The following is a 72,089-nucleotide window of genomic DNA, read 5'->3' as shown; positions in this document are numbered from 1 at the left end:
TCAATCCTAAAGGAAATCAGTCCTGAATATTCATTGGAAAGATTGATTCTGAAGCTGAAACTCCAATACTTTGACCACCTGATGCAAAGAACTGACTCATTGGAAAAGACCCTGATGCTGGGAAAGATTGAAGGCAGGAGGAGAAGGGGATGACAGAGGATGAGATGGTTGGATGGAATCACCAACTTGATGGATATGAGTTTGAGCAAGCTCCAGGAGTTGGTGATGGACAGGGAAACCTGGAGGTCTGCAGTCCATGGGGTCGTGAAGAGTTGGACATGACTGAGCGACTGAACTGAATAATGAGTGATGTTGAACATCTTTTCATGTGTTTACTAGCCATCTGTATGTCTTCTTTGGAGAAATGTCTGTTTAGGTCTTTTGCCTACTTTTCTATTGGGTTGTTCATTTTTCTGGTATTGAGCTGCTTGTATATTTTGGAGATTAATTCTTTGTCATTTGTTTCCTTTGCTATTATCTTTTCTCATTCTGAGTGCTGTCTTTTCACCTAGCTTATAGTTTCCTTTGTTGTGCAAAAGCTTTGGAGTTTAATTAGGTCCTATATATTTTTATATTTTATTTCCATTACTCTGGAAGGTAGATCATAAAGAATCTTTTTTTGACTTATTTTGGAGAATGTTCTGCCTATGCTTCATAGTTTTTGGTCTTACATTTAGGTACTTAATCCATTTTGAGTTTATTTTTGTGGATGGTGTAAGAAAGTGTTCTAGCTTCATTCTTTTATATGTAGTTGACCAGTTTTCCTAGCACCACTTGTTGAAGAGACCATCTTTTCTCCATTGTATGTCTTTGCCTCCATTATCAAATATAAGCTGTTCATAGGTGTGTACATTTATCTCTGGACTTTCTATTTTGTTCCTTTGAGCTATATTTCTGTCTTTGTGCCAGTACCATACTGTCTTGATGACTGCAGCTTTGTAGTATAGTCTGAAGTCAGGAAGGTTGATTCCTCCAGTTCCATTCTTCTCTCTCAAGATTTCTTTGGCTATTTAGGGTCTTTGGTGTTTCCATACCAATTGTGAAATTATTTGTTTTAGTTCTGTGAAAAATGCTGCTGGTAGTTTGATAGGGATTGCAGTGAATCTATAGATTGCTTTGGGTAGTATATTCATTTTCACCATTGATTCTTCCAATCCAAGAACATGGCATATTTATGTTATCTTTGATTTCTTTCGTCAGTGTTTTATAGTTTTATGTATAGCAGTCTTTTGTTTCTTTAGATAAATTTATTCCTAAGTATTTTATTCTTTTCATTGTAATGGTGAATGGGATTTTTCCTTAATTTCTCTTTTTTTAATTTTTCATTGTTATCATATAGACGTACAAGGGATTTCCGTGTATCAATTTTATATCCTGTGACTTTACTATATTCATTGATTAGCTCTAGTAATTTTCTGGTGACATCTTTAGGGTTTTCTACATAGAAGATCATGTCATTGGCAAACAGTGAGAGTGTTACTTCTTCTTTTCCAATCTGTGTTCCTTGTATTTCTTTTTCTTCTCTGATTGCTGTGGCTAGGATCTCTAAGACTATGTTGAAAAGTAGTGGTGAGAGTGGGCACCCTTGTTTGTTCCTGATTTTAGAGTAAATGCTTTCAACTATTTTGCCATTGGGGGTAATGTTTGCTCTGGGTTTGTCATATATGGCTTTTGCAAATAAGTTCATCTCTACCATTTTTCCAGATTCCATATGTAAGTGGCATTATATGATATTTGATTTCTCTTTTGACTTACTTCACTCTGTATGACAATATCTAGGTCCATCCACTTCTCTGCAAATGACTCTATTTCATTCCTTTTTATGGCTGAATAATATTCCATTGTATAATATGCACCACATCTTCTTTATCTATTCATCTATGGATTGTCATTTAGATTGCTTCCATGCCCTAGCTATTGTAAATGGTGTTGCAATGAACATTAGTGTGCATGCATCCTTTTAAATTATGGTTTTCTCTGGATGTATGCCTAGGAGTAGGATTTCTGGATCACATGATAGCTCTAATTTTAGTTTTTTAAGGAACCTCCGTACTATTCTCCAGAGTGGCTATACCAATTTACATTCCCACGAATAGCAAAGAAGGTTTTCCATTTTTCCACACCCCCTCCAGCATTTATTGTTTGTAGATTTGTTGCTGATGGCCATTCTGACTGGTGTGAGATGATACCTCATTATAGTTTTGATTGATATTTCTCTAATACATTTTTATGCCTTCTTTGTAGAAATGTCTATTTAGGTCTTCTACCCATTCTTTGATTGGGTTGTTTGGTCTTTGTTGGTTGTTTTTTTTTTTTTTTATTTGAGCTGCTTGAACTGTTTCTATGTTTTGCAGATTAATACTTTGTCAGTTGTTTCATTTGCTAATATTTCTTCCATTCTGAGCATTGTCTTTTCATTTTGTTTATAGTTTCCTCTGCTATGCAAAAGCTTTTAAGTTTAATCAGATCCCATTTATTGATTTCTGCTTTTATTTTCACTACTCTAGGAGGTGAGTTGGAAAAGATCTTGCTATGAATTATGTCAAAGAGTGTTCTGTCTATATTTTCCTTTAAGGATTTCATAGTGTTCAACCTTACATTTAGGTCTTCAATCCATTTTGAGTTTGTTTTTATATATGCTGATGGGTAATATAATTTCATTCTTTTACATATATTTGTACAGTTTTCTCAGCATCACTTACTGAAGATACCGTCTTTTCCATTCTATATTCTTGCCTCCTTTGTCATAGATTAGGTGACCCTATGAGTGTGGGTTTATCTCTGAACTTTCTATTCTGTTCCACTGATCTATATTCCTGTTTTTGTTTCAGTACCATGCTTTTGGATTACTGCAGGTTTGTAGTATAGCCTGGAGTCAGGGAAACTGTTTTCTCCAGCTTAGAATTTTTCACAGAACTAGAACAAAAAAATTTATGCTCTTCATTAAAACACAAAAGACCCCGAGTAGCAAAAGCAATCTTGAAGAGACTGTCTTATCTTCACTATATATGCTTACCTCCTTGTCATAGATTAATTGCCTATATAAGTGTGGGTTGATTTCTGATGGCTCTATTCTATTTCATTGATCTCTGTGTTTTGGTGCCAATATCATACTCTTTACGTTACTGTGTGTTTGATAATTTGAAATCAGGAAGTGTAATACCTCCAGCTTTGTTCTTTCTCAAGACTTTTTTTAGCTATTTTGGGTATTTGTATTTCCATACAAATTTTAGAATTATTTATTCCAGTTTTGTGATAAATGCCATTAGCATTTTGATAGGAACTGCACTGAATCTGTATAATGCCTTGGATAATATGGTAATTTTAACAATATTCAGTTCAGTTCAGTAGCTCAGTTGTGTACAACTCTTTGTGACCCCCTGGGAATGCAGCATGCCAGGCTTCCCTGTCCATCACGAACTCTCAGAGCTTGCTCAAATTCTTGTCCATCAAGTCAGTGATGCCATCCAACCATCTCATCCTCTGTTTTCCCCTTGTCCTCCTGCCCTCAATCTTTCCCAGCATTAGGGTCTTTTCCAATAAGTCAGTTCTTCGCATCAGGTGGTCAGAGTATTGGAGCTTTAGCTTCAGCATCAGTCCCTGCAATTAATATTCAGGACTGATTTCCTTTAGGATTGCCTGGTTTGATCTCCTTGAAGTCCAAGGGACTCTCACAAGGCTTTTCCAACACCACAGTTCAAAAGCATCAATTCTTTTATGCTCATGTTTCTTTATGGTCCAACTCTCACATCCATACATGACTACTGGAACAACTGTAGCTTTGACTAGATAAGTCTTTGTCAGTAAAGTAACATCTCTGCTTTTCAATATTCTGTCTAGGTTGGTCATAGCTTGTCTTCCAAGGAGCAAGCATTTTTTAATTTCATGGCTGCAGTCACCACCTGCAGTGATTTTTGAGCCCAAGAAGATAAACTCTGTCACTGTTTCCATTGTTTTCCCATCTAAGTGGAAGTGATGGGACTGGATGCCATGATATTAGTTTTTTGAATGTTGAGTTTTAAGCCAGCTTTTTCACTATCCTCTCACTTTCATCAAGAGGCTGTTTAGTTCCTCTTCACTTTCTGCCATAAGGATGGTGTCATTTGCATATCTGAGGTTATTTATATTTCTCCTGGCAGTCTTGAGTACAGCTTGTGCTTCATCCAGCCCAGCATTTACTATGAGGTACTCTGCATAGTCAAGGCTATGGTTTTTCCAGTGGTCATGTATGGATGTGAGAGTTGGACTATAAAGAAAGCTGAGCGCCGAAGAATTGATGCTTTTGAACTGTGGTGTTGGAGAAGACTCTTGAGAGTCCCTTGGACTGCAAGGAGATCCAACCAGTCCATCCTAAAGGAGATCAGTACTGGGTGTTCATTGGAAAGACTGATGTTGAAGCTGAAACTCCAATACTTTGGCCACCTGATGCAAAGAGCTGACTCATTTGAAAAGACCCTGATGCTTGGAAAGATTGAGGGCAGGAGGAGAAGGGGATGACAGAGGATGAGATGGCTGGATGGCATCATCAACTCGATGGACATGGGTTTGGGTGGACTCCGGGAGTTGGTGATGGACAGGGAGGCCTGGCATGCTGTGGTTCATGGGGTCGCAAAGAGTCAGACACGACTGAACGACTGAACTGAACTGAACTGAACTCTGCATATAAGTTAAATAAACAGGGTGACAATTTACAGCCTTAACATACTCCTTTCCTAATTTGGAACCAGTCTGTTGTTTCACATTCAGTTCTAACTGTTGCTTCTTGACCTGCATACAGATTTCTCAGGAGACAGTTCAGGTGGTCTTACATTCCCATCTCTTAAGAATTTTCCACAGTCTGTTAGTGATCCACACAGTCAAAGACTTTAGTGTAGTCAATGAAGTAGATGGTTTAGTCACTAAGTCATGTCCGACTCTTGTGACCACATGGACTGTAGCCTGCCAGGCTCCTCTGTCCATGGGATTCTCCAGGTGAGAATACTGGATTGGGTTGCCATTTCCTTCTCCAGATGATCTTTCCAATCCAGAAATTGAACCTGTGGTCTTCTGCATTGCAGGCAGATTCTCCAATGAAGCAGAAGTAGATGTTAATTCTTTCAGTTCATGAACATGGTGTATCTTTCCATCTGTGTATGTCAACTTCAATTTATTTTATCAGTGTCATATATATTTCTATGTACAGATCTTTTGCCTCCTTAATTAAGTTTGCTTCTAGGTATTTTATTCATTTTGATGTGATGTTAAGTGGGATTGTTTCCTTAAATTCTCTTTATGGTATTTCTTAGTGTATAGAAATGCAATGTATTTCTGTTTATTAAATTTGTGTCCTGAAACTTAACTGATTTCATTGATGAGTTCTAGTAGTGTGTGTGTGTGTGTGTGTGTGTGGCATCTTTAGGATTTTTAATATATAATATCATGTCATCTGCAAACTGTGACAGTTTTGATTCTTTTCTTTCAATTTGAATTTCTTTTTCTTGTTTGATTACTGTGGTTGGGAACTTCAATTTTATGTTGAATAAAAGTGGCAAGGATGGTCATACATGCCTTGTTCCTAATATAGAGGAAATACTTTCACCTTTTCATAGCTGAGTACAATGTTAGCTGCAGACTTGTTATATATGATCCTTTAAGATGATCATGTGATTTTTCTTCTTCTATGTGTTAATATGATATATCATATTGATTCATTTGTGATATTGGACCATTCTTGCGTTCTTGGGATAAATCCCACTTAATTATGATTTATAATCCTTTTAATCCATTACTCAATTCAGTTTGCTAGTATTTTGTTGAGGATTTTCGCATCTATATTCTTCAGTGATATTGGCCTTTAATTTTCTTTTTTGGGGATATCTTTGTTTGGTTTTAGTATTAGGGTGATGCTGGCCTCATAGGATGAATTTGGAAGCATTCCTTCCTCTGCATATTTTGGAATAGTTTAAGAAAAATAGGTGTCAACTCTTCCCTAAATGTTTGGTAAAGTTCAACTGTGAAGCCATCTGGTCCTGGATTTTTGTTTGGGAGAGGTTTTGTTGTTGTTGTTATTACTAATTCAATTTCGTTACTGATAAATCATCTCTTCACATTTTTTTATTTCTTTGTGGTTCAGTTTTGAGAGATCGTACTTTTCTATGAATTCAGACATTTTTTTTGTAGGACTTTCCCATTGGCTCAGTGGTTAAGAATCCTCCTGCAATGCAGGAAATTCAGGAGACATGGTTTGATCCTTGAATCAGGAAGATCCCTGCAGAAGGAAATGGCAACTCCCTCCAGTATTCTTGCCTAGAAAATCCCATGCACAGAGGAACCTGTCAGGCTACAGTGCATAGACTTGCAAAGAGTTGGACATGACTTAATACACATGCAAACATTTTTTTCTAGGCTATTTTATTGGCATATAATTGTTTGTAGTAATTAATCTTTTATGATCCTTTATATTTCTGTAGCATCAGATTGACTTCTTTTTTTACTTTCTGATTTCATTGACTTCTGCTCGCTCTTAAGGTTAAATGCATTGTAACAACTCTGCATTTTTACTCCACCCTCCTCCTCCCCGTTTACAGTTCTCAACTTCATATTTTACATATTTTTGTGTATTCTTAAACTACTTATTGTTGATAGAGATGATTTTACTGCTTATTTTAACATTCCTAGTAACTTCATATATGGTTAATTTACAGTCTTTACTGTACATTTATATTTACCAATGAGACTTTTTTCTTTTGTAATTTTTGTATTTCCAGTTGTGTACTTCTCCTTTTTACTTAGAGAAATCCCTTTAACATTTCTTGTAAAGCTGGTTTGGTGGTGGTGAACTCTTTTAGTATTTGTTTACAAAACATTAAAAATTTTTTTTTAATTGAAGGATAGTTGCTTTACAATATTGTGTTAGTTTCTGCTATGCATAAACATGAAGCAGCCATAGGTATGCATATGCCCCCCTCTCCTGAACCTGCCTCCCACCTCCTACTCATCCCACCCCTCTAGATTGTCACAGAGCACCAGATTTGAGCTCCCTGCATCATACAGCCAAATTTTCACTGGGTATCTATTTTACATATTATAATGTATATGTTTCAATTCATCCCTCCCTCTCCTTCCCCCACTGTGTCCACAAGTCTGTTTTCTATGTCTGTGTCTCCATTGCTGCCATGCAGATAGGTTTGTCAGTACCATCTTTCTAGATTCCATATATATACATTAATATACATTTGCTTTTCTCTTTCTGACTTATTTTATATAATAGACTCAAGGTTCATCTACCTCATTAGAACTGACTCAAATATATTCCTTTTTATGACAGTAATATTCCGCTGTATATATGTGCCACAACTTCTTTATCCATTCATTTGTCAATGGACATCTAAGTTGCTTCCATGTCCTAGCTATTGTAAATAGAGCTACAGTGAACATTGGTATACATGTGTCTTTTGATCTCTCCATCAAATCTAAATGAAAATCTTGCTGGGTATATTATTCTTGTAGGTTTCTCCCTTTCATCATCATGCCACTCTCTTCTGGCCTGCAAAGTTTCTGCTGAAAAGTCAACTAATAGACTCATGAGAGTTCCCTTGTATGTAGCTTGTTGAAAGCCTGTTTCCCTGGAGGATTTTTAATATTTTCTCTTTATCTTTAATTTTTGCTGCTTTAATTATAATGTTTTCTGGTGTGGCCCTCTATGACTTGATTCTGGTTGAGACTCTCTATGTTTCCTGGATCTGGATACCTATTTCCTTTCCAGGTTGGGAAGTTTTCAGTTCTTATGTCTTCAGATATGTTCTCTGACCCCTTCTCTCTCTCTTCTCCTTCTGGGACTCCTTTAATGTGAACGTTAATATACTTGATGTTGTTACTGAGGTCTCTTAATCTCTCATTTCTTTTTATTATTATTTTTTGCTGATTCAGTGGTTTCCACTATGCTATCTTTCAGCTCACTGATGCATTTCTCTGTGTTATCTACTCTAGTGCTGATTTCTTCTAGAGTATTTTTGTTTGTTTGTTTTAGTTATTGTAATTTTCATCTCTGTTTGGTTCTTTATATTTTCTAACTCTTAGTTTAAAGCTTCTAACTTATCTTGTTCATCCATTCTTCTCCTGAGTTTTTGAACATTTTTATGATCATTATCTTGAATTCTTTACTGGGTAAATCACTTATCTCAACTTAACTTAGTTCATTTTGGGGGGACGTTATCATGTTCTTTCATTTGAAATACATTCCTCTAATTTGCTGTTTTTATTCCTGTATATTTGGTGTGTTGATTATGTTTCTCGACCTTGGAGAAGTGGCCTTCAGAAGATGCCCTATATGCCCCAGAAGCACACTTCTCTCCGACCACCAGAACTACATGTTCTAGGGGGTCTTCCCATGTAGGCTGCATGGGTCTGCTCTTGTAGTGGACTTACTACTATAAGTGACCTCCAGTCTGACTGGTTTCCAGGCCTGCCTTCTGTGGAGGTTGCTGACTGCTGGTGGGCAAGGTGGGGTCATGAAGCAGCTTGCTGTAGAACTCAGGGAGCTTCAGAACTTGTGCTGGCCCACTTGTGGGTGGAGCTACCTTGTAAGGTAGGTGGTTGCAGGGCTGGGCATCCTAGATGTGGCGTTAACTTGTTAGTGGGCAGAGCCTGTTTTTTTACAGAACTGTCTGTGGAGTATGAGTTGTTTCAAAGCTGGTGTTGGCCTACTGGTCAGTGGGTCTGGGCCCCAGGTCAGTTTTCTGAGGGGTCTAGAGTCTTAGAACTGGTATTGGCCTGCTAGTTGGTGAGGTTGGTGTCCTGGGGGATCCCAGGGCTGATGTTGACCTGCTGATAGACAGAGGCAGGACATGGGGCCTCTGGCTACAGGGTTCTGGGAGTCCTGGTGGAGCTGATGTCAGCTCACTAGTGTATGGGGCCAAATACTGGGGCAGCTGGATGAGGGGCTCAAGGTGTGTCAGGGCTGGTGTTGGTCTGCTCATGGGAGAGGCTGGGTGATCTTTGGGGTTGGTGCTGACCTTCTTGTAGGTGGGCTGTATCCTGACATGGCAGGCTGAGAGGCTGTGGTGGTACTGGTGCCCACTGATATATGGAGTGGGGCACACAGCATCCTGGGGCTGGTGCCTGCCTCCTGATGGGTGGATTTGGGTCCAGAGATTCTGGTTGCAAGGCCCAGGGGCTCCTGGGCCTAGTGCCAGTATACTGGTGTGTAGGACTATGTTCTGGGACTTTTGGTGAATAAGACCAAGTCCCACTGTTTCCCACAGTCTTCTTCTGGCTTTCCTGAAAGTAAGTCCCACTGGCCTTCAAAGCCAATTGTCCTGGGGGCTTGTCTTTTGACTTCAGGACCTCTGGGCTGAGGACACCTATGTGGGGCTCGGACCCCTTGCTTCTTGGGAAGAACTTTTGTAATTATCATAATTACTGTAATTTCCTTCTGTTTGTGGATCACCCACCTAGGGGTGTGGGTCTTGAATGCCACCCCTCCTACCCATCTCATTGTGTTTCCTTCTTTATATCTTATAGTTGTATATCTTTTCTGCTAGTCTTCCAGTCCTTCTTGTCAGTAATTTCTTTGTAAATAGTTGTAGTTTTGGCATGCCCATTGGAGGAGGTAAGCTCAGGGTCTTCCTACTCCTCCATACTACTGGTCACTCTTTTGTTGAGTGTATCTTTGATTAGACTTTTTAGTAGCTGTGTTTGGTTACATACATATCCAAGCCGACTGATGACTACACTTTACCATTTCAAATGAAGTCCAGAAATTTTACATCCTTTTACATCCCTTTACCCTATCCATTTATAATAAAATCATCTTACACGTTCTCTCTATATATATTGAAAATCGCATGAGACTGTATTCTTTTCTTCAATGATAAAGCATTATTTAGAGAACACAAGAGATGTTAAGTTTTGTGTTGACCTATATTTTTGCCCTTATCATATTCTTCCTTCCTTCCTGATATTTCAGATTTCTTTCTTTTATTATCTTCTTTCTTTTTAGAGAACTTCCTTAGCCATTCTTTCAGGATAAGTTTGCTAGCAACAAATTCTCTTACTTTTCCTTCATTTGGCAATGTTTTATTCTCTCTGCATTCCTGAAAGATATTCTTGCTGGATTTAGAAGTCTGGTTTAACAAATATTTTATTTCAATTCTTGAAAAATATTGTGTCATTTCCTTCTGGCCTTTATGGTTTTTGATAATAAGTTGTTATCATTTGAGGCTTTTTCCCCTATTGCTGTATTAGTTGCTCAGTTGTGTCTGACTTTTTGTGACCCCATGGATTCTGTCCATGGAATTCTCTAGGCAAGAATACTGGAGTGGGTTGCCATTTCCTTATCCAGGGGGTTCTTCTTGACCCAGGGATTGAATCCAGGTCTCCTGCTTTGCAGGTAGATCCTTTACCATCTGAGCCACTAGGGAAGCACTTTTCCTCTATAGGTGATGCATTGTTTTTCCTCTAACTGGTTTCAACATTTTTGTTCTGTCTTTAATTTTCAGAGGGCTGATTATAATATGTCTTGGCATGAACTTCTTTGGGTTTACCCTATTTGGAATTTGCTTAGCTTTTTGAATCTATAGGTTATGTTTGTCGTCAAATGTAGGAGTTTTTCAGGAATTATTTCAATGAATACATTTTCATAGAAAATACAATTTTTTACCTCTTTCTCTTCTTCTTCTGGGACTCCAGTGACACAAAAGGTGGACTTTTTGTTTTGGTACCATTCACCCATTTGATGATATTTTGATGCTAGTCTTTTTCCCAATATGCATAATACTATTTACTTTCAAAGTCATGAATGAGCTGCTTTGTGCATTTTGTATAGATTTTACACTTGCAGTCAGTAAAAGAAATCAGATGGGATGTGCTTCCTTCACCTTACCCAGAACTAGAACCTCCTAATTTTATTTTGAATCTTTACACAACTGGAGGGTCTAGAGAGAAAAAAAACAATTTTATTTTTCTAATTCTGCAAGTTCTTGCCTTTCTATATGCTGTCTATGTTCTGATTGCAAAGTGGCTAGTGTTTGACTCTTATCTCTTTTTTACTATCTTACCATATACAACTAGATGTAATCAGTCAACACTTTCAAAATTCTTGCTGCAAATCATTTTTTCAATGTCAAAAACAAGTTAATTTTTATTCCCCATGTTACCACAAGAATTGGTTTTTAGCAACTTCTGAACCATCAACAACATAAGTTGTCACTTTCCTGCTTGTGTTAAGGGTTTCATTGCTGCTTTTCCAGCCTTACTCTCTACCGAGTTCCAAAGCTGATGCTACCTATTTTCAGGGTTTTGTTTCAGTATAGCCCCAATCTTAGGTACTGATTTCTATATCCATTTGCTTTTGAGGCATGACCACTCCAAAATTAAGTCCTTTAAAAAACCCACCTATTTGTAACTTTTCATGAGTTTAGGGCTCAGCTGCATGATTTTGCTTAGTGGATTTTAGTTGGGTCTGCTAATGTGTCTGTGGTCAGCTCAAGGACCAACCAGAGGCAATTTAAATAGAACATAATTGGTTTTTCAGGGCAACAGAGGGACACACAGGAAGAACATGGATGCCACTCAGCAGGCTGGCATCCATGGGAATCATGTGGTCATGGAGAATGCAACATCTCCTGGCCCCTTGGAGTTCCAAAATCTTAAATATATTCTAACTTATTATGGGGCTCCATTCCAGACTCTTTTGCACCTTTCTTGGTGATACAACATTCACTGAGACATTCTAATCCATTTGCAGAAGGCGGTTAAAACAAATTTCTTTAGTCTTCTGTGACTCCTGTTAGCTCACCTGGGACTGTTTTTTGAGGCTCCATGAAGGTGAACATGGCAGCTGGATTGCTTTTGTCCTAATGAGGTCCTCAGTTTCTGTGCTATTGGCTTGAGTTAAACAGCTTCATGTAATAGCCCTAGACACCCTGAGATTGTCAGGTCCTTCTGTAGAGATCCAGAGATGATAGAAACACATAGGGATAGTAGTAGACACATTTAAGTTGGGGTTGAGTGTCGGAAAATGTTCAGGGCCTTGATGCATGGAAGCTATCCCCAGGCAGTGGGCTTAGCAAGCCACTGTCCTGTAAGTAAAACACATTGTCCTTTTTACTTTAATTTGCCTGATTTTTTTCTTTTTTTAAGTGAGATTAGGTCACCGCCTCTGCACTGCTTTCTCGAGAACTGACACTTTCAGTGCGAATGAAGCTAATGATGAGAGACAATATTTTAATGTTAATTAGATATTCCATGTGTCTTAGTTCATCAGAGAACCATTGCTCTTTTATGTATCAGATGAAAGCACAGCTCTTGCTTGGAGGAAAACAGAATACACAGAAAAAAAAATATTTTCAGTTTTGTAATTATTCAAATTATTGTTGCTTTTTAGAAAAATTCCAAAGACTTTGAGAGGGCAGAAGGATACTTAGCAATAACACAACTGCATGGCAGGAAGCCACTGAAGAGCCTCAAAGACCCTCTTCGTTCTCTTTCAGAAAACATTGCTAAAAGCTGTAATCTCCAATTAGGAAACAATCTCTCCAAGAGTTACTCGGAGTGGCCTTGTTAGATGAACGAGAGGTGATAGGACCAAGCCTCCTTCTGAATGGGCCTACCCAGGAGAAAAGAGCCAAAAAGCATGCAAGAAGTCCCCTGGGTCCTTTGGACTCTAAAGTGTCAACACTCAAGTTGGAAGAACAACACTGGCATAAACATGGTGAGTAAATGCCTCTTTAAGATCACTTAAAAATAATGATCGGAAAAAGAATGAAGACAATTCTGTTCTCTCTGTGAGTTCCATTTTTCCGTCAATAAAATGAACATATTGAACTAACTCAGGAATTCTAAATAAAAGCTGTAGCCCTGTCTTCTCTAACCTCTAAGATGTATAGTTCAGTTACAGGGTCAAGGTGGAGGCTTTTAAATTGCATATGTCCAAATGATCCTGTTACTGATGGAAATATGTTGCACCCTTCTGGCAGGTTGTCCTGCCAACTGTCCTTCTTTAGTTTTAGAATTAGCTGACCTCACTTGATAGGTGAATGTGTTTTGTCACTCAGTCATGTCCAATTCTTTGCGACCCCATGAACTGTAACCCACCAGGCTCCTCTGTCCATGGGGATTCTCCAGGCAAGAATACTGGAGTGGGTTGTCATGCCCTCCTCGAGGTGAATAAATGAGTGAATTAATGGTTGACATCTATGGATAAAAGACTTATTTATTGTTTTTATTTTTTATTTTTGAAGTTTTTTTTTTTTTAATTTGAAATAATTTTGGATTTATGGAAAAGTTGCAAAGAGTCCTTTTACCCAGTTTCCCTTAATGTTGATATTTTGCATAATTATGATAGACTTGTTGAAACATTGATGAATTACTATTAACTAATCCAAACTTTATTTGGATTTCATCACTTTTCCCTCTAATGCCCTTTTCCTGTTCCAGTATCCAATGCTACTATATAGCATTCAGAAAATTTTATTTTTGTGTGTAAATTTCTATGCCAGGTACTGTTTGGTTGGGTTTATGAATCAAAGAATGGTTCATGGCCCCCACTCTCCAGAAACACATGAGCCTGGAAGTATACCATATGTGCAGAAAAATTCAAGCATCCTTGTTCCTAGATCATCAAGACATAATGCACGAGGTTTGGGGGCAGATGGTTCAACCTGGCCAGGTAAGGCCTTGTGTATTGGCAGCCTTGGAATGTGGCGGGAACGTGGACTTCTTCCGTTTGGATTCTCTGACCAGGACCAGTAAGTGTATGGGTCAGTAAGTCAAATTCCTAAAAAATAGTTCAACAAGTTGCTCTCCACCATGTATCTCATATATCTTTCTTTTGCTTCTTTGCATTAGGCAGACTCAACTTGGAGTGTATGGATAATTACTCATCATCAGAAAGAATAACCCAAATAAAATTGGCAAAACTTTTTAAATGGTTAACATCAGTTGTAGTCAGTGTGGGAAAACGGACACTCCATTGAACTGCCTTTGGAAGAAAAAACTGATGCATTCTTCAAGGGAATTTGTATTTTATGTCATCAAAATATGCCTACTCATTGACCCAGTTAGCCCAAAAGTTACTCGGTACAGTATTGTTTACAATAGCAACACATTAGAAGAAACAAACATTTAGCCAGGATTATTTAGACAAAGTATAGAATACACATATAAAATTAATGCATATCTTAAAAATGAATTATAAAAAAAATATTTCATGACACAAATGGTTATGTAATACTACTCCAAAGAAAGAATTTTACAAATAGTTATATACAGTAGGACTTATTTTTGTTTATATATATGTTTGTATCTTGGACATTTCTCTTACTAAATATATCAGTAGTGAGTTTCTCTGGGAAGTGGAAATTATGAAAACCAGCTTTATTGAGATAAAGTTCACATATCACACAATTCCTACAATTAAGTTGTGCAATTCAGATTTTAGTACATTTACAGGGTTGTACATTTCAACCTGTAAAAGTGAACATACACAGGGTGTACATTTTCTTTTTTTTTCTTTTTTTCATAGCAGCATTATTTATTTATTTTTAATTGGTTGGACATTTTCATCGAAGATGAAAAGATACTGGAGTAGAAGGACGTGCACTCATCTTCTCCTGCAAGAGCTCCAAAATTGCAACTTGCTGCTGAACAACCATAGACAGGAGAATGTTGGATCCCATTGAAAAAAGATACCTCACATCCAAGGGCAAAGGAGAAACCTCAACAAGATGGTAGGAGGGAAATTCTAGATGTTCAAGCTGGATTTAGAAAATTTAGAGGAACCAGAGATCAAATTGGCAACATCCGCTGGATCATAGAAAAAGCAAGAGAATTCCAGAAAAATATCTGCTTCTGCTTCAATGACTATGCTAAAGCCTTTGACTGTGTGGGTCACAACAAACTGGAAAATTCTTGAAGAGATGGGAATACCAGACCACCTTCCTTGCCTCCTGAGAAATCTGTTTGCAGGTCAAGAAGCAACAAGACATGGAACAACAGACTGGTTCCAAATTGGGAAAGGAGTACGTCAAGGCTGTATACTGTCACCCTGCTTATTTAACCTATATGCAGAATACATTGTGCGAAATGTCAGGCTGGATGAAGCACAAGCTGGAATCAAGATTGCTGGGAGAAATATCAATAACCTCAGATATGCAGATGACACCACCCTTATGGCAGAAAGCGAAGAGGAACTAAAGAGCTTCTTGATGAAAGTGAAAGAGGAGAGTGAAAGAACTGGCTTGAAACTCAACATTCAAAAAACGAAGATCATGGCATCTGGTCCCATCATTTCATGGCAAATAAATGGTGAAACAGTGAGAGACTTTATTTTCTTGGGCTCCAAAATGACTGCAGATGGTGACTGCAGCCATGAAATTAAAAGACGCTTGCTCCTTGGAAGAGAAGTTATGACAAACTTAGACAGCATATTAAAAAGCAGAGACATTACTTTGCCAACAAAGGTCCATCTAGTCAAAGCTATGTGAGAGTTGGACCATAAAGAAGGCTGAGTGCCAAAGAATTGATGCATTTGAACTGAAGTATTGGAAAAGACTCTTGAAAGTCCCTTCTACTTCAAGGAGATCAAACAAGGCAATCCTAAAGGAAATCAGTCCTGAATATTCATTGGAAGGACTAATGCTGAAGCTGAAGCTCCAATATTTTGGCCACCTGATACAAAGAACTGACTCATTGAAATAGACCCTGATACTGGGAAAGATTGAGGGCAGGAAGAGAAGGGGATGACAGAGGGTGAGATGGTTGGATGGCATCACCAAATTGATGGACTTGAGTTTGAGCAAGCTCCGGTAGTTGGTGATGGACAGGGAAGCCTGACATACTGCAATCCATGGGGTCGCAGAGTCAGGCATGCCTGAGCGACTGAACTGAACTGACATTTATCATCACAACCTAATTTTAGAACAGTTTCTTCACCCCAAAAAGAAATCCTGCAAGTCAGTTGCTTCCTATTACACTTTCCTACAAGTCCTGGGAACGTGAACCACTAACTTACATTTGTTCCTATTGTTTTGCCTGTTATGGACATTCCGTATTAGTGGAATCAAGATGTGGCCTTTGGGGACTGACTTCTTTCAGTTAGTCAGTTCAGCCACAGTTCAGTCATGTTGCAGCATGTATCAAGTAGTATATTCCTTTTTATTGCTAGATTATAATAATACATTTTGTGTATATACCACAGTTACTTTTTTTATTCATCATTTGATAGGTGTGGATTGTTTCCCTTTTGTAGCTATTATGAATAATGCTGCTATTAATGTTGGTTTGTGTACAAGATTGTGTTGGAGCTCGACTTTTACATATTGGGTGTATACCTAGGAGTGAAATTGTGGGGTCATGTGATAATTCCATGTTTAACTTTTTGAGGACTTCCAAACTATTTTGTAAAATTGCTGCACAGTTTTACATTCACAACAGAAATGCATGAGGGTTTCAATTTCTTCACATTCTCAACAACACTTGGTAATGTCTGTCTTTTTAAATACATTCATTGTGGTATATGCAAAGTGGTTTCTTCGAGTTCTGGTTTGTAGGTCCTTAAATGATGTTGAACATCTTTATATGTGCTTACTGGATTTTGTATATCTTCTTTAGCAAATTGTCTATTTGGATTATGTAGTCAAATTTTAATTGGGCTATTCATCTTTTTATTATTAAGTTTGTTATTAGGTTGTATGAATTCTTTTGGGCTTCCCTAGATATTCTTGATATAAGTCCCTTATGAGATATATGATTTTCAAATATTTTCCCTCATTCTGTGTGTTATCTTTTCACTTTATTGATTATATTATTTGTAACACAGAAATTTTTACTTTGATAAAAATCTAATTTATTTATTTTTCTCTTTCGTCCCTGCTTCCCTGGTGGCTCAGAAAGTAAAGAATCTGCCTGCAAGGCAGGAGACCGGAGTTCGATCCCTAGGGTGAGAAGGTCCCTTGGAGAAGGGCATGGCAACCCATTCCTAGTATTCTTGACTGGAGAATCCTATGGACAGAGGAGTCTGGCGGGCTACAATCCATGAGGTCACAAAGAGTCAGACACGACCGAGTGACTTCGGCTGCATGCTTTCGGTGTTGCATCTGAGAGCATTTCCTCATACAAATCACAAAAATTCTTGCATGTTTTCTCCTAAGAACCTTATAGATTTAACTTTTATATTTAAATTTATTACCAATATTGAGTTAATTTTTTACGTGTAAATGTGAAGTAGGGATACAACTTCTTTCTTCCGCATGTGGATATACAGTTGTCCTAGCACCATTTGTTGAAAAGACAAATCTTTCTCTATTGAATGGTCTTGGCACCCTTGTCAAGACTCAATTGAATCATTGCATATATATACAAGGATTTATTTATTGGGCTGTCATCTCTATACCTTACGCCACTACCACACTCTCTTGATTACCACGCTTTGTAATAAGTTACGAAATCGGTAACCTTGTAGTAAGTTATGAGATATTTTCTAAGTGAGTTCTTTTCTAAGATTATTTTGGCTATTCTCAATCATAAATTCCTGAAATTTCTACAAAAATGTAGCTGGATTTTTCAAGGGATTGTATTGAATCTGAAGACCAATTTGGGGTATTAAGTCTTCTTATCCATGACCATGGGATATCTTTGCCTTTATTTATAGTTTCTCTAATTTTTCGACAATGTTTTGTGCTTTCCATTATACAAATTTTGTACCTTTTTGTTTGGTTTATTTATAAGTAATTTATTATTTCTAATGTTATTGAAAATGAAATCATTTTCTTAATTTCATTTTCAGATTGTTTATTGCCAGTGTATAGAAATTAAATTGGTTTTTGTATATTGATCTTATATCCTACAACTTTGCTGAACTCATTTATCAGTCCTAATAAGTGTATGTGTGTGTTTATGGGCGTGTATTCCTTAATTGTTTCTATATACCAATAGAAGAATTTTTGCTTCCTCCTTTCAAATCTTGGTGCTTTTCTTTCCTTTTTTAGTCTAATTTTCCTGGCTAAGACTTGAGTAGAATATGTTGTGAGGTGGCAAGAGAGTCTTGTCTTCTTTTTTCTTATCTTTATCTAAAGGCAGAATATATTCCTCCTCCCACCACAAATTTTATTATTGCTGATTCTCTAAAAATCTTTCTTCCTTTGCTTACATGTGTTTGTTAAATTTTACATAATGTACTAGCACTTTTGTAATCTAAAAGTTAATAAGAAAAAGGAAAAAATGTCAAAGATCCTAATAGCTAATATTCGTTTGTGGTGGGGCAGATATGAAAGAGGAGTCTGAATGACCTGCGTTTGTTGTGGGGACCATGTATTGGTGTTTTCATACTTCTGTTTTCCCTGATGATCCAAGGCAGCCAACCAACAAGCAGTAGGGTAGAGAGGAGCAGAAGCTATTCATGAATTTTAGAAGCATGCCACACTTTCTAAGGAACCAAAGGAGAGATAGCCCCAGAGTCAGAAAGTACACTGCTGAAAAATGCGTGGTCATAAACAAATGAATTGGGTGTTGTTAAAAGGGTTTTCTCTGGTGGTTTAGTGGTAAGGAATCCATCTGCCAATGCAGGTGACACAAGGGATGCAGGTTCGGTCCCTAAGTCAGGAAGATCTCCTGGAGAAGGAAATGGCAAGCCACTCCAGTATTATTGCTTGCAAAATCCCATGGACGGGAGAGCTTTGCAAGCTACAGTCCATGGGTTGCAAGAGTAGGACATAACTTAGTGATTAAATCATGAAAGCAGGTTGAGTTTCCCCCAAAGCAGACCCTGAAACAAGAATTTAAGTGAAGGTCACTTATTTGGGAGATGATCCTGGGAAGAACCAGTATGGGAAAGAGGAAGTGAAATTGAGAAGGGAAGGAACCAATGCAGAGTGTGTCGATGTGTAATATACGTCAGTGGGCAACTGGGGACTCCAGAAAACTGTGAAAACACCTCAGGGTGGTCCCATATGAAGGTCAAGTAAGCTGGGATGTTTATCATCAACTATCTCTTGTCCTTTGAGACACAGGAAGCACATACCCTCCTCAGTACATCAGGCCTGATTGAGGGGTTGCCATGCTCCTGTGGCCAGTGAGGGCCTGTAGACAGAGGCACAGGGCTGACAGTGAAAGACCTATTCATGTTTGGAAACTGGAAGTGCTGAGGGGATATACCATCTGCTATGGAGAAGGAAATGGCAACCCTCTCCAGTATTCTTGCCTGGGGAATCCCAGGGACAGCAGAGCCTGGTGGGCTGCCGTCTATGGGGTCGCACAGAGTTGGACACGACTGAAGCAACTTAGCAGCAGCAGCAGTAGCAAGGGAGTGAATTGCTTTTATTCAATGGTCCTCTCTGTTGTAGTCAGTTGCTAAGCTGTGTCCAACTCTTTTGCAACACCATGGACTGTAGCCCACCAGGCTCCTCTGTCCATGGAATTCTTCAGGCAAGAATACTGAGGTGGGCAGCCATTCTCTTCTCCAGGAGTTCTTCCTGACTCAGGGATTGAACCCAGGTGTCCCACATTGCAGGTAGATTCTTGATCATCTGAGCCGCCAGGGAAGCCTTACCTGGCTCTGGGTCCTCCTTAATCAATTTCCTTTTAAGAAATGTAAAATATAGTGTGGTTTCAGTAGTTTAGATGATCATACTTTGCAACAAACTTTGAATCTCTGCATAAGGGAACCATTTATTATCCAACCCCCCTACCCACTCCTCTGGATTTGTATTTCACCTTGGGTCAGAAATAGAATGGGGTTGCCATAGAGTTTCGTAGACTTGACCAAGGAAATAGAAATGTGTCCAGGTTACACCTCTGTAGTTGGCAAGTGTGAGTCTGGGGCCGTGTTTAGGAATAATGGGAAAGGTTTTAACTAAAACAAGCCAAGCACTATGTCCCTGCAGCTGAGGTGGGGATGGGTACAAGTGGGGGTACAGGCCTTCCAGCCTTTAAGAAAAGAGATCCCTGTGTGCTCTGTGACCCTGGGGAGCTAGTCTTGTGAAAGATCCCTCATCAAGGCTCTTTCATAAACAGAATCATAACTCACACTCACCTCAAAGGAAAGGGAATCTGTTGGTTCACTTCACTGGGAAGTTCCAGGGATGCCCTCAGGCAGAGTCACCAACAAAGTCACTAGGATCCAAAGTGTCTTCCTCTCTGTTCTCCTCCTTGCCTATGGGCTTCACTCTCAGGCAGAATGTCCTCCTGTGGTGTTCCCTGTAAAGTCCAGAATTACGTGCTCCAAGTCTATCAACTCCAACCGGAAAAATGTCTTCCTCCTTAGCTCGAACAAAAGGCAAGTGTTAAGTTACCTTGGCCTAGTTCAGGTCATCTGCCCTTCCTGCAACAGCCCCTAGGGGGACCATGGTCTGACTGAACAGGACTAGTTTCTGCATTCATTCCTACAGGAAAGAGATGAGGAAAGTTGCATGAAAACTGTGTGGACAGATAAGAGAAGATATGTCCCCATTCCCTACCCCCAAAAAGAAAAAAAAAGAGAGAGAGAGCTGCTGTCGGATGCACAGGTGACACTGTGCAAGCCAAAATGACAGAGCTCCAGGTTGCAATCAAAGTCAGCGTTCTCTTTGCCTGTGGGCACCATCTTCTGCCTTAAGATCCATTAAGTCATTCTTCATTCTCTATTCTCTCTATATATAGAGACTTAAATTTTTATATATGTATATATATTTAAACCTATTATGTAACAGGCATTGAGCTAGCCAGAGAACCATCAATCATATTATCACAAGGCTAAGTATATATTTAAATGCAAATGGTGTGTAGAGACCAGAAAGCTGATCTAACCACAGATCACAGAAGTTCTTCCCTGGTTGCCCATTTACTGATCCAGCTGGTACAAGCTGTCTCACCTCCAGCAAGAGGGCTTGTCCTCAAATTCAACCTCCCATAGGCCAAAGGTCCCTAAGGTCTTCTGTGGCTGGGTAGCTGCCATATCTTAGACACTGCTCTAAACAATATAAAATAAATAAGCAAAGTATTACTTATAAAGCATTGATGAATATATAATCATAGTAAACTATTTGATGCAATCCCCATAATTGCAAAGAAAGCAACAAAAAACATTAAGGATGTAGAGCATTTCAACAAAGCTAGTATGATATGTTCATGGTCATATACACAGAGAGCCCTAAAACCAACAAAAATAGAATACGTTATTTTCAAGCATATGTGAAATACTAACCCAAATGACAATATTCCAGTTCATGAAGTTTGTCTCAGAAGATGCCAAAGTGTTAAATATCATAGACGCAACATTCTCTGACTATAAGGAACCAGTTTAAAAATTAGTAACAAATATAAGTTAAAAACCCCCACAGTTTTAGGGGGAAATATATGTTTCTAAATAAATCATGAGTCAAAAAAAGTAAAAATGGAAATTTGACAATATTTAAAGTTGAACAAAAATGAAAATGCTACATACTAAGCCAGAGCAAAATGTATATACTCTTAAAAACTTATGGTAGAGAAAGAATCCTGGAACATACTGAAAATGTTAAAAAAAAAAAAGTAGAGTAAATCAAAGAATATAGAAAAAGAAGCAATAAAGGTAAGAGAAAAGATTAATGAAACAGAAAACAAAGAAGTGATAAAAAATAAATCTTTTCTGTTTTTTTGAAAAGATTATAAAAATAGACAAACCTCTGGCAAGACTGAGCAAGGCAAAAAAAGATCAAGTACAAATAATTTTAGCCCTGAAAAAGGAGCCACAACTACAGATATTGTAGAGATGTAAAAAAATAGAAAATACTTGGAAATTTCACGGCTCTAAATTTGAAAACAGACAAAAAATATTTTTTTAGAAAAAGACTTCTGAAAAATGACTCAAGATGGGGAGAAAATCTTTACTATATATTTATATCTGTATCTATAAATAGATAGACAGATATCTGTCATAGGACTTGTGTGAGGAATGTGCAAATAGCTAACTATCATTATATAAGAAGACAGCTTAATTTTTTAAAAAGGCAAAAGATTTGAACAGACACTTCAAATAGGAAGACATAGTTGCCAATAGTCACATGAAAAGTGCTCAATATTAGTATCTCTGATGAAATGCAAATCAATACAACAATAAAATATCATTTCATACACAGCAGAATGACTAAAATTAAAATTCCCAAAACATCAGATGCTGGCGAGGATGTGGAACAAAAGAACTCTCTTATATTGGTGGTGGAATGTAAAATGCTAAAACCACTTTAGAAAACTCTTCGGTTTTTTTTTTTTTTTTGTAAAGTTAATCATGGGCCTATCATAGGACTAAGCAATTATACTTTGAAGTAATTATTCAAAGAGTTGTACACCAATGTTTACACAAGTCGTACACCAGAAGTACCTGTAACAGCCTCAAACTGAGATAACATAAGTCTCTATCAAGAGAGAAATGGATAAACAAATTATGTGTGTTCATACAGTGCAACTGTACCTAGCAAGAAAAAGAATGAACCACTGATAAACCAGTAACACAGATGAATCTCAACAAAAATTATTTTGAGTGAAAGAAGCCAGACACAAAATAATGCATACTCTGTGATTTTTTAAAATGATGTTCTACAAGAGGCAAAACTAGCTTGTGATGAAAGAAATGATAGCAGTTATTGTCTGGGAAGAGAGTGAGAAGCATTAGCTCTTTAGGGAAGGATTTACATGAGGGATTTTTCTAGAGTGATGAAAATATTCTATATCTTCATGGGGATGTGGGTTATGTGGGTGTATGCACTTGTCAAAATCCATCAAATTGTATACTTAAAACCTGCATGTCACAAGATATAATTTATACCTCAATAAAATATCTTAAAAACGGACTGAGCAACAGAAAAGGAAAATGGTTAAATATCTGCGCACACATATATGCACGCACACATACATACTGGGCCTTCCCAGGAGGCTCAGTGGATAAGAATCTGCCTGCCGATGCAGGAGACACTGGAGACTTGGGTTTGATCCCTGGGTCAGGAAGAAGATCCTCTGGAGGAGGAGATAGCAACACTCCAGTATTCGTGCCTGGAGAATCCCATGGACAGAGGAGCCTAGTAGGCTTTAGTCCATGGGGTCGTGAAGAGTCGGACACGGCTCAACAACTGAGCATTCATGCATGCATACATACATACAGCTAGCAAATGTACCTACATGGTTTTACAAAACTCTACCAATGCTCAAGGAATAGGTATCCTCAGTGGTAATGATTCCGCAAGCTGGGGATACTTCCTCCAGGCCAATAGCAAGGGTCATCTGCACCTCAGTGTGTGGGGTAGGAAGGCTTATGGACCACAGCAATGTCCAGGGAGGGTGGACGAGAATGAAGCTGGAGTACTCAAGAGGCCATACCTGCTGGGTCCTGGAAGCACATGTAGCAGACAGACATTGGTGGTTGACTGCTGAAATGTCACATTCCCCTAATGTCCCTTCTTTCTTGCTAATAAACCCTTAATCTCATTGAGATAAGAGTCACCCTCAACTCCAGGAGATGAATCTTCATTAGTATAACCAATGGAAACACCATTTTTCTTATCTTGATTGGTTTTAGGGCTGGCAGGTGACACAATTCTGGCCAATGGGATGTGAATGGAGTCTGCTAGTAGAGGGGCAGGAGTGGGTAGAGAGGCTTTCAGAAATCTTTCCTGGACTTTATAAAGGACAAGGAAAAGGGATAGTCTGTCCTCTGGCTTTGGGCACTGCTGTGTGTGCATGTGATACCCTGAGTGCCTTCCTGCAGATATCTTGGGCCCTCGGGGACCATCCCCAAGAGAAAAGCCAATGTAGATGATGCCAGGAAAGCTGGAAGGATGCTACATCCTTGATGACGTTACCGAACCACTAAATTAACCAATTCTTTACAGAAGATCATAAGTGTTCTTGTTGTTTGAGTCATTTTGAGCTGATTCTGTTGCTCTATCACTTGCTGCACAAAGCATCTTAAATAATTCTTCACAATGAGGATATGAATACCTATTTGATTTGAGTAACAAGAAACTACTTTTAAATATTAAGCCCAGGATGGGACTGACATGCTTAGGTTATGGTCTAAAATGATCACTCTGCCTGCAGAGTGGCCTGGGGGAGAGGGAAAAAAGAACTGATGTGAATAGCCTCCAGAAGAGATGAGGACAATGACACGCTGGACTTGGATGGTGGAAGTGATAATGGAGAGAAGTGAATGGATTCACACATATTTAGGAAGAAAAATTTCCTCTGTTGCCTCCTTCAGAAAGCCTCTGACTTTCTCAACTAGATTCTGGTTTTAAACTCTCCTTCTCTAAGCCCTCCAGTGATGGCTGTGTGGCCTTCTCTTTGGGCACTGGTTTTCTCTTATATGGACTTCCCCTGTGGCTCAGACAGTAAAGAATCTGCCTGCAGCGCAGGAGACCCAGGTTCAATCCTTGCGTTGGGAAGATCCCCTGGAGAAGGGAGTGGTTGCCCTCTCCAGTATTCTTGCCTGGAGAATTCCATAAACAGAGGAAACTTTCTATCTTGTACCATTCGAACATGGCCCCCCACCCCCAACGTGACCTGTGAACTCTCTGAGGATGGAGACCCAACCTCTTCCATTTCTTGGTCCCATGTGTGCCCAGCACAGTGCCTTACACTCAAGATCAATCAGCCACTGCTCAGCTTGCCTGAAAGAAGACAGGCTCTGTGCAAGCTTCGCCTTTACTCTGGTCCACCCACCCACCCATCCATACTCCTCAACAGGGATCTGTGCACTCTGAGGCACAGGACCAACTCAGTGTCGAGAGGAGCAGTGAGAGACGCCCCCACGCTCCATGCACAGGTCCAAATGGGGAGACCAGCCGTGCCTCTGCTGCCTTGGGAAGATCTCCTGTCAAACAGGTGGGGCTGGGGGAGGGGCTGATTGCTAAGGTTGAAGGGTGACCTCCCGGTTGAAGGGTGCCCTGCCTTCTTCACAGGCTCCCAATGTCTCACTTTATTCCTGGGAAATGAGTTCCACTGCAAGAGACTGGGAGCGGCAAACTGAGGAACCTGCTCCAACAGAGAACAAAACGAAGCTTTGCATTGTAAAATGTTTCTTTCTCTACAGATTCACATTTTGTGCTTTCAGTGAGAAATGGAAAGCAGGGCTGTTGGCTTTTGAGGATTGTTTATTTCAAGGAAGCAGGTAGATGGTGGTGATGGATGGTGATGGATCCATTCTCAGACAGTAGCCATTGTTTGTGGCTGGGCTGAACGTGTGGCTGCAGCCCGGGATCCTGGCCTCCCTTGGGCCCCTCTACACCTGGGGCGCCAGAGTGGACAGACCCTTCACAGGTTGCCCAGCTCCAAGACATACCAGAAGGACATAAATAATCAGCCACCGATCCTTCAGCTCGGCTATAAAAAGCATGCATATGCTCTGTGCAGGTTTTCTTAAGGTAAGGGACAGAGCCTGGGCAACGCTGAGCTTCTGGAGCTGCCCATATGGGGAGGCGGTCTTTCACCGATGATTCTGCAGACAGAAATTGCCCATCTGCACTGTTTGCAGGTGTTTTGAATGATTATATTATTAGCTCTGTCTGTTCAACTTTGCTTTTTTATGGTGGCTTTAGTATTGCAGTAAAAAAAAAAAAAAAGGAGAAGAAGAAAGAAAAAAAAAGAAATATAAAGGCAGCCATCTGGTTCTCGGTTTGTGATAGCACTCTGTAAGGGAAGGGGGACAAAGCATCCCCTGCTATCTGTGGGGTGGGGCGCACACGGGGTAGACCCTCATTCTGCCCTTTTCCGAGACAGGAGAATTTGGGGGAAGCGAGGTCTTTCATTACACTGAAGGGAGCTGATTTATTTCCTCATTTCTCTTCTTCCCACCACCTTGATGCTTTGCCATTGCCTTGCAGCTCTCCTGGGTACTGGAATTGGTGATCAGCATATAACCCAAAGCCTCATCCTGGCTAGGAGAAATGCCTGGGTATGTCAGTGAGGCTCCAGAGGGCTGTGCTGAGCTGTCCATCCCCCCAAGGATTCTGGATCTTGATATAATCTGTGCTGTTACCTGGGATGCTTTGCAGGGCTCTTCAACTGCAGGTAGTAAGACAAAGATGTATTGGATTATCTGTGTATGGGTAATTCCTCAGGGAAATGCTCTCTGTGTCAGATGGTGTTGAGCAGGGTTGTTTAGGGTTGTGCAATCCACCCAGGGCTGGCAGAATGCCAGGAGCCCTGAGGCCAGCCAGGTCATGGTGCCTCCACACCACAGGAAATTCCAGGCAGATCTCCAGTCACACACGAGCCAGAGGGTGTCACTCACCTTTCCACTGCTTTGGGCGAAAAGAGAATTCTGTAGATTTCAACCCCCACCCCAGAAAGACAGAAACAATGCTCTGATGTAATCTGAAGAAGCAAAAAGGAGTCTGACACCCAACCTGCTCTTCCCTCCAGGTGCCCCTGGCCAAATGTGCACGTATGCTTAATCACTTCAATCACATCTGACTCTTCATAACACTGTGGACTGTAGCCCAGGAGACTCCTCTGCCCATGGGATTCTCCAGGCAAGAATACTGGAGTGGTTTGCCATTTTCTTTTCCAGGGGATTTTCCAAACCCAGGGATTGAAACTGCATCCCCTGTGGCTCCTGAACTGGCAGGCAGATTCTTTATGGCTGAGCCACCTGGGAAACCCTTCAGGTCAGACAAACCATTGAATTATATGTGTCCTTGATCCCTGTGGATTCTTTTCTACAACACGCAATTGTGCTGGTGGAAGGTGACAGGTGAATGCACAGGTCAGCTGAATGGAAGAGGCAGCATTAGGCCATGATATGTCTTAGAGATCCAAAAGGAGGAGGCGGGGAGGAAGGTTCTACAGAAGAAAGGGGAGATTCCTTGAAACAATACTTCCCTGATGCTTTGTTCTCAATGAATAGAACCCCAACCAAAATGCACCAGAAACAGAGGATTACTGAGCATTCAGTTGGGATAGGAACTAAATTCTCTTCTTTTCACTTTTCTCTCCCCACTGCACTTCCCTCCCAAAAGCAAACTAAGCATTTCGTATTTCCCTTTTCAAGTATACATGCAGGTTTAAAGCTGTGGGTAATCCAGCCTTTGGCTGTGTGGATCACAATAAACTGTGGGAAATTCTGGAAGAGATGGGAATACCAGACCACCTGACCTGCCTCTTGAAAAACCTGTATGCGGGTCAGGAAGCAACAGTTAGAACTGGACATGGAACCAACAGACTGGTTCCAAATAGAAAAAGGAGTACGTCAAGGCTGTATATTGTCACCCTGCTATTTAACTTATATGCAGAGTACATCATGAGAAATGCTGGGCTGGATGAAGCACAAGCTGGAATCAAGATTACTGGGAGAAATATCAATAACCTCAGATATGCAGATGACACCACTCTTATGGCAGAAAGTGAAGAGGAACTAGAGAGCCTCTTGATGAAAGTGAAAGAGGAGAGTGAAAAAGTTGGCTTAAAGCTCAACATTCAGAAAACTAAGATCATGGCATCCAGTCCTATCACTTCATGGCAAATAGATGGGAAAACAGTGGAAATAGTGGCTGACTTTATTTTTGGGGGCTCCAAAATCAGTGCAGATGGTGATTGCAGCCATGAAATTAAAAGATGCTTACTCCTTGGAAGGAAAGTTATGACCAACCTAGACAGCATATTAAAAAGCAGAGACATTACTTTGTCAACAAAAGTCCATCTAGTCAAGGCTATGGTTTTTCCAGTGGTCACGTATAGATGTGAGAGTTGGAGTATAAAGAGGGCTGAACACAAAAGAATTGATGCTTTTGAACTGTGGTGTTGGAGAAGACTCTTGAGAGTCCCTTGGACTGCAAGGAGATCTAACCAGTCCATCCTAAGGGAAATTGGTCCTGGGTGTCCATTGGAAGGACTCATGTTAAAGCTGAAACTCCAGTATTTTGACCACCTGATGTGAAGAGCTGACTGATTTGAAAAGACCCTTATGTTGGGAAAGATTGAAGGCAGGAGGAGAAGGGGACGACAGAGGATGAGATGGTTAGATGGCATCACTGACTCAATGGACATGTGTTTGGATAGACTCCGGGAGTTGGTGATGGACAGGGAGGCCTGGCGTGCTGCAGTTCATGGGGTCGCAAAGAGTTGGACACAACTGAGCGACTGAACTGAACTGAATCCCTCTTACTTTGTTTTATGCAAGCTCAAGTCATGAGGATTTTGCCAGGAGTGGGGATTCCTTTAGGTACGTGAAGACCCTGGAAAGCAGCTAGGGAGAGAGAGAGTGTCCCTCAGCCTGAAAAGAGACCATAATTCGGTGGTCCTCAAGTGGCCAGCATGACCTCCTTGCTTGTTGGAAGTGCCTGAAGCTGATAAGAGCCTGAAAGGGATGACTTCATGGGGCACCTGGTGGGGATACAGTCAAGTCCTATGGTCCCCAGGCTTGGCAATGGAGCACAGGAGCAATCGAAGTAACAGTAATCAAGGGACAATGCAAAGGTGGACCATAGGCAAACTGGGGGTGACTGTTACCGAGGGAAGAAAGAAGGCCCCTTCCTGGGATGCTTTACTTTGCATAACATTTCAGAGGCTTTGTTTGGCCATGAAGAGGTGGGATAAGTAGCAAAGAGATGTATAAAAATGCTTGAAATGGGGACTTCCCTGGTGGTCCAACAGTCAGGACTCCACTCTTCCTATGCAAGGGCCAAGAGCTCGATCCCTGGTCAGGAAACTAAGATCCCTGCATGCTGTGTGGTGGGGCCAAATTAAAAAAAAAAAAAAAAAAAAGCCTGAAATGGTGTATTTCTATTGAATGAAGTGATCAAGAATTAAGGGTCTAATATTTTTGGTTAGAATAATGTTGAGAAATGAGCTACTTCTGGTTTTTGAGCCTAGAGCTGCAAATTCACATTTGACACTTGAGAGGTGTCAGAATAAAGTCTCGAAAAAGACAAATTCAGGAACCACAAGAGCTGGGAGCAAGGGGGCCTATGGCCTTTAGCAGGAGGAGCCTGTGGAGGTAGGCTCCAAGGTCCAAGTCAGATGCACAGCACTGGGTTGCATTGCAGAGAGCAAGGCATGAAAGAACAAGATACTCGCTGATGATTGCATACTGTTGAGAACACCCTTAGGGGGCAGGCTGCCTGGTTTGAATTTTGAGTTTTCTATTTATTAGTTGTATAACCATGAGTAAGTCCTTCCTTCCTCCCACTCTCTCTCCCTCCTTTCCTTCCCCACTTCTTTTTTCTTTCTTTGATAATAATGCTAAGATTGTTGAGAGGATTACTTATAAGACTACCTGCCATGTGATGAGTGCTCAATAAAGATTAACTAGAACTAGCATGATTGTTATTTTCTGCATATCTGCTTCCTGTTTTTTTTTTCCTTTATACTGAGAACAATACCATGTAGAGATAAGAGAACAAACTTTGGAGCCATGCTTCCAGGAATCAAAACAAAATGTGTTAATCATTTAAAATTATTAGCATCGTCCTCACGGTCATTGAAAGGTTGCCCCCTCCCCTAGTCTATGTTCTCACTTTTTCCTTCATCATACTCTACCTTTGGCCTGCTGGGACCCCAGCTCGCCCTCTGGGGTCCACCCCTGCAGCAATCTTAGTTCTTTCCTTTTGGCCCCACGTCCTGCCTCCTTGCAGGGCTCAGTTTCCCAGTGAGAAAAGGAACCCACGTAACTGTCTTCCAGGTCAGCTCACCCAGGGCCTGAACAGAGAACGCTGCCCCTCCCGGGCATAGCTCTTGCCAGGGCAGGCAAGTCACGACATTGACCAAGAGGACAGAGGTCCTCTCTCGGGTGTAAAGTTTTCATTTAACACAACCATTCATCCTCAGGTTCTTCCTCATGATACCATGCCCAGGGAGTCTCCCAAGATTTCCCCAGACCTCCCTGCAGGAGGGCCAAGATGCGTGACTGTTTACTCATTGGCACAAGTTTTACTCCTCAGTGTGGGGTCGAAGCAGCAAGAGGTTGTGCGTGCACATGCAGGCCAGCCTCAGGTAAACCCTGTGTGGTGCGGTCACCCACAAGTATTCCCTTGACTCCCCTCTTGGCCCAGATGGCAGAGAACTCACGTGGCGCCTCTTCCCCTTCCCCACATGTCCTCCTTCCATCTCTCCAGAGCCTTTGGGAACCCATACATATCCCCCTGGAGACTCTGATTTCAATTACAATTAGCAGCAAAAATTGCTTTAAAAGTTCTTCCACCTCAGAATGCTCCTCTGAACCATTTTATAGTAGAGTGTTAGTCACTCAGTTGTGTCCAACTCTTGCAATTTCATGGACTGTAGCCTTCCAGGCTTCTCTGTCCATCAGATTTCCCTGGCAAGAATGGGGAACCCACTGGAGTGGGTTGTCATTTCCTTCTCCAGGAGATCTTCCCAACCCAGGGATCGAACCTGGGTCTCCTGCATCACAGGCATATTCTTTACCATCTGAGCCACCAGGGAAGTCCATACACTCAGAAATTTTCATGTTTTTGACTTTATATTCCCAAGGCAGAAAATCAGATGGGCCCAACTCATCTATTCCAAGGCCCCCTCCTGATTTCTCAGCCTCAACTAGGAAAGGGATGGAAGCTTATGGAGCAAAAGAGGTTGTCTCCCTAGGATGTGGATTCTGCAGGGGAGCTGGGTGAGAAGACTTCTCATCTTGAGGACACCAGGAGCTCTGCAGCAAGCCCTTGCCTGAACAGTTAGCTTTTTCGCATGAGGAAAGAATTACTACTTTATAAAGTCTAGGAAAACAGTGTCGCTATGCTTGTACAAACTCAGCCACTTGGAGGTAAAGCTGGTCCATAATTCTATCCCCTCTAGCAAGTTCATGCCTCGCAAGAGTCCCACACACCCTGAAGTCTTAGAGAGCTTTAGAGCCGTTTGTTGAAGTCTAAATGGTGGCCACAGGCTCAGATACCCCAGTGAAGCTTCCTCTGACCCCCACTCCAAGATAGGTTTTATTTTTAATTGTAGGCTCTCTTATACCACAATTCTGCCTTTAAGAGCTTCTATGTCTTTATGATTGTATATTCCTCACTTGATTTTTCTTTCATTCAGCACATGCTTATTTTTTTTTAATGGAGTATATTTTCTTTACAATGTCGTGTTAGTTTCTGCTGTACAATGAAGTGAAACAGCTATGTATAAATGTTTATCCCCTCCCTCTTAGACCTCTCTTCAAGCCCACCCTGCAATCCCACCCCTCTAGGTCATCACAGAACACCGAGCTGAGCTCCCTGTGCTATACAGCAGTTTCCCACTAGCCATCTATTTTACACACGGTTGTGTATATATGTCAATATTAATCTCCCAGTTCTTCCCACCCCTGTCCCTCCATGTCCACACGTCTGTTTTCTGTGTCTATGTCTCTATTCCTGCCCTGCAAATGAACACACAGGTCTCTGCTCTCATGGAGCTTGTGATGGAGTCAAGAGTGGAGGTGGGGCAACATCACAGCAGGAGGAGGACAGGAGAGCTGAGAAAGAGAGGGCTCCTATATACAGGGCTCAGTGCAGACTTTTCTGACAAGGGACATGGTGGTAGAGACTGGAATGAACCAAGAGTGTGCTCTATGACAGTATCTGGGGGAGGAATGTTATAGGAGGAAGATTACTGTTAGTTGTTATGTGAGTGACTATTTGTGATCCCATTGACTGTAGTTCTCCAGGTAAGAGTACTGGAGTGCGTAGCCATTCCCTTCTCCAAGGGATCTTCCTGACCCAGGGGTTGAACCCAGGTCTCCTAAGAAAGTACAAAGGCATTGAGACAGGGTTCTTTTGACTTGTTTCAGAAAAAGCAAAGAGGACAGTAGTGTGAAAGCTGAGTGAGAGGTGTCTGTAAGCCAGGGAATGGGGCCACATAGGATTTTTCCCTGAGTGAGAGGAGAACTCTGGCAGAGGAATGCCAGCGGACTCACTCCAGGCTTCAAGGCACCACGTTGCTTCAGTGCTGAGAACACTAGTTAGGAGACCTTTGCAATTCTCCACATAAGAAATAACGACTCTGTGTGATGAGGAGGTAGCAGTGTGGGATGATTTTCTTACTGTGTTCAGCCAAAGACTTGGGGAGGGGTTGTTTGTTACAGAAGCTAGCATGAAATATCCTGACTAATAAAAGCCCTGTCCATCATTGATAAGGTCCCTGTTTTCAGGGGACTTGCTGCCTAGGTGAGAAGACAAACACTAACCAAAGTTCTTTTCTTACTCAAAATCCAGTTTGAGTTAGATAGCTCTCGTGGGAAGTTTCTTCCAGGTCGTTACTTGGGAATTCGGGCTCCTTCTATATCACGTCTTTACCATATTGAAAATTTTCACATCCAGTCATGAGGATGGAAGAAAGATAGAGAGATCTAAGAAAGAATGCTGCCAGAGGACCTCAGAGATTCAGAGGACACTTCTGGGGGAATGAGGCAGTGGCAAGGGGCTGGACATTCAGCCTCTGTCCCTGCTTTCATCAGAACAGTCTCACTGTTAACTGTTCCGCATATCAGGGTTTGACATATGATTTTCTTTTTTAGATGAATTCTATTGCTGAAATTTGAAAAACTCCAGAATTCATGATAATCCCAAGATTCTAGAATTTCCACATATGTGTTGGGGAGGGGGTATGGGGGAGAGTTGTCCTCAAGATCATTTGTTGTTTTTAATTCAGGTTCTAAAAATGATGGGAAAGCTGGTCTCTTTCACTCAAATAGAAATCAAAAGCTTTGTCTCTGTTTCAAAATGAAAATTTGAAATGGTCTAGAAAATACCAAAGGGACAAGCTAATGACCAAGCAACCGAGGGAGTTTAACAAAATGCTGCACTGTGGATCGGATGCCCAGGACCCACCGCAGGGCACCATGCCCTGTCAGTCCTCAAGCCCTGGCACTGCTCCCTGAGCCATCTCACTCTGCCAGGTCTGCATTCTTCTCCCCCTCCCGTCCCCTCCCCAACCATCTGAGCTGCGGGTGGATTGGGGGCCACAGGGGGTGGCTGTCACTGGTATCTTGTCTGCCAGAGTGATAGAATGACTAGTGTTTTTCAGCTCATTCCTCCCAAACCCTTACTTGCAATTGCTCTGATGTCTACCTTGGAGAAGAGAGAGGGACCGTTCCTCTGAATCACTGCTCCTTGATCTGTGGAGCACTGGCTTAGGGGAGTGTACTGGACCTAAAAAGGATCTTGTGGCTCCACTCCCAGCATGGCACCGTTATCTATATGAAAGTGGGCGATTCTATTAACTCTCCCCCAAATTCTAGTAGTTGAGAAGTGACCATTTTTCAGCTTCTAAAGATGAGAAAACCAAGGCAATGAAAGGGAACAATATGTCTATAAATTCTCTGTGGGAATGATTCTATAGCATATAATTCTCAGATGATTTTATTAAAATCTAATATTGATTTCAAATTTTAATTCATGCCTTGGAAGTAATCATCATTATGTTGAACCTGATCAGAAGTCTTGGTTTGGACTTTCCTCTTTTTTTAAATTGAAGTATGGTTGATTTGCAATGTTGTGTCCGTTTCAGGTGTATGGTGAGGGTCTATCAGCCTGATACTGAGTCTCTTAGAGGGGATACCCACCACACAGACTGTAGCCACATCAGAAGTGCAACTGATAAAGGTACTGGTGAAGGTACTGTCACCATCACTTTGGACACTTGGAATTAACAAATGTGCAGAGCTCAGAGGTTCTTAAATTGTCCTCAGGACCACACTCAGGCAGTGGGAATTTTCCTGATGATCAGAGTAAAGAAAACAGCCAAGTCCAAGTCCTCTCTCCCAGGGTCCTGAAGTTGAAAGCAGACCAAAGCATGACTTGTCATACAATTTTATACAATGCAATTGTCCATGTAAAATCCCATCACAGTAACTATGGCTTTGGATACAATACAGAATTAAAAACAGGGTCGACCATCCCCAGGCCCTACCCCATGGTTGATGCGTTCAGCCATTTATGTAATCAGCAGACACCAGTCAAATATCTATGACATGGAAGTCACCACAGAGAGAAAAGAGAGGATGGTTGTCCAAGGGACCCCAGCACAATGCCCACCGTGGACCACAGCTCAAGGCGAGAAGAATAAGGGATCAATGGGAAGTGAAAGGACATTTGCTCTTCCAATGAGCAGAATTATTTGAATGCATCTGTTTCACCTAACAGGATAAAGTCAGCTATGACAGTTTGAAAAATTGGGAGTTGTCTAGTCTTGTAGCACAGCGATCTGACATAAAGTCCTCACTTCTCTTCTGATTATCCATTTGTTTTTAAAATATCACAGAGCTGTGAACAACGAGGAGTGTTTTTTTTTTTATTCTATTGTTCTATAACTATTTCTTGCTCTTGGAAGCCCTTCACCTTGTGCACAGAAATTCTTAAAGTGGTTATATTGCTGTTCAGTCACTCAGTCATGTCTGACTCTTTGTGACCCCATGAACTGCAGCAGGCCAGGCTTCCCTGTCCTTCACTATCTCCAGGAGTTTGCTCAAACTCATGTCCACTGAGTCAGTGATGCCATCTAACCATCTCATCCTCTGTCGCCTCTTCTCCTCCTGCCCTCAATCTTTCCCAGCATCAGGGTCTTTTCCAATGAGTTGGCTCTTCACATCAGGTGGCCAAAGTATTGGAGCTTCAGCATCAGTCCTTCCAGTGAATATTCAGGGTTGATGCCTAGGAGTTGAACATTTAGAATGCAATCAACTCTAAGATGGAAGCCCCATTCTCGTGGGTGTCACTACAGTAGAAAGGCAGGCATATACCTACAGGACCACTCTCTCCCTGGAAACCAGGCCAGAGCAGAGGCCTCTTGGGGTTGCCTGTGATGTGACCCTCACCAACTTTCTGAGCCCTTGGAAAGCACAACAATATACAGAGCATACTGATCAACAGCCAAAGTGGCAGTTTTTGCTGAAGCTGGAATGTGGGTTGGGTTGGGTTGGGCTTTGCCATACCAGATTAAAAAAAAAAACAAACAGAAAAGAAATAGTTAATAGATTAAAGCAGTCCATGGTTTATGTTAAAATTGTTGAACTGAAGCCATGAGACAGACATTGTCTAGCAAGCAGACTCTTTGGGTCTGCTCATTACTGAACCTAATGTGTAACCAATTACACAACCGAATGTCCCAAAATAAGCTCAGATGGAGGATTCTGCCCTCCTTGGTCTGTCTCTCCTTTTCTTTTCTTCTCTCTGTCACTCTCACTGTTTCTTTTTTGAAATATAGGTCCAATGGAAAAGTGTATCATTTTGGATGAGGAAAAGAGAAGGGTTCTGGCTTTCTTTGGACCTCAAAATGGTATCAAAGGCAAAACCTAGAACATTACAAAGGACCATTTGGAAGCCTCCACCTTCCTACCCCCATTAATGTTGTTCCCTCCCTCTCCTCTCAGACTGCCAGCTCCTGTCTCACCTCTGCAGGGGAAGAGGTGAAAGTCCTCAGGCAGCAGGGAGGGGGGCTGGCAGAGTCCCAGGCTCTTCCACTTAGGGCAATTGATACCTTGGTCAAATGTCTGAACATATCTGAGACTCAGTGAACCTATCCATAAGTAGACATAGTGAACTCTACCTCAATAGATTGTTGTAAAACTGAAAGGCATGAGGACTCTAAGGCACCACAGGGCATCATGTGCCATGCCTCTGAACCTCATACCTGACAGCATTGGGTATCTGGTAAGGCTTGTTGTGGGACCAGAGGACAAATAGGCTCAAGCCATCATTAGCTGGCAGATTTTCTGTGGATGAAATGATCAGCTTCTTGTTGTATTGGATGAGAATGAAGGTGTCTGGGTCGTATTCTCCAGCTGGGATCTGAAGAGTGGTCCTAAGCATCTCCCATCAGATGAGACCTGAGGATGTTCGCTGTTAAGAGGTTGGGCCACATCAGCAGGGCACAGATACTAGCAGGACTGGAATTTCAGTTTATATGATTCATGTTATCCAGGGGCCCATCTGAAGTAAGGATGCTGTTTGGTATGGGTTTTGGGCTGATTGGCCAAGGAAAGGGACTGGGTTGACAGGCAGGTGTCAGACGGAGCCAAAAGGCCCCATCTCCCAGTGTGGACATAGCCAGGATCATCCGGGGAGAAGATGAAAACGCTGTGAGCTACTTGCTGTAATAAATGAGAAGTGTCCCCACGTTCTAGCTTACTGGTTTGGAGACACCAGAATCTGCTAGAAGAAAGGTGAGGTGGTTCTATAAGGCTGTCCACCATGTTAACTTGGCTCCCATGGGTAGGCCGGTCCTGCAGAGAGCTTCTAAGTGCCACCTATGACCACTGGTCGCAGGACACCCTAAGTGAGGCCTTCTCCTTTCCTTCACTCTGCCACTTAGTCCCGTGTGCTGTGGGCGAGCCCTTCCCTCTCTTGGGTTTCTTTTCTCATGTGTAGCATGAGGATCCCAACTACAGCTGAGGTGAGTATCTTTGCTGGGAGTTGGTGACCCAGCCTTCAAAGCATAAGCCCTCTCTTGAGTCAAATGTTCACAAGAAAACTATCAAGGACCAAGTAGGGTCCCAAAGAGTCAGCGGTATGAACAGTCCCTGCCACTCTGCCTGGTATTCTCTCCGGGCTAAGGCCATCTGTGCCTTCCTGGGCCAACCGTCAATCCGTAGGCATCCATGCTTCTCTTTCAAGGAGGGACACGGCCTTCAGCTTAGCCCTGGGCCTGGGAAGCATTCTCCAGTGCAGTTGGCCACATGATCAGATAACTTAGCTGACAGTTTGCCCAGAAGTTCTCAGTACCAGCCTGCCCCTTGGGCTTCCCCTAAGCCCACTCTTCCCATGGTTCTCTAAAGTTTAACCTGCAGAGACCAATGGTCCAATAAGATCCAGTTTGGTCTGGGCTGTGCTTCAGGTGTACAAGATAGAAATACTCCAAGATGTTTTTAAGGAATTTCCTTCTCCAAGCTACACTTTTCCCTTGTTGTGTACTGGTTTTGAAAGAAGAATAAAGTCCACGCATGCAGGGATTTCTGCAGAATTACTTAGTATCTTAGAGGAGAAAGTAGAGATTCTTTGATAAAACTTTAGAGGGAGCCTCTACTTCTCAGGACTTCAGGATATGGGCATAAACTACCCTGTGTAAAGGGCTTCCCAGGTGGTTCTAGTGATAAAGAAACCACCTGCCGATGCAGGAGACTCAGGAGACCCAGTTTTGATCCCTGGGTCGGAAAGATCTCCTGGAGGAGGGCATGGCAATCCACTCCAGTATTCTTGCCTGGAGAATCCCATGGACAGAGGAGCTTGGCAGGCTACAATCCATAAGGTTGCAAAGAGTCAGGCACAACTGAAGTGTCTTAGCACATACACACCCTGTGTAAAACCACAGGAGAATCTGATCTGGAGCTTAATATTTTATGTTCCATAGGATCTTGGAAGAGACACCCAGGCAGCTGCAAGAACAATGCCTCAAACACAATAAGATCTTGTTACAGCTGATATTCATTTAGTTCTTGCTCTGGGTGGGGCCCTATTTTAAGCACTACTTGATTATTAACTCATTTAATCCTCATAACAGTCCTCAGAACTAGTTAAGTTATTGGATGCACAAGGCGACTCTTTGCTGCCAAATAAAGATGAGCTTTCCATTTTTTTTTGCAAAACATGCCACCTAGAAGATGTTCCATTTAAACCAATTCAACAGCCTCATGCACCACTGCATGAGTTCTGGAAGCAAGAAATCTTTCCCTGAAGGAATCTGACTTCCTATAGGGAAGTAAGGTATCTGTCTTTCATACAAAGAACTGAGAGGACACAGGAGAAATTCCAAGTATATGAACAAGTGAGTCACTCCTCTGTGCTTCTATGCCCAGAGCAGACATCACTAGTCAATCAGAAGCCTTCTTTCTTGATGAACCCAGATTCAGCCTCAGGATCCTTCTCAACATCATGTTCCTGGAAGCCACTTTTAGTGATTTCTGTCACTGTTTTTTGACATCCTTGGGATGTGCTTTTACAGAACAAAGGTTTGCCTGTATCCTTTCTCAGTATGTCTGCTGACAGCTCTGTGAAAGATGCAGATAGGATTCATTATTTCCAAAATAGAAGACAGAGGACTGATGCCCAGAGAGGTCAAGTAGCTTTTCTAAAGTTACACAGCCTCTTTGGGACAGTGTCTAGTTGGTATCACTTGGGACACATGCCTGCTGCTTGGCCAGTCAAGTTGAGACACCTTAGTGTCTCAGACAGCCCATCAGACTGCAGGTGTGGGGGTAGAACTCATTTCTAAAGAGACACCTATGTACTTTTACAAAAACAAAACAAACAAACAAAAAAATTTGTTAAATATTGAAGAGTCAAAAAAAGTTCCCCTGTACCCTGAGTGTGATTTCGATACAACATAGCTCCACGATATCTTTTTAGCTTGAACTTGAACTCATCTCAAGTTCTCAATTGAGTTTCAGCATTGGATCTGTTCCTGGTCTTGGCATTTCTACACCTACCATAGGAAAGTCTATTCACTTCACTTTCTTGTTAACTCCTATTAAGAATCATGTGTGGCACTTTCTGGGTGAGGAAACTGAGACTTAGAGACTTAAGAAATGCATTCAAGGTCACTCACCTAATAGGTTGTAAAACTGGATCAAGAGTCTTCTCAAGGTCTTTCCATAAAGTCTAAGATCCATTTATGTATTAAATAATGCACTCATCATTTGTTGAGTACTGAATACCCTTTAGACTTGCCTTCTTTTGTGGCTTTGCTCATAAAGGCCATCCCTTTGTGAGTAGCTCTATCTCATCTCCATGGAAACCTAACCCATCTTTCCAGACCCACTCTCTGGGTACCATCTTCAGACAGAAAATGATTTTCCATTGTTACCGCCTCTGTTTGAGCTCTTCTGGCACCACTTCATCCAGTTAGTGTGAGAATCTTAGTTCACTGTTTCCTCACCCTAAGTTCCTGCAGGCTGGTGCTATGTTCCCCTCATTAAACACAGAGCACCACAAGCTGGAAAACTCAGTAATGGGGGTTGATCTAAGCTACTGAGGTGGGACTCTTTGAAGTTGCCAATAACCAACCATTTTTTAATCTGCAAAAATTGCCATCTCATGTAGTTCAACCAAAATAAATTTCATCTGTCTTTATTGGGGTTTATGACTTATCAATAAGCAATTCTGGACTTGATACACTGGGATTTGTGATCGTGTATGCTCAAGATATTTCCTCATTGTAGCATCCTGTTATCAGAGAAGCATAGATTCTACTTTTAGTTTTTCATGTTAAGAATCTTAAAAGGTAAAGCCATATACAAAAGTAAGGAGAAGAACATACTGAAGACTCAGACATTCCTCAACCAGCTTCAAGACTATCAAATTCATATTCAGTCTTATTTCGTTCCTAACCCACCTACCCACTGCCTCCTTTCCCCATGCCAATTATTCTTAAGCAACTCCCAGATACCAAGATATCAAATTATTGGAAAATGGCTCAGCATGTGTTTCTAAAAAATAAACAATATATATATATATATAGCCAAAATATTTTAAAATAAATTAATGACAATTTCTTAATATTGTCAGATTTAGTGTGCGCGCGCGCACGCACACACACGCACACACACACACACACACATATACACAGAGAAGAGACACTTGACATATAATCCAATAAAGTACAGTCAGACAAAAGATAGTTTGAAGCAAGGTCTAAATTAGTTTTGCACATGGTATTTGGTGGACATTCCACTAAGTTTCTTTCAGTCCTTACATTTTCCCTCCCAGATATTGCCTTAACCAAGTAGTTCTCTAACAGTCCCCATTGATTCAGTGGAAACTGGGGCCCTTGAGGTTAACCAGGTTGTGTCCAATGTCCCAAATCAAGCCAGTGACACAGGCCAGGGATGGGGCCCAGATGTTGGGTGGTGCAAGCCTCCCCATCCCTCACCCGGAGGCCCCACCCAGGCCCACTCGGGAGGCCCGTCCTGGGGTCAGCACCACTGCCCTCTACAGATCACCACTTCCTGTTTATCTTTCCAGGAGGCAGTGAGCACTGCTGTGAAAAAGGTTCAATGGGTTTCCTGACACACAAAGCCCCTAAAAGGCAATATTTTGAAGATTTAAGTATAAATGATCAGAAACATGTGAATTTCATTTCCTTCAGAATACACTTGGGTATGAAAATTAAGGGGAAATGTGCTTGGCAAAGTACAGCCCAGGCTTCCTCAACCTCCTGACGGTGTTTAAGATGTTTAGCGAATCTGAAGTGAGGTTCCCCGTTTTCTCTGCACTCTCCCACCAGGCTCAAGCTCATTTGGGCTGGACCTGCTACCGCGAGGGGTCGTGACCTTGTTAAGAAAGGCAGAGGAAGAGGAGAAGCAGGAAAAAGAGGAGGTGGAGAGATTCTCCTAACTGGGCTCTGCCTTGCCCAGAAGAAAGCTGACCTGTCTTCAGAATCAGTCCAAGGGAAGTCCTGCCAGATCCCCCTGCCCTTATGCCCTTAAGGACCAGCCACACTCTGGCCACCTCTTCCTTTCGCCTGAGGAATAACCATGTGAAATCACACAAGAGGCAAAGCAGACACTTGGGGGATTTTCCCCTTCTTTACTAGGGTTAAAACGGCATTGATTCCATGACACAGGTAGATGGTCTCCAAAGCTCCAGATAATCCAGGCCACTAGGCAACCATAGTTTCTGGTGTTGGAAGAGGAAAGCAGAAAGAGGTTCTGAAGAAAGGAGACTGCAGTGGAGAAAGAAAGGAAGGGAAGGCAGAAAGAGAAATGGAAGGAGAGGAAAGGGAAGGAGGGAATGTGTGCAGTGTTGAGCAGGAAAAGTGGCCTTGGGACCACCAGTCAGGGTTGCTGACCCTAAAACAGGGTTTGGGGACTTTCCTAGCGATCTGGCTAAGACTCCATGCTCCAAATGCAAGGGACCTGGGCTTGATTCCTGGTCGGGGAACTAGATCCCACATGCTGCAACTTAAGATCCTGCATGCTGCAACTAAGACTTGGTGCAGCCAAATGAATGAATAAATACTTTTTAAAATAAAATAGTGTCTTGGTCAGCAAGTTATTTACAGACCTCCCTCTTTTGGGGCACACTACAAATAATGCAAGGAACAATTTTTGGGGGAAATTTCATAAACCAGAACAGACTTCCTTTCTGTTCTTTGTTTTAATCATCACAGTCAGTAAAAATGTCTCCAGAGGCCTTGCTGCTTGTTCTGAGGGATGGATGCCAGACTTCTCTGTGTCCTGGGGCACTCACCATGGTGAGGGCCATGCAGGATCTCAGAGCAACCACCCATGTGGCCAGTGATCATGGGTGGGGCCTCCCAGGTGTCCCCAGCCAGATCAACATAGGGGTGGGCACATCCCATGTGTTAGGCATTGTTGTGGGGGGTCCCAGGGAATGGGATAGAGGATAAGAAAAGCTGGGCTCCCATTCCTTGGGGCTTGCTGTGTGCTAAGTCACTTTAATCATGTCCGACTCTTGGCGACCCTATGGACTATAGCCCGCCAGGCTCCTCTGTCCAAGGGATTCTCCAGGCAAGAATACTGGAGTGGGTTGCTGCTTCCTCCTTCAGGACCAGGAATCCAACCCTGAGTCTCTTGCGTCTCCTACACTGGCAGGCAGGTTCTTTACCATTAGTGCCACCTGGGAAGCTCTCCTTGGGGCATGGGACTTACATAGGACAAAATATCTTTTTGGTGGGACAGTGGGAACAGAGCAGAAAAATCATATTCCCAGTCACATGCTGGCATCAGTCAAGGTAACAGTGACTTGACTCAGGTTCCCCTGAAACAGATACCCAGACAAGAGGAGCCTCTGGGGACAAGTGACGTGGGTGGGAGGTGACCCCAGGAAGCAGAGTGAGGGTGGGCGAAAGTGAGACAGAAAAACCAAAAAGGCCTTGTCAGTGAAGGCTAGTGCTGTGGGTAGCTGAGGCTCAGTGACGTTGGGGCTCCATAAACACCTCTAGAGCACCCCTAGGATGATCCCACCGAGAGGTGAGCAGCTGGGATGTATATCCTCCAGTTCATCGGTGAGGGGGAACTCCTGGAGCTATGAACTTCCAGCTCTTTTGTCCTTCCTCCCCGAGGACACTTCCTAAGCCCCTAGATCATCTTCAGATGGGAAGCTTTGGGTTGGATGGAACGGTCTATGGGTGGCCTCCAGGATGGGCGAAGGGAGTCTGGGGAGGGGTTCTATACTAGCTCCAGCTTCCAAGCAGACACCAGCAATTGCCCAGAAGAACAGAGTAGAATCTGGGGGTGGGAGATGGCAGGCAAGTAACAGAGACCAGGAGCTGTGCTTCTCCCAGCAAGAGATGGGTAGCAGCCCTGCCTCTGGGCAGCCCCACACACTGGTGGGCTCGACCCCCATTCTAGTCACCATGGCCCCCTGGACTCCAGCTCTTCTGCCCAGAACCATACACAAGGAATAGGAAAGTGCTTTTTCCCTGGGTCCTGGGTGGCCTGGATCAAGTTCACAGTCATTAGAAGGAAATGTGGAGCACAATTGTGTATGAACCTTCAGTGGCCACATTCATGAGAAGAATCACTGGCAGATGTTTTGTTTTTGTAGAATTTTCATGAACGAGGGGCATTACCGTCCATTATTCATTTCCTTTCAATTGCAGTGAATAGTTTCAAACAAATATCAAATTTCTGTATTTACAGGAAACCGGCACATGTGTTGATAATGGTGCAATCCAGTATTTACTCTATAAAGTGCTGACTTGTTTTTCATTAATATAGACATTTGGTAATTATTACTATAACTATTCATTAAAATGTGAAAGTAGCTAAATAATAAGTTTATAGGCCATTTATTCTGTGCTCCCAGGGGGAAAAAAAATAGCCAGCTTCTCTTTGATAATCCTGGTTTTTTAGATTTTGGACAATTCAACTTCTATCTGAATGAGCAATCTGGAGAAAGCACACCCTTGGCACATGGGAGATGATCAATAAAAATACTTTGACAAATGTTTATTGGTTGACAAGGCTACTAAGAATCGGCTTTATCCTTAAATTCTCTAGGCAGAGTTAATGTCAGTCCGTGAAGTTTCCACCACAGGTACAGGCACTGCATCCATGCTAGGTGACAAGATGAAGCCTGGATGCACAGTAATCGCTTGATCACATCTTCAACTTGGCAAAGATCTTGAGTAGGATCATTTTAAAAAGCACTTTAAAGGACCAAAGGTAAATAACTTCAGTGCCTCATAAGAAAACCCTCCAATCTGATTGAATAAGAGCTCCCATGTCTGGGCCTTGTAGCCTAGGAAAAATATACCTATAACCACGATCCCTTCATTCATTCATTTGTTGGTTCATTCATTCATTCATTCATTCTGATGGAGTCTATTGCAAGAGGGTAGCACACAGGGTGGTAAAGAGCCAAAGAAGAACAACATACAGCCCTGTCCTGCAGGGACCCAGGGCTTAGGGATAAGGGACCTTCATACTGGAAAGTGTCAAGGATGACAACGGAGTCTGAACCTAGCCCTTCAGGTGAGCAACGGCAGCCGTGCTTCTGTGCTTAGTCCCTCAGTCGTGTCTGACTCTCTGCGACCCCATGAACTGCAGCCCGCCAGGCTCCTCTGTCCATGGGGATTCTCCAGACAAGAATCCTGGAGTGGGTTGCCATGCCCTCCTCCAGGAGATCTTCCAAATCCAGGAATTGAACCCAGGTCTCTTGCATTACAGGCAACATTCTTTACCATCTGAGCCACCAGGGAAGCCCAAGGCCCATGAAGATCTGGAGGTTCTGTGCCATAAGTTGGATCTCTCTCACTCTCCATTTTGACGTTGATTTACTAAGTGCAGTCAGTGCAGGTACATACAGGTGGAAGCCAAAGGGATGGACGTTAAAATGATTGTATCAGTTTCAGGAGTCCAGTTGTAAGTTACGAACCCTTGTTTACAGATATTTACTCTTGAATCTAGTAGAAATGAATGCTTTGTCCTATAAGTTTCTGAATTAAAACTCATGTCTCCCAACTTTCTTACCTTTTCAAAGTTTATACATATATACATATATATACACACACACATATTTCTATTTGTGCATGTGTATATATGTATATATATATATATATATTTATAGTGTATATATGTAGATATGTTTGTAGAGCTTCCTGGGATGCAAGGCCCAAACCCACAACAGCCTTTTCAATTGACCCAAAGGCTTCGCCTTGGACTTGGTCCTGAAAATTAGCTTTTTGAATTTTTGTTGTTGTTGTTTAAACAGCAGCTGCTTCCAGTGAATTTTCAAGTTTTGCTTCCTGGTTGCTAACACTCCAAAGCAGTCTAAAAACCAATTTTACACTTAATAAAGTTTAACTATTCAATATTTTTCATTTTAAAACTAAATAACAGACATTTAAAAGAATATTTCTTTTTTAATGACACTCATGCCACTATTTTATAAAACCAAATGACATCCACCGTGCTTTCCTATCTCTTTAACTGCCAAATACTCTATTAGTCAAGTTTGCTCATATTTACAAGATTTTGGAGCGGGGGGACGTTTTACTGCCATCAGAGGATCTAACATCTGTTTCTCCAGGGATTCTCCATGTGTTCTGTAGTTTGCAACAATTGAAACCACTGTTTTCAAAATGCGTTTGGATTAAAGGCAATGTACTAAGACTGGATTTCAGAAGCCTTGCACATCCATCTGGGACTCTCACTCATGTAATTTTTCTGGACGGCAAGACATGCACTCTGGATTTAGGTAGGTGACGTGCAATAATAGCAGAGCCCAGTGGAGTGCTTGTGTAAAATAATGTAGGTGAAGGCACTTGGATGTGGGGAGAGTTTTCCAGGCATCTGTTTCTTGAGTTTGCTGCTTCAGAACCCAGAGCAGCAGGGGCTCCTCCAGTTCATCTCCTTGCATTCAGGCAGGAAGGGGGTTTTGCCTGGCTATTTATCAGCAACACTGTCCAGTAGAACTTTCTGCCGTGATGGAAATGGTCAATTATATATTTGTACTGTTCTTTTGATAATAGGATGATGTTGCTTCTAACCCCATGTGGTTATTGAGTTCTTGAAATATGGCCAATGAGACTGAAGAACTGAGTTTTTCTTGTATTTAAATGTTTTAAATTTCAATTTAAATTCTAATATCCAGGTGGCGCTAGTGGTAAAGAACCTGCCTGCCAATGCAGGAGATGTAAGAAAGGCAGGTTTGATCCCTGGATCAGGAAGATCCCCTGGAGTAGAGCATGGCAATCCACTCCAGTATTCTTGCCTGGAGAATCCCATAGACAGAGGATCTTCAGCCCTCTGGCAGGCTATGGTCCACAGGGTCATAAAGAGTTGGACACGATTGAAGGGACTTAGCATGCACGCATTCGTTTATAGCTAGTGGCTACCACCTCAGACCATGCATAAAGTACTCGGTCACGCTAACATCAGTCATCCTTTGATGTGTCTGGACTGAGGCATCAACTCATGGGAGCAAATAGCACCAATGGCCCCAAATATTTACTACTGTGCCCAGTGCCAGTCTAGGTGTTACTCGTGCAGATCAGGAAAAGGAGCTCTTCCTAAAGACATTTTTCTCTTGTTTGTTACAAAGTGACATCATAATATGCAAAGCTACCATGTCAAGGCTATGGCAGGCACCCCCTAAGCTTCTGCTCAACCATATGTAAGAGTCTCCTCTCCATGTGGTTTCAGATACTTGGTTATGGGCATAGACTGCAGGCTGCTGGCTCCAGAAGAACAGAGGCTAGATGCCCCTCACTGCACACCCCAGAACAATAAGCAGGAATCTAGACAAACCACAAAGAGGCTTGGTAAGAAGCTGACTCTGGGAACTCTTCTTCCTGACCAGAAGCCCCTTTCCTAGAGGTCTCCTTTCTATTGATTTTGTGAGGGACTATCATAAACTCTCTCCTGTAGGTTATCCCCACAACCTTTCAGGTTTTGGGAAACAGTTACAAAGCACCCCTTTCAGCCTTATGTTCTCTGGAACAGGAGTCCTGGGATAACTTCCTCTGCTCCACATACTTCTCTTCCTCTATCAGAGGAGCCCGGGCTTGTTCCCATGATGGAGGCAGAGGCCAAAGTATGTAAGGCCTCCTGAGGCCTCACTCAAAATGGACAGGCCGCCACTTCTATCTTGGGCTTTGGCCAAAGCTGGTCACAAGGGGTGGAAAAATGCATTCTGATCCCTGAAAAGAATTCCAAAGTCACATGGCAGAGTGCAGGGAGAGAGGAGATAGGAAGGAGAGAGGAACTGGGTCCTTAATTCCCCTGTCACAAATCTAAAATAACACTAGCCAAGCTAGCATTATTGAGTACAGTTACTGAGTACTCACTGAGCACACTGAACATGGGCTCAATGACTGAGGACGTACTAGTGACTGTGCTCAGTCATTCAGTCATGTCTGATCTGTGACCCCATGGACTATGGCCCATCAGGCTCCTCCGCCCGTGAAATTTTCCAGGGAATAATATTGGAGTGGGGTGCCATTTCCTACTTCAGGGAATCTTCCTGACCCAGGGATTGAAACTGTATTGCTTGTGCTCCTGCATTGGCAGGTAGATTCTTTACAACAAACGCCACCTGGGAAGTGTTATCTTTTGGCAATAAGAATATAGGTGATTCTTTTTATTTTTTGCTTCATCTGTATTTTATTCTTTTTTTGTTGTTGTTGCATTTTTGAAATATATAATAGATGCATTTTAATGTTTGCTAATAAAGGGAATAGATTTGTGCAAATGAGTTGAAAAATATAGACAAGTAGGAAATAAGCACCCAAAATGTACTTTTCACCAAGAGTATTACCAGCATTGTGAGACAGTATCTGGTTGGAGACTGTCATATGTATTGCAGGATATACATCTTTGGCTCCCCTCATATCCATTGATTGTAATGGTCTATGCCATTCTGACAATCAATCCCTCCACAGCAGCCACCGTCACTCATGTTTCCAGTGGCTTCTTGAGTTCTTCTCTGTGAGTAACACTAAAAGCCACATTTACCCTTTTGGTGTGCTAGTGGTTGGTTTTTTTTTTTTTTTTTTTTTTTGGTATTTCTGTGCATAGCATTAATTCATTCACTCATTTAAATAATTTTAATGTTTATCTTATTTATTATTTTACTGTTTTCCAATGACATAACACATCACATGGATAATTTTGATTACAGTTATTTTACATTTAATTTGATATAGTGTATTTTTTTACATGCACCCTAGATGCTCCAAGCCTTTTGACTTTCTAAAGTTATCTTTCCTTTAACACAAACAAAATTTTTCTAAGGTATCCAATTTGCCACAAGAAGTCAGGTCAATGCCTTCCTGTGGATTTCTAGATGGGACAGAGGCACCTGGATTCTTCTCATGGCTGTGACTGTAGTCACCCCTTCCCATTGTGTCTTCTGCCATCATCCCAGGCACCTCTTGTGCTGCCCTCTTTCCCACCACCTTTCATGGACATTTCTCCTCTCTTCACTTATTTCCAAGGGAAGTTTTGCTGAAGGGACCTGTTTCTATACAGTTCTGGTGATAATGGGGGGTGACTACTGCTTGGAGCTGGGAACAACTCGGAGGTGCATTTCAGGCATCACAGGTGCCCAAGTTCACTGGCCATAGCATGTTTCAGGCACTTGTGGAGTATGCAGGGAGAACTGCATCATACCCTTCTTGCCTGTAAGTTTTGAGTCAATTGAGAATCAGGTGAAAGTTTCAATGTGATAACTAGATAACAGCTAAGTTATTGGGGTAAATAGCTTGGATCTAGAGCTGAAGTCAATATTCTGGTACTTTCCCTCAAAGTTTTGCATCAAAAGTTTTGCGTCAAAAGTTTTGCACCTAAGTTTTGTACCTAAATCTTCTATTGAAAAAGCAAGAGAGTTCCAGAAAAACATCTACTTCTGCTTTATTGATTGCACCAAGGCCTTTGACTGTGTGGCTCACAACAAACTAAAATTCTTAAAGAGATGGGAATACCAGGCCACCTGACCTGCCTCCTGAGAAATCTATATGCAGGTCAAGAAGCAACAGTTAGAACTGGACATGGAACAACAGACTGGTTCCAGATAGGGAAAGGAGTACATCAAGGCTGTGTATTGTCACCCTGCTTATTTAACTTATATTTAGAGTATATCATGTGAAATGCTGGGCTGGATGAAACACAAGCTGGAATCAAGATTACTGGGAGAAATACCAATAACCTCAGGTAGGCAAATGACACCACCCTTATGGCAGAAAGCGAAGAAGAACTAAAGAGCCTCTTGATGAAAGTGAAAGTGGAGAGTGAAAAAGTTGGCTTAAAACTCAACAATCAGAAAACTAAGATCATGGCATCCGGTCCCATCACTTCATGGCAAATAGATGGGGAAACAATGGAAACAGTGACAGACTTTATTTTGGGGGGCTCAAAAATCACTGCAGATGGTGACTGCAGCCATGAAATTAAAAGATGCTTACTCCTTGGAAGAAAAGCTATGACCAACCTAGATAGCATATTATAAAGCAGAGACATTACTTTGCCAACAAAGGTCTGTCTAGTCAAGGCTATGGTTTTTCCAGTGGTCATGTATGGGTGTGAGAGTTGGACGGTAAAGAAAGCTGAGTGCCGAAGAATTGATGCTTTTGAACTGTGATGTTGGAGAAGACACTTGAGAGTCCCTTGGACTGCAAGGAGATCCAACCAGTCCATCCTAAAGGATATCAGTCCTGGGTGTTCATTGGAAGGACTGGTGCTAAAGCTGAAACTCCAATATTTTGGCCACCTGATCTGAAGAACTGACTCCTTGGAAAAGACCCTGATGCTGGGTAAGATTGAAGGCAGGAGGAGAAGGGGGCAGCAGAGGATGGCATCTTCGACCCAATGGACATGAGTTTGAGTAAGCTTTGGGAGTTTGTGATGGATGGTGAAGCCTCGTGTGCTGCAGTCCATGGGGTTGCAAAGAGTCAGACACAACTGAGCAACTGAACTGAACTGAACTGTTCTCACCAGATGAATGGAGAATTATGACCCATTTCTCAGGAGAGGCCAGTTGCAGAGAATGTGTTGTGGGAACTGAATTAGAAGATGCCATTTAGAGCAGCCACCAAGAAATTTCCTCTTCAACACCTATCCCCCGCTCTACACACCTATAAACTGAGCATCCATCAGCTGAATCTGAGAAATGCCTTCTAAGGAAAGAAAACTTCCTGGTAAAGTGTTAATAGGGACTCATGGAAGGAGCAGAGGAGGTTAATTTTTCTACAAAGTTTCTGTTCAATTGTTCTGTTTATTTTCTGTTGGGTTGTCATCTATCTATCCATCTATCTATGAAAAAGTTCTTCACATATTCTGTGTAGAAATAATTTGTTAGTTTTGTGTGTTACAAATACAACCTTCCACTTTGTGACTTCTAAGTTGTGTATGGTATATTTAATTTTCTAATTCTGATATGGCATACCAATCTCTTTCCTTTGTCTTTAGTACATTTTGTGCCTGTTTAAGAAGCCATTTCCAATACCAAAGGTCTTTAACATATGCTCCCATATTATTAATAAATTTTCTAAAAGTTTTACAAGTTTTGCTTTTCACATTTAGCTTCATAACACATCCAAAGTTGATTTTTGTGAATGGTGTGTGGTAGGGATCTAATTCCTATTTGCATTTCCATAAAAATACTGTATTTTTCTAGAATCATGTACTTAAATATAGATATCTTCCCCCATTGCTCTATAGTAATATCTCTGCTTGTGGATTTTTCCATTCTGTCGTGTTCATCTGGATATCGAAGACTTGTTATAAAACTAATGTGATGCTGGCCACCAATGGGTAAATACACTGAGCCCTCTCACCATATTCTTCCTTTTCAAGAGTGACGTGGCTCTACCCAGCATTCTATTTTTCCATGCAATTTCAAATCACCTCGTTAAAATCCACAAGATCAATTTGAGGGGAAATGACATTTTAAACCTTGAGTTCAAGCACTATCCTTTTGTTCAGTTTTTATTACTTTATTTTAAGTATGACTTAACAAGCACAGTGTCAAATTTTGTTTGTTACTCTTGAGAGTTCCTGGCCATTCCAGCTACTCCAGCAACTGCTGGAGTGCAGCTGTTTACACTTGGAGGAGTCATGAATAAATTTAGTTTCATTTCCTCCATCTAACTTCATGTTTCTGCCTGTTGCACACTGTGGTGTCCTCTTTCCTTTTCCTTATTTTGCCAGTTTGATCATGTTGCTATTCGTTCCACTTTTGCCTCTGCTGTAAAGAAGATCTACTGCACTTTTCTTTTACACTTATTGCTAATTTCCCTTCCCCTGCTCTTTGATTCAAATATATATTACTTCACCATTATTCAAAAGTCAGTTACCATTTATTTCCCATGTTCTTCCCTCATGAAGCCTTAATTACCCCATCTCAGAATTTCTCAACGAGAGGCATAAAGTAATTTCAATAACCCCAACTATTCCCAAGCTTTCCTTTTGTTTAGTATGTGAATTTTGATATTTTTTCCTCCCTCTTCTCTCCCTATCACTCTCACTTGTAGCTTTTATTAAAATAGTTTAGCTACTGTGTTCCTTTTATTCTGTGTCTTTATAAAAATGATTAAACTTTCTATGTATATGCATGCATTTATGTTGAATATTTGATATTTATATATTAGCCAGGTTCATTGTTAACTGCATTTTCGTTTTATCTTCATCTTCCCTCATCTTTATATTTTTTTCATTAAAGTCATTTTACAAGTATATTGCTCAGATAGAATATTTGGGTGATGTACTTTCTAATTTTTTTAGCACATTTCTTTCATACTACTAGATTTGTGCTATGTCACCAGGCATAGAAATTTCTCATTATAGGTCTTTCTTTATTCATCTATGGAAATAATTCTATTGTCTTCCAGCATTTAGTAGGGCAGATGAAAAGTCTGATGTCATTAATTTGTGCTGTTTACTTGGAAGCAAGTATAATTTTAATTTTTCTGTGAAATTCAAAACTTTCACCAAGTGGGTCTAGACATGTATTTGTGTGTATATGTGTTTCTTCATTAATTTATTTCAATTTGTTTTTTTTTTTATTTCAATTTGTTTAAGCACTTTAAATCTGCAGACTTTTCTCAGTTCATGGAATGTATACATTTGTTAAAGTTTAATGATATCTCTTGTATATCAGCTGCTTCTTTTCCCATTTCTGTCATTCACATGTTAGATCTCTAGGATTTATCCCTTAATCCTCTTACTTATTCTATCAAGTTCATAATCTTTTTGCATATTTTTCTGTTCTTTCAGTTATCTCTTGCTCTTGACTTGTGACAGCATTAACTTAATCTTAACAGTGATAAATCTTTCATTTGATTTATTTACCATTTTTTTCACTTTATTTTAAAGCCCCCACAAAGTATTTTATTACGAAAACTAATTTCCTTAAATCTTATGCTTCTTTTTTTATCCAGATATTCACAGCCTCCTCCAGCAGTATTTTTTTTACTAGGTTTGCATACTAAGTGTTCTTCCTGATCCTTCTCATTAAGGTCTCTGGGCTCTTTTAATTAGAATATTATTCTTTCTGGATTTATATAGTTCAGTTAGCTACAACTGCTGTTTTTTTCTGAACAGCAGGGGTTGTATGGATGGTGAAAAAAATGTGGTAGTTCCTGGCCCCAAGACTCTGAAAAGTAAAGGCAATTGTCACCTGCTACTAAGGCACCTGGAAAGATCTCTTGCTCATTGATGTCCCAACACAGGATGTTGAGCCTCAGGATCAGGAAAGCCTCAGTTTACCCATTCATCTCACTCCTTGACCTTCAAGAATGTTCCTAGACAACTCTCCCCAGGTCACATTGCACTCCTACCCTGCTCCTGAGCTGCATCATTGCTCTTTGGTTCCTTATTCACCACCTATGCTCCCTGCAAGGGCCGTTAGTTTCCAAAGACTCATGCCACTAAGCCAACTCCTATAGATTCCAGAAGGTCTGTGCTTAGGAGAGGTTGGTAGCATGGATTAGGTTGTTGAGGCAGAAGGGAACTGAGTTCAGTAGAATCCTCTTTATCCCGTTGCCCAGGAGAACCCAAATAATCAGAAAATTTGCAGATAAACTTTCAGTGGAACAAGGTCCATAGACTGTAGGAAAGTAATTTTGAACCTAGAAATCTATATCCAATCAACTAACATTATTGTGAGGGAATCATGAAAATGTTGTCATCTGATATACCTATAAACAGATGTTTATAGCAACTTTTGTTCATAATTGCCAAAAACTGGAAACAAGTCAAATGCTATCCAATTTGTAAATGGATAAACAAATAGAAGTACCTCCATGCAGCGAAGTACTCTTCAACAATAAAAAAGAATAAACTATTTATTCATGTAAAAACTTGTATGGCTTTCAAAGGCATTATGCTGAGCAAAAAAGTCAGTTTCAAAGGTTACATATTATCTGATTCCACTTAAATGATATTCTTGAGAAGTCCAAACTATAGTGACAGAGAAGAAATCTGTGGTAGTCAGGTATTAGGATGTGGAGAGTGGATGTGACTGTAAAGAGATAAAGACAAGGGAGAGTGTTGTGTGATGGAATTCTTCTATTACAAGTTGTGGGAGTCATTGCATGAATCTATGTGTGTGTCAATTTTTTTGAAAATGTGCACAAATGTCAGTTTTACTCTAAATTAATTTTGAAAAGAAAAGGAAAAGAAATAAAGAAGAAAAGAAATGATAGGCATAGTGGATCCAACCTGAAGTCATGCCTTTAGACAAATAAGAATTCCAGAAACAGAGAACTGAGAAAACAGAGGGAAAAAAATTTACATTGAAAACATAATAGATTTCCCAGAACAGAATCTTCAGTTTGAAGTACTCCACAATAAATGAAAATATCATTTCATTTTCCATATCAGAAATAAGACATCCTCTACAAAGGAGGAAGCTTTAACCTGCCATCACATGTCTAACTCTCTCTACTGGGCACTAGAAAGAAAAATAGAGCAAAACCTTCAAAGTTCTTAGGGTGACTTGGGAATTGACTTTCAAATTAGAAGTGTATAGCCAAGCAAGCTAGGAGTCAAGTGAGAGGGAAGAATAAAGATATTTTCAGACTGCACAGACCTGGAAACTTACCTCAAATACAATTTTTCCTTGGAGATTATTTGATGACTCTAGCACAACAGAGTAAACCAAGAACCAAAAAAGAGAAAAATATGGGATCCAGAAAACAGTGTACAAAACTGAGAAATAATGATGACCTATTTCAGAATCCTTGCAAGCATCAAGCACAGAGACCAGAAAGTCCAGACCAGGGTGGGAAGGTGACTCCAGAATAAAAGAATAGTTGGAGGATTATGTAGAATGATTAGAACTTCCCAGGTGGTAAAGAATCTGCCTTCTGATGCAGGAGACTCAAAAGAAGTGAGGACCCCTTACTTCCCCCAGAAGGTCCCTGGAGGAGGAAATGGCAACCCACTTCGATAGTCTTGCCTGGGAAATCCCACGGACGGAGGAGCCTGGCGGGCTATAGTCCCTGGGGCTGCAAAGCATCAGACACTATGGAGCAAGCGATGGGGTGGGGGTGAAGGTGGAGGTGGGGGACAGAATGACGGAGACTTTGGAAGAACTGTGGGGCTTGCTAAAGACAATTGGTGATGTTAGTCTTTTTAGGATGGGGAACACATGTAAACTCACGGCTGATTCATATCAATGTATGGCAAAAACCACTACAATATTGTAAAGTAATTAGCCTCCAACTAAAATAAATAAATTAAAAAACAAAACAAACAAACAAAAAAGAATGAATTTAAACTTGACTTTGAGTACATTCTTCTTTGAGTGACTTTGTGGTCAAAAAGTTGGTCTCCTGGTGAAAGAAATGTATCCTGTTACTTTGCTTTGTTCTTTTGTCAGAAATATTCATATAATCATAATAAAATCAACATCATTTATTAGCTTTTGACTTGCAGACTCACCCCATAAGTGAAACACAGAAGATCCAACTTTTATTATACTGCAAATATTATAAATCTTGGCTGAATAAAAGTAAAAGTCCATTTGAAAGAGGTTGGGAGGTGGAAATATTATCCTCAATTTAAAAGTTAAAATTCAAAAGATTTAATTCAGAAATTGAACCTATCATTGATTAAATAAGAAATAGAGACAGAGAGGATAGAATAGTGGCTAAGAGCATGGGGTCTCTAGGTTTGAATCCCATGTCTGTCATTTATTAGTTGTGTGATCTTGGACACATTACATAATCTTTCTGTACTTAGTTGCCCCATCTGTAAAATGAGGGTATTAATCATAACCAGGTTAAATGAATGAATCTATCTAAAACACTTAGAATAGTGTATAGCACATAGTATTATGTACATATTTGCTATAAACTCAGAGATGAACAATAGGGAAATTAATAAAAGTGAAAAATATTTTTTGAAGAAGGATAGAGATATTACTAGATGTCATGTAATTGAACAAAAGCATTATTAAAACATGGCAAAAAGTTATTAGACAATATCTACAGCTAACAAGTCAAAATGGTGAATTAAATTTCTAGAAGTAGCAATAAAAAGATTTAAAGAGATTAAAGGGTTTACTTCTAGAAAAACAGGCTGGGATTTGGAAGTATAGGAGTTGAACTTCTTGCTTACAAGAGTAAGGGCTTCTGAACCATTTGATTCTTCAGCCAGGTCCATGCATTATTGTCATAATCTTTTTTTCAAAAGTAAGTCAGACAAAGAAAGACAAATATCATATATTATATATATGTAGAATATTTTTAAAAGGGTGCAAAGGAGCCTATTTACAAAACAGAAGTTGAGTCATAGATCTACAAAACAAACTTATGGTTTCCTGGGGTTAAGAGTGCCTGTGTGCATGCTAAGTCACTTCAGTCATGTTCGACTCTGTGATCCTATGGACTGTAGCCCACCAAGTTCCTCTGTTCATGGGAATTCTCCAGGCAAGAAAACTAGATTGGGTTGCCATGCTCTCCTCCAGGGGATCTTCCTGACCCAGGGTTCGAACCCATATCTCTTATGTCTCCTGCATTGGCAGGCAGGTTTTTGTTTGTTTGTTTGTTTGATTTTTACCACTTCCTGCTATCTGGGAAGCCCGGGGGTAAGAGTGGGGAGGGATAATTTGGGAGATGAGAACTGACATATACACAGTACTAAAACAATGACAGACTTTATTTTGGGGGGGCTCCAAAATCACTGCAGATGGTGACTGCAGCCATGAAACTGAAAGACGCTTGTTCCTTGGAAGAAAAGTTATGACCAACCTAGACAGCATATTAAAAACCAGAGACATTACTTTGCTAACAAAGGTCCATCTAGTCAAAGCTATGGCTTTTCCAGTAGTCATGTATAGATGTGAGAGTTGGACCATAAGGAAAGCTGAGTGCAGAAGAATTAATGCGTTTGAACTGTGGTGTTGGAGAAGACTCTTGAGAGTCACTTGGACTGCAAGGTAATCCAACCAGTCCACCCTAAAGGATAACAGTCCTGAATATGAATTGGAAGGACTGATGTTGAAGCTGAAGCTCCAATACTTTGGCCACCTGATGTGAAGAAGTGACTCATTGGAAAAGACCCTGATACTGGGAAAGATTGAAGGCAGCAGGAGAAGGTGATTACAGAGGCTGAGATGGTTGGATGGCATCACCGAGTCAATGGACATGAGTTTGAGTAAGCTCTGGGAGTCGGTGATAGATAGGGAAGCCTGGCGTGCTGCAGTCCATGGGGTCACAAAGAGTAGGACATGACTGAGTGACTGAACTGAACTGAACTGAAATACAAAATAGATAACTAATAAGGACCAGCTATATCACACCAGTACTCTGTAATGATCTATATGGGAAAAGAATCTAAAAAGAGTAGATATACGTACATATATAACTGATTCACTTTGCTGTACACCTGAAACTAACACAACATTGTAAATCAATTATGCTCCAATCAGAATTTTTAAAAATTACATGCATCAAACAATATGTCCAGGTGAATAACATAAATCTCTATTTCCTAAATCACCTTTGTGATGAAACTGAATAAGGAAAAATTAATCCAACAGAAGGTAAGAAAGAAATACAAACAAAAATTGGAAAACATAACATAAGATGAGAGGAATTAATCTAAGCATTTAAATAACAGTGTTAAGGGACTTGCTCAGATTTCCTGTAATGAGGAACATAGCGGCTGACTAACCCCTCTTGCCCTCTCCAAATCCACCATCACATTCCCCCCATGGCTGACCTTGCCCTGGGAAGTTCCCAAGGATACTCATAGAAACCACTTCTACAGAACGCTGAGCCCTGTCAGAGGCAGCTTGGGCTGTGATCTCATATTAACCAGGCTGGAAATTTCCTGGACATGTGGATTGAGTCAGAGACTCCCGTGTTCTTCTTTCTTCCCCTCTGCTTCCATATGGGGCAGATCTGTTTTGCTAGAGAAAGTTTGTCCTTGCCTTTTCCTGTTTATGATGCTTTTATCTTGACCGGCACTCCCCCAATAAACGTGCTGCAGGTTTCTGTTTTTTGTTTGTTTCTTGGAGGATTCAACTGATCTATCAGAAGACAGAGTTCCCAGATTTAGTTATCAAATAAGATGCAGTATGTAGGTGTCCTCAGAGATAGAATTTTACAAAATAGAACAGAAAGGCTGAAAGTAAGGGGTTAGAAGAAGTGCATAAGATAGATATTTACAAAATAAAGAAATTTAGATAAGGATATTAACCAGAGCAAAACAGAAAACAGATGCAGTCAAACTAGTATTTAAACAAATAAGAAATGGACAAATCCTTGATTACAGACAGAGACTTTAGCACAACTTTCTGAGAAATACAGATCTGTCCATCACCAACTCCCAGAGCTTGCTCAAACTCAAGTCCATCAAGTTGGTGATGCCATCCAACCATCTCACCCTCTGTCATCCCCTTCTCCTCCTGCCTTCAATATTACCCAGCATCAAGGTCTTTTCCAATGAGTCAGTTCTTCACATCAGGTGGTCAAAGTATTGGAGCTTCAGATTCAGCATCAGTGCTTCCAGTGAATATTCAGGACAAATTCCACAGATGTCTAACACCTATCATGTACTGTGGCATATTTGGGGAACTGGAAAGTTGAACTAAATAATTGTTTCATATAGTCATCTTGGGATTGCACTGAAAAATATTGATCACAGCTGTTATGTTGCAATTTTTATTGAAACTCACATGCTTTAGCATTTACATATATTTTCCTGTTGATTTTTATTGAGGTGTAATTCACATTCGATGAAAGTCATCATTTTTAAGTGTACAGTTCATTGTAACACATTATGTGTACAGCTGGGTAATCACTGTACAATCAAGATATAGAGCATTTTTATTCAATCCCCCAAATTTTTCCTGCCTTTTTCAGTCAGCCTTCTCCAGTCCCTGGCAACCACTCACCAGTTTTCTCTGCCTATAGGTTTGACTATATAAAATATCATGTAAATAAAACTACGTAGTGTGCAATCTTTTATGTCTAGCTTCTTTTGCTTAGCACAATGCTTTTGAAATTTACCCATATTATTGCATTTATCAATACCTCATCCTTTTTCATTACTAAGTAGTGTTCCATGGTGTGAATCAAACACAATTTGTTCATTTCTTCACCAGTTGATAGGCGTTTTGGTTGTTTCCATTTGGAGCTGTTATGAAAAAGTGCTATAACAATATATGTGGTTATAGGAATTTTGTGTATACATATGTTTTTATTTCTCTTGCAAAAATACATAGAAGATGAGTAGTAGGTTTAGAGAGTAGGTATATGTTTAGCATAATAAGAAACAGCATTTTTTTTTCCTTCATGGGTATACCTTTCTGCATCCCTACTGCCAATGCATAATGGTTACAGTGTTTCCACAGCTTTGGAAACATTCAGTAATTTCACGCCTTTTAATTTCAGCCATTCTAATGAGTGTGCAGTAGTGTCTCTGTGATTTTAAATTGCATTTCTTCAATGACAAGTGAGGTTATTGCCTTTTCATGTACTTACTTGCCATTTGCATATCCTCTGTTAGTAAAACATCTTTTCAAAGCATCTTGTATCCTTTTACAATATATTTGCTTTACTTATTATTCACTAGTAAGAGTTTTTTATATATTTAGGATAAAAAAATATGTTTTGTAAATATTGTGTGCCAGTGAATGACTATAGTCCCTAAAATTTTGGTTTAATTGAAGCTGAACATAAGAAAAAAATGTTTATGCATATAGCTGGTAGTTATGATTTTCCAGTTTGTACCTCATATAACCACATTTTATTATCCACACACACATACTTTTTGTATGGTCAATATTCTTAGTTGTGAAAAGCTCTGGTGTAGATTTTAGGCTGAACTGTTGAATCACAGGCTCACCAGGAATTTGTCTTCTCCCTATTCTCAACTATGTCTTTGTGTAAGAGCAATATATTTTATTCTTGATTAAATCAAATTTACCCTCTTTCATTCTTTATTTTATGGGGTTTTTTTTTGCATTGTAGCTAATAAAACTTTACATAATTTGAAGTTACAAAGCTTTTTACTCATATTTCTTTCTAGTTTTAGTTTTACCTCTTACATTTAGATAAATGACCTATTTTGAATGTGTGGTGTGAGAAAAGGGTTAAATTTTTTATTTTGTTTTTTCCATATAGATATCCAATTGTTCTAGTATTTCTCTTGAAAGACGATCATCTTGGAGAATATTCTTCTTCTCTACATCGAATCACCTTAGTGCCATTGTAAAAAATCAATTTAGCATGTATGTTTATGTTTAGTTTTTGCTTCTCCGTTCTCTATTTTGAAGTTCTGTTGTTATGTACATAGACATTCAGAATTGCTATGTCTTCTTGGTAAATTCGCCAAGGATTTTGTAATGTCTTCCTTTACCATTTTGCAATGTCTTCCTTTATCACTCACAATATTTTTTTATTTAAAGTTCATTTTGTTGATATTAATATAACCACTCTACTTTTCTAAAAATTAGTATAGGCATATTGAATTTTTTTCTATCCATTTATTTTTAACCTATCTATAATCTTTATACTTAGAGCGGGTTTCTTGAAGACAACATCTTGCTTTTGACTTAATCTTATAATTTTTTTGCCACTTAAATGGAGGAATTAAGATAAATTATATTTAATGCAGTTACAGATATTGTTGGATTTAAGTGTCTCATTTTCCCAGTTGTACTCTTTGTGTTTCATCTGCTATTTTATCCTTTTTACCACATTATGGATACTTTTAGATTGAGTACTTTTTTAAACATATTTATTTATTTATGGCTGTGCTGGGGTTTCCCCAGTGGTTCAGTGGTAAAGAATCCTGCCTGCAAAGGAGGAGCTACAGGAGACACAGGTTCAATCCCTGAGTTGGGAAGATCCCTGAAGGAGGGCATGGTAACCCACTCTTGTATTCTTGCCTGGGGAATCCCCATGGACAGAGGAGCCTGGCAGGCTACGCTCCATAGGGTCGCAAACAGTTGGACACGACTGAAGCAACAGCATGCGTATATGGCTGTGCTGAGCCTTCAGTGCTGTACGCAGGCTTTCTCTAGTTGCAGCGAATGGGGATACTCTCTAGTTGCAGTGTACAGGTTTCTCACTGAGGTGGCTTCTCTTGAAGAACACAGGCTCTAGAGTGCACGGCCTTCAGTAGTTGTGGCACACTGGCTGAGTAGTTTTGGTGCACAGGTTCTAGAGTGTGCAGGCTGCAGTAGTTGTGGTGAATGGGGTTAATCGCTCCATGGTATGTGGAATCTTCCCAGACCAGGTATCAAAGCCATGTCATCTGCATTGGCAGGAGAATTCTTAACCACTGGACCACAAGGGAAGTCCAGACTGGGTACTTTTATAATTCCATTTTATCTCCACTATTGTTAAATTTTCTAGTGGTGTCTCTATGGTTTCAAAATACATCTTTAATTAATCACACTCAAAGCATTTTATTCTGCTTCATGTAAAAAGTAAGAAATTTACATTAGTACCCTTACAATTCCTCCCTCCCTCCTTTGTGCTAATTGTTATTAGTAGTTTCCTTTTTATGTTAAGTTCCAACTCATTCGGGTATATTTTAGAGTGATTAAAAATAAGGAAAATGATATTTTAATTTTTTTTCTGTTTCTAGAGATCTTCATTTCTTTATGTAGACTGAAATTTCAATCTCATATTATACTCCTTCTGCCTGTAGGGTTTTAGTATTTCTTGTAGCTCTAGTTGATAAACAGTGAATTATCTCAGGTTTTTTTTTTTTTTCCCCTAAAAATCCTTTGTTTCACTCTCATTTTGGTAAGTTATCCTAGCTGGATACAGAATTGTGAGTTAATAGTGTTTTTCCCCAGTACTTTAAAGATGCCATTCTACTGCCTTCTGGCTTCCATAATTATTGACAAAAATGCTGCTTTAGTAAATTTCTCTTTTTCCTTATGGCCTTCAACATTTTCTCTTTTTCATTTTTTCCTGCATTTTCACAATGATATACAGAGGGCATTTTTGTTCTTGCTTTTGGAATTTATCTTGATTTGTGTTCTCTGAGCTTCTTAGATCTTTGATTTGGTGTATATCACTTGGTGTATATTTTTAAAGAAACTTAATCATTCTCTCTCTAAATATTTTCTGTGTCTCATTCTCTCTTCACTTTCTGGAATCCATTTACATATATATATACATATATATACACACATATATATGTGTGTGTGTATGTGTGTGTTTGTGTGTGCGTGTATGTATGTATGTATTTGATTTAACATTGCCCCACAGCTCCCAAAGAAGGGCAATGCCCAAGTATGTTCAAACTACCACACAATTGGGCTCATTTCACATACTAGCAAGATGATGCTCAAATCCTTCAAGCTGAGCTTCAGTGTTACATGAACTGAAAACTTTCAGATATACAAGCTGGGCTTTGAAAAGGCAGAGGAACCAAAGATCAAAAAGCCAATATTCATTGGATCATAGAGAAAGCAAGGGAATTCCAGAAAAAAATCTATTCTGTCTCACTGAGTATGCTAAATCTTTTGACTCTGTGTGGAACACAACAAACTGTGGAAAATTCTTCAAGAGATAGGAATACAAGATTTCCATATTGGTCTCCTGAGAAACCTGGATGTGGTTCAAGGAGCAACAGTTAGAACTGGACACGAACAACCTATTGGTTTGAAATTGGGAAAGGATTTTGTCAGGGCTGTATATTGTCGTGCTGTTTATTTAACTTATACGCAGAACACATCATATGAAATACCACGCTGGTTGACTCACAAGCTGAAATCGAGATTGCTGAGAGAAATATCAACAACCTCAGATATGCAGATGGTGCCATCCTAATGGCAGAACATGAAGAGAAACAGAAACTAAGGAGACTCTTGGTGAGGGTGAAAGAGGAGAGACTTAAAAAGCTGGCTTAAAGCTTGACATTCAAAAAACTAAGATCATAGCATCCAGTCCCATCACTTCATGGCCAACAGAAGGGGAAGAAGTGGAGACAGTGACAGATTTTATTTTCTTGGGCTCCCAAATCACTGGGGATGTTGGCCATGGCCATAAAATTAAAAGATGCTTGCTCTTTGGAAGGAAAGCTCTGACAAACCTAGACAGCATGTTAAAAAGCAGAGACATCACTTCTCCCACAAACATCTGCATAGTCAAAGCTATGGTTTTTCCAGTAGTGATGTATGGATGTGACGGCTGGACCATAAAGAAGGCTGAGCACCAAAGAATTGATGCTTTCGAATTGTGGTGTTGGAGAAGACTCTTGAGAGTCCCTTGAACTGCAAGGAGATCAAACTAGTCAATCCTAAAGGAAATCAATTCTGAATATTCAGTGGAAGGATTGATACTGAAGCTGGAGCTCCAATACATTGGTCACAAGAGCCAACTCATTGGAAAAGACTCTGGTGCTGGGAAAGATTGAGGGCAAGAGGAGGAGGGGGCAACAAAGAGTGAGATGGTTAGAGAGCATCATGGACTCAATGGACATGAGTTTGAGCAAACTCTGAGAGATAGTGAAGGACAGGGAAGCTTGGTGCCCTGAAGTCCATGGGGTCACAAAGAGTTGGACACGACTGAGTGACTAAACAACACAGCTCTTGGATGCTTTGCCCTGTTTTACCTTTCATGTTCTTTTTCTCTTTGTGTTTCAATTGTCATAATTCCATTGAACAATCTTGGAAGTTCACTAATTCTCTTTCCCCTGCTGTTTTAAATCTACTGATGGGATCACTGAAGGAATTATTCATCTCTCACACTACACGCTTTAAAAAACTCCAACATATTCATTAGACTTTTTCTTATAAATGTCTTCTTTTTGCTCAATTTCCTCACCTGATCATGCATGAAGTTTATCTTTCCTATTAGATCATTTAATTATTAATTACAGTTTTATGTTTAAATTGTTGTTTGATGATTTCAATATCAGAGTCATTTATGAATCTGTCCATGAATTATGCTTTTGTTTTAGACTTTTTTTTTTAATTGAGAGAGTAAGTTGTATTGCTTTCTTGCATGTCTTGTCATTTTTCATTAAATACTGACATTGTATGTTGACCAGTAGATACTGAGTTGGGCTTAGGTTTTATTACTTCCATGATTTACCTCAGTACACCATAGTGTTAAATTTCCATTAGCAATGAGCTATTATAGTTTTATATTTGGGTAAGGCTGAGGGGCCAGAGGCTATTTCTTAGAATCACTACTCCTTCACCTTCAAATTTTTAGCTATTTTTGCTCACTTGCACCACAGAGGTTTCTTTCCATGATTTTGTTTCTCCTCCAGTGGTAGATTACTGTTGTTTGATTTTTGTGCTTGCTAAGTAAGCAGCGGGTAAATTCAGGTTTCTCTCTTGTCCATTCCCGGTTTTAGTTTTTAGTCATATAGGAAGGTCCTTTATGCCTGAGCTCAAGGATATTTAGCAAAGAAAATACACAAACAGTAAACAATCACATGCAAATTATTGAACCTTTTTAGTCATTAGAAAAATGCAATTTATTTTCCAGCTTTATTGAGGTATAATTATACAGAATTTTGTTTAGAAATATATGCTGCTGCTGCTGCTGCTAAGTTGCTTCAGTCGTGTCCGACTCTGTGCAACCCCATAGATGGCAGCCCACCAGGCTTCCCCGTCCCTGGGATTCTCCAGGAAAGAACACTGGAGTGGGTTGCCATTTCCTTCTCCAATGCATGAAAGGGAAAAGTGAAAGTGAAGTCGCTCAGTCGTGTCCGACTCTTCACGACCCCATGGACTGCAGCCCACCAGGCTCCTCCGTCCATGGGATTTTCCAGGCAAGAGTACTGGAGTGGGGTGCCATTGCCTTCTCTGGTATAAATGTATAAATAATGCTATTTATTAATGCATAATTATAAATAATATCCTTTAAGGTATATAATTTAATGGTTTGATATATATATATGTTTACTGTAATCAAGCTAATTAACACATATATCATCTTAAATAGGGTGTATACAGGGAGAACTCCTCAGATCTACTCTCTGAGTAAATTTTACATATATAAAATAGCATTATTAACTACAGCCACCACACTGTACATTAGATCTCCAGAACCTATCATCTTATAACTGAAAGTTTTGCCCTTTGACCAATATCTCTTCGTATCCCTCACTTCTAATCCCTGGCAAGCACCTTTCTACTGTCTGGAGAAATGCTATTCAAAACACAATAAGATACAACTGCATGCCTATAGAATGGCTAAAATTAAAAAAAAATTGTTGACATATGGCAAAATCCATCACAATATTGTAAATTAATTATCCTCCAATTAAAATTAGTTATGAAAGATAAATCAATAAAATTTTTAAAAACTTGAAAATACCAAGTGTTGACTAAGATCTGGAGTTAATAGAATTCTCCTACATTGCTCTTGACAATGCAAAATGACACAGCTACTTTGAGAAAACAGTTTGCCAGTTTCTTATAATTACCCCATAACTGAGAAATTCTTCTAGGTATTAGAAGAATAAATTAAAATAAATTAAACATAAAATAAACAAACTTATTTAAATAAGATAAATTAAAATATATGTGCACACAAAGACTTTTTCATGTATATTCATAACAGCTTTATTCATAATAGCTCCAAACTGAGAACAACCCAAGTGCTCATCCACTGGTGAATAAAAAACAGTGGTAAGTTCATATAAAGGAATATTACTCAGGAAAAAAAAAAGGATTACCCAACCATATGGAGGAATCTCAAAAGTATTATGCCAAATGAGCTAAGTTAGACATACAAAACTGCATATTATATGTTTCTGTTTATATTGTAATTCCAGAAAAAAAATAAAACTAGTTAAAGTGATTACTTTCTGGGGCCAGGTTAGTAAAAGACACTTATTGTATAGAAGTCTGAGAAAAGTCTTTAAAATGATGGAAGTATTCTACATCTTGATTGTGATGGTAGTTTCAATCATAAACATTTGTCAAAATGTTCAAACTATGCACTAGGAATTAGTGAATTTTATTGTATCTAAATTATGCTCAGTATATATGATTAAAGTAATAAGATGGAAAAAAAGAGTTTCAATGGGTAATGAAGTAATGAATTGTTTTCAAGAAAGGGGCCAAAATAAGTGAGAGGAAGATAAAATACTGAATGAGAAAGCAGAATTAGAGAAATAAAGCTAGAGAATGAGAAGGATGAATAGAGAGAGCGGTGGGGCCTGAGCACTAAACATCAGAAACAGAGAAGGAAGCCTGAAGAGAGGGAAGTAGGTTTTAGCAGCGGATGGATGGAACAGGCAGAGAAATCGCAGTTTTCTTTCATTTTCCATCCCTGTTAAGAGGCTCCTATTGGCCTCCTCAGGCTTCCTAAGTGGCACAGTTGTAAAGAATTTGCCTGCCAACGCGGAAGATGCAGGAGATGTGCGTTTGATCCCTGAGTTGGGAAGATCCCTGGAGAAGGAAATAGCAACCCAGCCCAGTATTCTTGCCTGGGAAATCCCATGGACAGAGGAGCCTGGAGGGCTACGGTCCGTGGAGTGGCAGAGTCAGACATGACTGAGCAACTAAGCACACGGACACTGGCTGGTTCATCTACCAGTCATCTTTGTGGAGCGGAGGAGACTAGGTACCGGGCGGTCTCATGTCATCAGTGTTAGTGCCAAGTATTGTTGAGTCCCTTCTTGACTATCATCCAAATATTCAGTCAAAAAATAAATAAAATGAGTGCAAGGAAGTGAGTAGAATATAAACGTGAAAGGTAGGCTTGTCCTAAGACTAGTAATAGTCATAGTAATAAAGTAGATAGATATACTAGTTAAGTCAGGACATGAGCCGTGGAGGCAGGTCTATGCCAGTGCCTTCCTCTTGAGCTGACATGCCTCTGAGGAACCACTAAGCTTCCCTAGATACTCAGGCTGGAAATCCTTCCCATCCATTGGAGTAGGGGAAATGAGAGCCAGAGGGGACATGGATTTCCAAGGTCATAGAGTTCTATAATCTCAACTCTAAGACTTTAACCAGAATTATGTAAGGAAGGAAAATATTTTTGTATAGAGAGAGCTGATTATTTTCCATTTCTCTTTCATCTTCTAAATACTTTTTTTTTTTGCCTTTTGGTAGTGTTTTTATTTTATTTTATTTTATTTTTACAATATTGTAATAGTTTTTGCCATACATTGACATGAATCAGCCATGGGTTTACATGTGTTCCCCTTCCTGGACCCCTCACCCACCTCCCTCCCCATCCCATCCCTCTGGGTCATCCCATTGCCCCGGCCCTGAGCCCTTGTCTCATGCATCGAACATGGAATGGTGTTCTGTTTCACATATGATAATATACATGTTTCAATGCTATTCTCCCAGAACGTCCCACCCTCACCTTCTCCCTCAGAGTCCATAAAATTGTTCTATGCATCTGTGTCTCTTATTCTGTCTCGCATATAGGGTTATCGTTACCATCTTTCAAATTCCATATATATGCATTAGTATACTGTATTGGTGTTTTTCTTTCTGGCTTACTTCACTCTGTATAATGGGCTCCAGTTTCACCCATCTCAGTAGAACCGATTCAAATGTATTTTTTTTAATGGCTGAGTAATAGTCCATTGTGTATATGTACCACAGCTTCCTTATCCATTCGTCTGCTGATGGACATCTAGGTTGCTTCCATGTCCTGGCTATTGTAAACAGTGCTGCGATGAACATTGGGGTACACGCGTCTCTTTCAGTTCTGGTTTCCTCGGTGTATATGCCCAGCAGTGGGATTGCTGGGTCATATGGCGGTTCTATTCCCAGTTTTTTAAGGAATCTCCACACTGTTCTCCATAGTGGCTGTACTAGTTTGCATTCCCACCAACAGTGTAAGAGTGTAAATACTTTTTGAGAATCAACTAGCTACATGACATTAAGCTAGCTACTGGAATGGTACATTAGAAAGTCACAAATCTGGCACTCTAAGTAGTTTCTTTTGAGGAATGAAGTTCACGTACTATTTATTTATCTTTTCCAGAAGTGAGTCCATGCTGATATCACAGGCACATCGTTTACTATAGCAACTACAACATGGAAATTCCACCTCCTGAAAGCCAGCCCCTGTTCCAATCTGCACTCGACACAATGCACTCAAGTTATCACTGGGAAAGTGCTCAGCGAAGGAGCCTACATTCCTAGGAGTCACTGTGAGAACAAAGCATCTGGGCAGGTGTTGGGATGTGGCCACAAGCCTTGGGGACTTTCACACTGGTGATCGAAGTGGAATTTGGGATTAAGGAAGCTCACTCATTTCTTCTTCCAGGAAGAACCACCATCCATTTTCTGGAGTCTCAAGTTTGCCTAGAAAGACTATCATAAATTCAGAACATTGATTTTAAAAGTGGTGATTCTGGAACTCTCTCGCCTTTTCCTCTTTAGCCAAAGAAGTCATTCTCGGAGTGGGGGTGCTATCATCAGAACTACTCCTGTTGGTCCAACAGGGCCATGTTTCCCATCAACCTCCCACCTTATTTCCTTTGGGCCTTAAGCATTGTATGTCTCATCTCAAGCTCACTTTGTTGCTCTTTTTTTTTGTCTCTTTCTTTGCCTTAAAAAATTTTTTTTTCTTGCATACTTTTTTTTTTTCTTTCTGAGGGAGGAGGACTGGGGAGGAGAAAGCCATTGTCAATTAATAGACATTTTCACCAGGTGTTTCTCAATTATCACGTTGGCAGTCAGCCCCTTCTGTGTAAATTGTATTTAAAAAAAAAAAATCCTTCCAGTGCAGAAATCCTCCTTGGGATTGTAACCAACTCAGTGTCTTATTTTCTCTGAAGAAAGATCATCCTCTGGGAACAGCTCTGCTTAGAACTCTAAGAAAAGCCAAGGTTGCTGCCTCCTGCAACGGCATGATTTAAATGTGTTAAAGTGTGTGATTATCATCAAGTCTTAAACACTCTAGATTTGCTCCTTCATTCTGCACAAGTTTGAGAAATAAACCTGCGACCAGTCTCCAAGAGAGATTGATGCTTATTCTGTGTCAGAGGCCTGGTCTCCAGACGTCCCCATAAATTTGTCTGCTGGAAGACCATAAACATAATTCTGAGCATGGAAGTTATTTCGATTTGAATTAATTGCTTTTTCAGTTTTTTCAAATATGCAAATTGGAATAGCCAAAGAAACATGCTCATAAAAAAAGCAGTCCATTCTCTTGGAGAGATTCTGGAGCGTCCTTGCCAAGGTGACCTGCCTCTTCTCAATACAAAAGCAAAGGTGTATTTTTTAAAAAAAAATGATGCATGTGTGTGGGTATTTCCTCTTGGTCTGACATTTTCCTCATCATTAAGTCTAGAGTTTTGTGTTTCTCAGAGCCTCTTTGACTTCAACAAGTTACCACAAAATGAAATAAGGCTGTCAAGTCAAGTCAACTGTGCAGAGAAAAACTCTTAAGGCCAGTCCTTGGAGCCTGCGGAAAAAATGATTTTGTAGTTAAGGCTAGATGTGAATGCAGGAGAAGACTCACTCATTATCTTAAAGTTACCCTTGATCCAGGTGGTGGTTGACCACTCTCCTCATCAGGCTCCTTGGTGGGGTCAAGAGTGTCACTGCTGATAGCTGCTACAGCCCAGCAGTCTGGCTTCCTTGGAGACCCCAGGAGCCCTCTTGGGGGCAAACACGATGGCCCATCTGGACCACAACTTTTGTAAACATTCTCAAACTGGGGATTTCCCATATACCTTCTGAGACTGCAGAGATGCCCAGCTTGTGCCAACTCCTATATAACAAGCTCTGAGTCCTTTCTCTCTGCTGCACTGGGTGGAATTCCCTGAGCTTTGCCCTAAAACCATTTCATCAGAGCCCAAAGCCAGGGGTGGAAAGTCATGGGGTCAGATCCCTGAACAGGGCAGCACTGCTCATGTATTCAGACTCTCCGCTCATGGTATGGATGGCCAGATAAGATGCCCCGTAATCAGCCAGAAAAAAGAACTCAACTTCCACCTCCACTCCCCAGCATCACTTCAGTTCAGTTCAGTTGCTCAATCATGTCCGACTCTTTGTGACCCCATGAATTGCAGCACGCCAGGCCTCTCTGTCCACCACCAACTCCGGGAGTCTACCCAAACCCATGTCCATCGAGTCGATTATGCCATCCAACCATCTCATCCTCTGTCATCCCCTTCTCCTCCCGCCCCCAATCCTACCCAGCATTAGGGTCTTTTCCAATGAGTCAACCCTTCGCATGAGGTGGCCAAAGTATTGGAGTTTCAGCTTCAACATCAGACCTTCCAGTGAACACCCAGGATTGATCTCTTTTAGGATGGATTGATTGGATCTCCTTGCAGTCCAAGGGACTCTCAAGAGTCTTCTCCAACACCACAGTTTAAAAGCATCAATTCTTCAGCGCTCAGCTTTCTTCACCGTCCAACTCTCACATCCACACATGACCACTGGAAAAACCATAGCCTTGACTAGACGGACTTTTGTTGGCAAAGTAATGTCTCTGCTTTTAAATATGCTATCTAGGTTGGCCATAACCTTCCTTCCAAGGAGTAAGCGTCTTTTAATTTCATGGCTGCAATCACCATCAGCAGTGATTCTGGAGCCCAAAAAATAAAGTCTGACACTGTTTCCACTGTTTCCCCATCTATTTCCCATGAAGTGATGGGACCAGATGCCATGATCTTAGTTTTCTGAATGTTGAGCTTTAAGCCAACTTTTTCACTCTCCTCTTTCACTTTCATCAAGAGGCTCTTTAGTTCTTCTTCACTTTCTGCCATAAGGGTGGTGTCATCCGCATATCTGAGGTTATTGATATTTCTCCCGGAAATCTTCATTCCAGCTTGTGTTTCTTCCAGCCCAGCATTTCTCATGATGTACTCTGCATATAAGTTAAATAAGCAGGGTGACAATATACAACCTTGACGTACTCCTTTTCCTATTTGGAACCAGTCTGTTGTTCCATGTCCAGTTCTAACTGTTGCTTCCTGACCTGCATACAGGTTTCTCAAGAGACAGGTCAGATGGTCTGGTATTCCCATCTCTTTCAGAATTTTCCACAGTTTATTGTGATCCACACAGTCAAAGGTTTTTGCGTAGTCAATAAAGCAGAAATAGCTGTTTTTCTGGAACTCTCTTGCTTTTTCGATGATCCAGCAGATATTGGCAATTTGATCTCTGGTTCCCCTGCCATTTCTAAAACCAGCTTGAACATCTGGAAGTTCACGGTTCACGTATTGCTGAAGCCTGGCTTGGAGAATTTTGAGCATTACTTTACTAGCATGTGAGATGAGTGCAATTGTGTGGTAGTTTGAGCATTCCTTGGCATTGCCTTTCTTTGGGATTGGAACAAAAACTGACCTCTTCCAGTCCTGTGGCCACTGCTGAGTTTTCCAAATTTGCTGGCATAATGAGTGCAGCACTTTCACAGCATCACCTTTGAGGATTTGAAATAGCTCAACTGGAATTCCGTCACCTCCACTAGCTTTGTAGTGATGCCTTCTAAGGCCCACTTGACTTCACATTCCAGGATGTCTGGCTCTAGGTGAGTGATCACACCATCATGATTATCTGGGTCGTGAAGATCTTTTTTGTACAGTTCTTCTGTGTATTTTTGCCACCTCTTCTTAATATCTTCTGCTTCTGTTAGGTCCATACCATTTCTGTCCTTTATCGAGCCTATCTTTGCATGAAATGTTCCTTTGGTATCTCTAATTTTCTTGAAGAGATCTCTAGTCTTTCCCAATCTGTTGTTTTCCTCTATTTGTTTGCACTGATCGCTGAGGAAGGCTTTCTTATCTCTCCTTGCTATTCTTTGGAACACTGCATTCAGATGGGAATATCTTTCTTTTTCTCCTTTGCTTTTCGCTTCTCTTCTCTTCCCAGCTATCTGTAAGGCCTCCTCAGACAGCCATTTTGCTTTTTTGCATTTCTTTTCCATGGGGATTTTCTTGATCCCTGTCTCCTGTACAATGTCACGAACCTCTGTCCATAGTTCATCAGGCATCACTAGGGAGTAGTCAAAGTCTGCCTGGGTTATCTGAGTAGTCAGGTTTATGAAGACGTGAGTTCAAGTCCTGAACCAGGTAATACAGAGGTCAGAGAAGGATGGAACCATAAGCTCTACTCATTGTGTTGGGTCAGGTTTGCTGGAAGCAGATGCTGAGGTGGGGATTCTGGCACTAATGACTTCCTGGGGGACCAGTGAGGGATGAGGACCACAGCTTAGGGAAGGGGACATAACCAGGCAAAGATGTGGTTTTAGCTAAAGAACCTGGCCTCAGCTTGAGCATGTAGGAAGCTCTAGGGTAACTTGGGCTCCTCAGCTCCCCAGAGTTGTCCTGCTCTGACCCCATGACTTCCCACCCCTGGCTTTGGGCTCTGATGAAATGGCTTTAGGGTAAAACTCAGGAAATCACACTCAGTGCAGCAGAGAGAAAGCACCTGGACCTCATTATACAGGAGTTGGCACAGGCTTTATACCTGCAATGTCGGTGGCTGACTGGGGACACCCCATCTCCCACTCCTACCCACCCAGGAAGGAGTATGTCAGCTCCAGAAACTCCAGGCCAGGCAACTTCAAGGGCAGTTCTCTTGAGAAGGGTGCTTCTGGGAGCCATGAGCAGGCTGGCTGACTGAGTGCTGAACCCATTAAAGGGCTTCTGGGCAAACATTAGGACACTGATGATACAGCTGTAGGAGAGAACGTGATTTAGATCACAGCCACAATGGGCCTCCTAATATGACTCCCCAAGTCTCAGCCTTGGGGGCCACAAAGTATGGCTGAGATGGGATGGGATGGTGGTTTCCCAGGCAGTTCACATAGGACCAGGGTCTGGCTCACCCCAGTAGAGGACAGAAGTGACTTTAAGACTGTCCTGTCTGATAGAGAAACCCCTGGATGGCTGAGTCTTGCCGTGCTCCCAAGGGGATGAGTCATTACACCTTCCCTCTGTGTGACGGCTGCCCCCAGAAAGAGAACAGAGGATAGCAGTTCCTACCCAATCATTTGCAAAGGCAAGAGTTGGTCCCTTCAAGATTGGTGGGAGGGTGGGGTGTGTAAGAAGGGCAGAATCTGGAGAGAGTGTGCTGGGGTTGAGCCAGGAGGAATGACACAGGCCAGGAAGGATGACTGGAGTGAAACTGATGTCCAGCCTGCTTCCCTGACTCTTGAAGCAATGAGATGGCTGCTCTTCAGGCACACTGGGGAAAGGCCAGGCCGGGCCAGGCCTGGCCTCAGTACCACTTATGCACTGGAGTCTGCAGGCCCTGAACTGAAGAGTCCTCAAGGGATCCTTCTGGAGCAGAGTTGCACTCTGCTGTGAAAATGTGTGTGTGTGTGTGTGTGTGTGTGTGTGTGTGTGTGTGTGTGTGTGTACATGCTCACTTAAAAAGAAGAAAAGAAACCAAAAGCATGAGACAAACCTTAAAAATCAGAAGATTTTACATAACACCTAAGCTTTTCTTAGGTGTTTTGCTGTTGCTATTTTATGAATCTGAGTCCTTGTCATGTGACCTCGGCTTCCTAGTGACTGGACCATGAGCAGCTGAACCTCTTACTCAGGGCACTTGCTTCCCAGCTTATCAAGACTCACTGCCTGGCCCCTGAAAGCATCCAAGGGTGTTACCCAGGAATGCATGCACGGACTGAAGGCTGACAGACATGCACTGAGGTTTGCAAGCTTATATAGGAAGAGCAACAAAGAACTGGGTACCCTGAGGAGAGCGCCCAGCATGGCCGGAAGGTAAGACCTAGTCTGATGGATGATCAAAGCCCACATTTTCACTGTTCTGACGGGGGGTAGAGAGTGAGAACGGGCACAGGGCAAGAGGGGTATGGGCATGGCCGAGCTGAGGGAAGGGTCAGCCTCTGCCTCCATCTCT

The 72,089-nt window shown here is 40.9% G+C and overlaps 2 long non-coding RNA genes across 2 annotated transcripts; both read left to right on the top strand.

The window, feature by feature from the left end:
• The first annotated feature begins 32,476 nt into the window (after nt 1–32,476).
• On the top strand, nt 32,477–34,183 carry LOC145512242 (uncharacterized). Its single transcript, XR_014058427.1, has 2 exons — nt 32,477–32,806; nt 33,418–34,183. It is a non-coding gene; the product is annotated as an uncharacterized LOC145512242 (long non-coding RNA).
• Nucleotides 34,184–45,420: 11,237 nt separating this feature from the next.
• On the top strand, nt 45,421–66,775 carry LOC145512241 (uncharacterized). The gene is made up of 2 exons (XR_014058426.1): nt 45,421–45,630; nt 66,247–66,775. It is a non-coding gene; the product is annotated as an uncharacterized LOC145512241 (long non-coding RNA).
• Nucleotides 66,776–72,089: the final 5,314 nt, after the last annotated feature.

Source organism: Giraffa tippelskirchi, chromosome 7, assembly GCF_054371585.1.
Source record: "Giraffa tippelskirchi isolate mGirTip1 chromosome 7, T2T-mGirTip1v1.2.pri, whole genome shotgun sequence".
NCBI lineage: Eukaryota > Metazoa > Chordata > Mammalia > Artiodactyla > Giraffidae > Giraffa > Giraffa tippelskirchi.
Note: the sequence above shows the minus strand (reverse complement) of the source record. Positions and strands in the feature narration are given on the sequence as shown.